The following is a 59,054-nucleotide window of genomic DNA, read 5'->3' as shown; positions in this document are numbered from 1 at the left end:
AATAAAACCAGTCCAGTCACCAGGTGTGGTGGAGCACGTCTTTAATCCCAGCACCCGGGAGGCAGAGGTAGGAGGATCGCCATGAGTTCGAGGCCACCCTGAGACTACAATAGTGAATTCCAGGTCATCCTGAGCCAGAGTGAGACCCTACAAAACCCACCCCAGTCTATGCAGGACATGCATTCAAACTACCACACCTCCAAAACACCCCCATAAGGTATTTTTTTTTTAAACTTTTTTCAAGGTGAGATCTTACTCTAGCCCAGGCTGACCTGGAATTCACTATGTAGTCCCAGGGTGGCCTTGAACTCACGGTGATCCTCTTACTTCTGCCTCCCGAGTGCTGGGATTAAAAATGTGTGCCACCACAACTGGCTGAGGTTTTTTTTTTAATTAAAATTTTTTCTTTAAATTATATTTTGAGAGCGACAGACAGACACAGAGAGAAAAAGGGAGGGTAGAGGGAGGGAGGGAGAGAGACAGAGAGAGAGAGAGATAAAATGGGTGCATCAGGGCCTCCAGCACTACAAACAAACTCCAGATGCAGGTACCACCTTGTGCATCTGGCTTACATGGGTCCTGGAAAATCAAGCCTCAGACCAGGATCCTTAGGCTTCACAGGCAAGTGCTTAACAGCTAAGCCATCCCTCCAGGCCCTCATAAGGTTTCTTTTTTTTAAAAAAATTGTTTATTTTATTCACTTATTTATTTAGTTAAGAGCGACAGAGAGAGAGAGAGAATGGGTGCACCAGAACCTCCAGGCACTGCAAATGAATTCCAGATGTGTGTTCCCTCTTGTGCATCTGGCTAACGTGGTTCCAGGGGAATCAAGCCTCAAACTGGGGTCCTGCAAGCATTTAACCCTGTTGCAGTCCGGTTCGCATTGCTGGTAGAAATCACCCAACCAAGAGAAGCTTCTGGGAAAAAGAGATTTATTTTGGCTTACAGGCTCAAGGGGAAGCTCCACAATGGCAGGGAAAAACGATGGCATGAGCAGAGGGTGGACATCACCCCCTGGCCAACTTAAGGTGGAACACAGCAACAGGAGGGTGTGCCAAACACTGGCATGGGGAAACTGGCAATAAAGCCCTTAAGCCCGCCCCCAACAATACAGTCCCTCCAGGAGGCATTAATTCCCAAATCTCCATCAGCTGGGAACCTAGCATTCAGAATACCTAAGTTTATGGGGGACACCTGAATCAAACCCCCACAAACCCCTAAACCATCTCTCCAGCCCTCATGAATTTTTTTTTTTTCATTTTTTTCAAGGTAGGGTCTCTAGCCCAGGCTGACCTGGAATTCGCTATGTAGTTTTAGGGTGGCCTCAAACTCTCGGCGATCCTCCTACCTCTGCCTCCCAGGTGCTGGGATTAAAGGTGTTCACCACCACGCCCAGTTCATGAGGTTTTTTTTTTTTTTTTTTTCAAATTTTTATTTATTTATTTGAGAGCGACAGACACAGAGAGAAAGACAGGTAGAGGGAGAGAGAGAGAATGGGCGCGCCAGGGCTTCTAGCCTCTGCAAACGAACTCCAGACATGTGCGCCCCCTTGTGCATCTGGCTAACGTTGGACCTGGGGAACCGAGCCTTGAACCAGGGTCCTTAGGCTTCACAGGCAAGCGCTTAACCACTAAGCCATCTCTCCAGCCCCATGAGGTATTTTTTGATTAAGGTTTCAACTTAAGTCTCAACAGCTTGCTGGAGGAGATGTCACTGGGGGCACATCTTTTAGTCAAGCCCTGAAGTGTGTTCAGAGCCAGTTTGAGTTCTAGCTGTTTGTGTTTGCTGGCTGTTCAGTGTGTCTCTCTGCTATGGATCTATGCAAGTAAGTAAGTTTCTTCCACCAGGATGATGCTTCCCTTGGATTCTGTAAGTGTCGTGGTTTACATGTCCCAGAGACTTGGACTTGAACCTTGAGTCTCCACTGGACAGAGCTCTACAGGGAAAGAGGTGTGTCACTGGTGGTGCATCTTGAAGTGCTGCCCTAAGGCATGTCTAGGGTGTGGAGAATGGTTGGAGCTCTGGGGGTTCCTGATTGCTAGTGCTGGTGTTTGCTAGCTGTTCGTTGATAGCTTTCTTCATGGACCTATGGACATAAACCAGCTTCTTCAGTCATTGATGACTTGCCTCTGAAATTTGTAAGCCTGAAATGCACCCTTTCCTCCTATAAGCTGCTCTTGGTTGAGAGTTTGTCCAGGAACATGACAGTGACTGTAACAGCACACCTTGAAATCAATCCTTTCCTCCTGTAAGCTGCTTCTGGTATTGGTCCAGCATTGAGATGACAACTGAAACATATGGCTTCCCATATCATGTTCCAATAAAGACACTATCCCAGGGCTGGAGAGATGGCTTAGTGGTTAAGGTGTTTGCCTATAAAGCCAAAGGACCCAGACTCTATTCTCCGGGACCCATGTAATACGTCTGGAGTGCGTTTGCAGCAGCTGAAGACCCTGGCACACCCATTCCATTCTCTCTCTCTTAAATAAATAAACAAACAAGTAAATAAATAAAAAAATTTTTAAAAAAGTCTACTATCCCAGCATGGGTGGCGGATTAAAAAAAAACAAAACAGAATTGTGAGTTTTCTCTAGCAGGAGGGCTGTTACCAGTTTTAACCCTCAAGATTGCACTTTTTTTTTCCAAGGAAGTGTCTCACTGTAGCCCAGGCTGACCTGGAACTCACTCTGTAGCATTAGACTGGCCTTGAGCACACAGTGATCCTCCTTGCCTTCACCTTGCGAGGCCTGGGATTAAAGGTGTGTGTCACACGTGCCTGGCTTAGGATAATTTTTAATGCTGCCATGTCCTGAAGCAGAAATTACAGAACTCAGGTGACAGATCTTTATTAACACGGTGGGACTCTAAGAGTCTGAGGAGAAGAGACAAATTATCCTTTGCTCTAACAAGATGCTCAGGGACTGTGACCCCAGTGACCATGGAGGCTGCTCTAAAGAGCTTGCCCTGTGACTCCCAGTGTCCTCCAGGCACCAAAAGCCGAGTCTGTGCACTCCAGAAGCTCCTGCATGCAGACTTAGCCCTGGAGACTCCAGTGACAGGTCCTTCTGTCAGGCCAGCAAACTGTGGCCAGGTTTGACAGCCGTGAAGCCAAGCCCACACTTCTGGTGAGGACGGCCATCCAGCTGGAGCAGGTCAGTGGAGGCTCATAGGGATGCTCCTCGGTTTTTGCTAAGTGGAGCCATTAGCATGGTCCTGAGCTCACTGGAAGTTCTTTGCAAACACCCATCATGGCCAGTGTCTGCACTGCCCGTTTCTGAGATCCTGCCTGTGGGGACCACAGACTGGCTATATTTCTCCCATTTTCTACCAGGGCACCCTTTCCACCTTCACCGAATGAGCACTGCTGAGAACATTTGGCTCAGGTCTCTGAAAAGAGCTCTGCAGCCTGCGCTAGAGTGAGACCCTACCTCGAAGGAAAAAAGAAAAAAAAAAAAAGAGCTCTGCAGTCTTTAGACATGAGCTCAGAAAGCAGAAGTAAAGTCACCAATGAGGCCAGGTCAGTCCTCAGAGCAAACGTGTCGGGAGTGTGTGACATCCAGGCAGGAGGGGATGTAGCACAGACGTTGTCACTATGGCAACATTGCTAAGATCCTGGGCTGTCAGCACTCAGTGGTGACTACCTTCTACTTCCTCCTGAATGGCAACCACTCGGGTCTTTTCTCTCTTTTTTTTTTTTTTTTTTGTGAGGTAGGGTCTCGCTGTAGCCCAGGCTGACCTGGAATTCACTATGTAGTCTCAGGGTGGCTTTGAACTCACAGCACTCCCGCTACCTCTCCCTCCCGAGTGCTGGTAAAGCCACCATGCCTGGCTTTCTTTTTTTCTATTTTAAGATGGAATCTCATGTAGCTCAGACTCCCTTCAAGCAGGCTATGTAGCTGAAGAGAACCTTGAACCCTAAATCTCCCTGCTTCCACCTCCTGAGTGCTGGCGTTACAGGCATGTTACCACCACACATCTGCCTGCCTGTGTATCTGTAATGTTTAACCACACTCACTTTTGAAAATTGTTATTTATTTAAATATTTATTTATTTGAGAGAGAGAGAGAGAAAGAGGAAGAGAGAGGGTGGGTGCACCAAGGCCTCCAGCCACTACATATGAACTCCAGATGCATACACCACCTTGAGCATCTGGCTTATGTGGGTCCTGGGGAATTGAACCTCAAACCGATCCTTAGGCTTCACAGACAAGTGCTGTAACTGCTAAGCCAACTCTCCAGCCCCCACACTTACTTTTTTGAGGTGGGGCTAGAGAGGTGGCTTAGCGGTCCATGGAGCATGCCTGTGAAGCCGAAGGACCCAGATGCACAAGAACGCACGTGCATATGGAGTTTGTTTGCAGTGGCTTGAGGCCCTGGCACACCCATTCTCACTCACTCTCCATCTCTCTCTTCCTCTGTCTGTCTCTAATAAATAAATACATAAAAATAAATCATAAAATTAAAAAAAAAACATGAGGTGAAAAGCGAGGCATGGTGGCGCACGCCTTTAATCCCAGCACTCAGGAGGCAGAGGTAGGAGGACCGCCATGAGTTTGAGACCACCCTGAGACGACATAGTGAATTCCAGGTCAGCCTGGGCTACAGTGAGAACCTACCTTGAAAAGCAAAAATAAAAATAAATAAATAAAAATGAAAACATGGGGTAGCCAGGCATGGTGGCATATTCCACCCATGTATTGAGAGGCAGAGTTAGGAGAATAACATAAGTTCAAGACCGTCCTAGACACTATAGGGAGACCCTGTCTCCAAGAAGAATGAGAAGAAAGGCAGTGATGGGAAGGTCAAACCTGACACAGGGTAGGAGAGGGCCTTCTTGTCACAACGCCTCCAGTGCTCTTCCAGAGAGGCCCCACGTAACGACCATCGGTAAGCCATTTCATTTCACTTATGAAGAAATGGATTACAGAAAGAGGTGGTAGAAAGAATGCAAGAGCCAAAGGAAGAGAACGTTGCTTACAGTGCACTTTTCCAGACACAAAATGGCCTGGATATCTATGACTTTGCAGTGCCTGACACTTCCGCACAAGACCCTAATAATAGGAGGAAAAGATGATAATATCAAAATTAAAGAGACACTCATTGAGATGGGGGCATATGATAGAGGGTGGATTTTTAAGAGAGGAAAGGAGGGAATTATCATGGTTTGTTGTATAATTATAGCAGCTGTCAATAAAAAAGTTAAAAAAAAAAAAAGAAAAAGGAAAACTAAGACCGGGTGTGGTGGTGCACGCCTTTATTTTTATTTTTATTTTTTCTCAATTTTTATTAACATATTCCATGATTATAAAAAATATCTCATGGTAATACCCTCCTTCCTCCCCTTTCCCCTTTGAAATTCCATTCTCCATCATATCCCCTCCCCATCTCAATCAGTCTCTCTTTTATTTTGATGCCATGATTTTTTCCTCCTCTTATGATGGTCTTGTGTAGGTAGTGTCAGGCATGGTGAGGTCATGGATATCCAGGCCATTTTGTGTCTGGAGGAGCATATTGTAAGGAGTACTATCCTTCCTTTGGCTCTTACATTCTTTTTTTTAAAATTTTTTATTAGCATTTTCCATGATTATAAAAAAATATCCCATGGTAGTCCCCCCCACCACATTCCCCTTTGAAATTACATTCTCCATCATATTACCTCCCCATTTCAATAATTGGGCTCTTACATTCTTTCTGCCACCTCTTCTGCATTAGACCCTGAGCCTTGGAAGGTGTGATCGAGATGTTACTCAGTACTCCAGTCACTTCTTTCCAGCACTATGATACCTTCTGAGTCATCCCAGGGTCACTGCCATCTGAAAAGAGAAGATTCTCTACCCAAAGTGAGAGTAGAGTTAATATAAGGGTATGAATATTAAGAGAAGTGCTTACTGGGAAGATTGATAAGCATGGTATATACACTTATCCAGACATCAGCAGATGTTACACCCTTAGGGCTCATGACTTACCCCTGTTTTAAGTTTTCAGTATCAGGGATGTATTCCCCCCCCATGGAGCGGGCCTCCAGTCCAACTGGAGGGCAGTTGGTTTCCACCATGACAGACGGTGCACGCCTTTAATCCCAGAATCCCAGCACTTGGGAGTCAGAGGTAGCAGGATCACTGCGAGTTTGAGGCCATCCTGAGACTATTTAGTGAATTCCAGGTCAGCCTGGCCTATAGCAAGGCCCCTACATTGAAAAACAAAAACAAAACAAAAAAAAAAGGAAGAAAGCTAGTTACTTCTGGGAGCAAAATTCTCATGCCTTTCCTAAGCCCTATCATCTGTTTTCCTGAAGTTTTAATTGTCTCATCATAATCACCATTTCTAAGTTTTAGAATTTAACCATCTTCATCTGCCTCAGACTCGGACTCATGAGAGGCACGAACCAGTCGAGGGTCTCCGAGTTCCTCCTCCTGGGTCTCTCCCGGCAGCCCCGACAGCAGCAGCTCCTCTTCCTGCTCTTCCTCACCATGTACCTGGCCACCGTCCTCGGGAACCTGCTCATCCTCCTGGCCGTCGGCACAGACTCCCGCCTGCGCACGCCCATGTACTTCTTCCTCTGCCACCTGTCCTTCGTGGACATCTGCTTCTCCTCCACCACCGTGCCCAAGGTGCTGGCCAGTCACATTCTCAAGAGCCAGGCCATCTCCTTCTCCGGCTGTCTCACGCAGATGTATTTTGTTTTCATGTTTGTGGACATGGACAATTTCCTGCTGGCCGCGATGGCCTATGACCGCTTTGTGGCCATATGTCACCCCTTGCATTACACAACAAAGATGACCCATCAGCTCTGTGCCCTGCTGGTGGGGGGATCGTGGGTTGTTGCCACTTTGAATTCTCTTTTGCACACTCTGCTGATGTCTCAACTCTCCTTCTGTGCAGACAATGTCATCCCGCACTTCTTCTGCGATGTGACTCCCCTCCTGAAACTCTCCTGCTCAGACACACACCTCAATGAGACCATGATTCTCACCGAGGGCGCTCTGATCATGATCACCCCTTTTGTCTGCACCCTGGCCTCCTATATCCACATCGCCCGCGCTGTCCTGAGGGTGTCGACCGCGAGGGGAAGGTGGAAAGCCTTCTCCACCTGCGGCTCCCACCTGGCTGTGGTCTGTCTCTTCTACGGCACCATCATCGCTGTGTACTTCAGCCCGTCCTCCGCGCACTCCGCTGGGCAGGACACAGCAGCCACCGTCCTGTACACAGTGGTGACGCCCATGCTGAACCCTTTCATCTACAGCCTGCGGAACAGGGACTTGAAAGGGGCTCTACAGAAACTTGTTCGCAGAAACATATCCTCTTTCTGGTGAAATTGTATAGTTGATGTGTATATCCTTCCCATGCAAATAAATCATTGCCCTGTTATTGAAATATAGCAGTTTATTGGTGAAAGAGTCTTCAGTGAACTAAGCTTGGTGAAGCTCCAAGTTCTGACCCGCTCCTAACCATGAACCTCTCAATATGTGATACTTGTTTGTTTTTGATTTACTGTATTTTAAGTAGAAATCGTCTTTAATCTTTTATTTATTTATTTTTAGATAGGGTCTCACACTAACCAGGGCTGAGTTGAAACTCACTCTAGTCCCAGTCTGGCCTCAAATTCATGGGGATCTTCCCAAGTGCTAGGATTAAAGGCATGTGCCACTGTGCTGGCTTAAAAATATTTTTATCTATTTATTTGAGATAGAGAAAGAGACAGAGAGATAGACTGAGTATGAGCATGCCAGGGCATCCTGCTGCTGTAAATGAACTCCAGACACATGTGCCACTTTGTGCATCTGACTTTGCATAGGTCCTGGGGAATTGACCCAGGCCATCAGGCTTTGCAAACAAGGTCCTTTAACTGCTGAGCCATCTCTCCTTTCCTTTCTTTTCTTTTCTTTTCTTTTCTTTTCTTTTCTTTTCTTCTTTCTTCCTTTCTTCTCTCTCTCTCTCTCTCTCTCTCTCTCTCTCTCTTTCTTTCTTTCTAAGACAGGGAGTATTTTATTTAAAACCCATCAAAGAAATGGAGAGCTTGAGTCTGCGACCAAGCCTCCATGTTTTAAAGCCCGGGTCAGTAATTGTATGAGAACATGTACTGGTACATTAATTAAATTATTAATTAAATTAATAGGTCAGACCGCAGCTTTTCAATGTTGTTACAGCTTCCCTGCAAAAACAGCACCTTTGTGACATTAAAAAACAAAACAAAACAAAAAACCACATTTTTATTTGCCAGATGTGGTGGTGCACAACATTCAAGCCAGCACTCGGGAGGCAGAGGTAGGAGGATCGCTGAGAGTTCAAGGCCACCCTGAGACTACATAGTGAATTCTAGGTCAGCCTGGGCTAGACTGGGAGAATGGGCATGCCAGGGCCTTCAGCTGCTGCAAAGGAACTCCAGGTTCATGCGTCCCTTTGTGTATCTGGCTTTACATGAGCACTGAAAAATCGAACTGAAGTCATTAGGCTTTGCAGGCAAGCAACTTAACTGCTGAGCCATCTCTCCAGCACCTTTGTGACATTTGAACATTAGTATTCTTCACCATCTTCCTCACTGTCTCCTTTAGCAGAATCCACACCAACCTCCTCATGATCCTCCTCTAGGCAGCCGCTTCCTCACGGACCTCAAAAAACTCTCCCTCCTCTGTATCCTCACCCACATACCAGTGCACCAAGGCACACCTGGCATTTATCAGATCAAACTTGTGGTCTAGGAGAGCCCAGGCCTCAGCAATGGTTGTGGTGTTGCTTAGCATACATACAGCTCGCTGCGCCTTGGCCAGATCTCCACCAGGTACCACGGTGGGAGGCTGGTAATTAATGCCAACTTTGAAGCCAGCGGGGCACTAGTCCATAAACTGACTGGTACATGTGGCCTTGATGGTGGCAGTGGCAGCACTGACATCTTTGGGAACCACATCACTGCGGCAGAGCAGGCAGCGAACCGTGTATTTATGATGCCAAGAAACACATTTCTCCATCTGGTAGGTCCAGCCCTATTTTCTTTCTTTTTAAAAAAAATTTTAGGGCTGGAGAGATGGCTTAGCGGTTAAGCACTTGCCTGTGAAGCCTAAGGACCCCGGTTCGAGGCTCGGTTCCCCAGGTCCCACGTTAGCCAGATGCACAAGGGGGCGCACGCGTCTGGAGTTCGTTTGCAGAGGCTGGAAGCCATGGCGCGCCCATTCTCTCTCTCCCCCTCTATCTGTCTTTCTCTCTGTGTCTGTCACTCTCAAATAAATAAATAAAAAATATTAAAAAAATTTTATTTATTTAGTTGCAAGCAGAGACATAGAGATGGGTCAAATGAAAGAGAGAAAGAGAGGGAGGGAGGAAAGGAGGGAGGGAGGATGGGCGCACCAGGGCCTCCAGCCACTACAAACGAACTCAAGACATGTGCCACCTTGTGCATTTGGTTTACATGGGTACTGGGGAATCGAGCTTGGGTCCTTAGGCTTTGTAGGCAGGTGCCTTAACCACTGAGCAATCTCTCTAGTCCCTCAGCCCTATTTTCTCTCTCTTAATTTTACTGGATTTTAAGTAGATTTTTAAAAAATTTTTTGGTGGTGCTAGGCATTGAACCCAGGGCCAGTTAGGTGCAAGGCAAGCTTTATTCCACACAGCTATTGCTTAAACCTCTAATTACTGTATTTGATCACTTTGCAAGCCTCTGTTTCACAAATATTTTGTGCTTTGTTTTGGAAATTCTCTTACAGCCTCCACAGTCATTGTCAATCCAGGCTGCACATTAATATTACCTAGAGAGTTTTGAAAACAAATACTAAGTTCAACCCATTGAACCTCAGTGTCTGGGCATGGCATTTCTCCATTTATTTTTCTTTTGGTTTTTCAAAGTAGGGCCTCATTCTAGCCCCGGCTGACCTGGAATTCACTATGTAGTCTCAGGGTGGCCTCGAACTCATGGCGATCCTCCTACCTCTGCCTCCCGAGTGCTGAGATAAAAGGCATGCACTACCTCGCCCAGCTTTATTTTATTTATTTGAGAGAGAGAGAGAGAGAGAGAGAGAGAGAGAGAGAGAGAGAGAGGCAGGAAGGCAGACAGAATGAGCATACCAGGGTCTTCAGCTGCCACAAACGAACTACAGACATGTGAACCATCTTGCTCAGGAATTGAACCTGAGTCCTTTGGCCTTGCAGACCTTAACTGCTAAGCCATCCCTCCAGCCCCTGGTATTCCCCTTTAATCACGGGGCCTCCAGTGTGCTTTGTGGGCTGATCATAAAACTGCTTCGTATGTCCCTTACCACAGTCCCTGAGAAGCACAAGCCTGGGAACTGACATGGGAAGCTGAGGTCTGACTCAGCAGTGGCGGGGCCCAGACTCCCCGGCAGCTCTCTGCACGCCAATCTGGGTTTCATACGGAATCCTAAACAGACTATTATTATTTTTTTTTTAGTGTTTCGGCATCCAGTGTGACAGTTTTACCTTATGCAGGGTGGTGGTGGGGGGGGGCTTAGCAGCATAAGATGAACCCAGCAGTTGCTTTCCCACCTGAGCAGGATTCCATGCCCTCCCGAACTTCCTGGGTGGTGAAATCGCCCTGAACTGGAAGGACTCAGTCCCGGCCTCTTGCTCCTCGGACCCTTTGCCCAGCCTGTCACGTCTCCGCTGCAGCTTGAGAAAGCCCTGCTCAGAATCAGTGCACGCGTGAGGCCTGTTTACACTTCCTGCCCCTCACTCATCTGCTGCGTTCTCCTCTGAGGGGGCTTGGGACCCACAGAATGGCACTGTGTGCCCCTGGGGTGCCTGGTGCAAGGCCTGGCTTCCACTTGCCAGTGCAACCCAGTTTTAGTGACCATGTGAGCAAAGGAATGCTATGTTCCAATAGGATGTGCCTAACTGGGCAAGAGGTTTTAAAAACTTTTAAATTTTATTTATTTACCTACTTATTTATTTGTGTGTGTGTGTGTGCACATGCCTGTCAGGGTCTTTTTCCACTTGCAAATGGGATACCAGACATCTTTTGTGTCCAGCTTTAATGTGGGTGGCTGGGGAATTGAACCCCAGCTGGAAAGTTTTACAAGCAAGCATCTTTAACTGCAGAGACCTCTCCTCAGCCCCTTGAAATTACATTTTATGTATAGTACTAGTGCATCCCAGGTAAATATAATATGTTCTCTTATAGAAAGCATTGCTGAATATGGAAAGGGGTTGTGTATTTTTAGAAAACAGAACCTTTTTTTTTTTTTGGTGATAGGGTCTCACTTCAGCTCAGGCTGACCTGGAATTCACTACGGCACCATCATCTCTCTGTACTTCAGCCCGTCCTCCGCGCACTCCGCTGGGCAGGACATGGCAGCCGCGGTGATGTACGCAGTGGTGACGCCCATGCTGAACCCTTTCATCTACAGCCTGCGGAACAGGGACTTGAAAGATGCCCTGAGGAAAGTGCTCACCATGAAGTTTGTATCTGCTCAATAAAGACAGAAGCTTAAGAAATCATAGAGGGAGCCGGGCATAGTTGCGCATGCCTTTAATCCCAGCACGAGGAAGAGGTAGGAGGATCACCATGAGTTCGAGGCCACCCTGAGACTCCATAGTGAATTCCAGGTCAGCCTGGGCTACAGTGAGACCCTACCTCAGAAAGAAAAAAAGTCATAGAGGGAAGTAATCTTTTTTTTTTTTTAATTTTTTTGTTCATCTTTATTTATTTATTTGAGAGTGACAGAGAAAGAGGCAGATAGAGACAGAGAGAAAATGGGCATGCCAGGGCCTCCAGCCACTGCAAATGAACTCCAGATGCATGCGCCCCTTGTGCATCTGGCTAATGTGGGTCCTGGGGAATCGAGCCTCGAACTGGGGTCCTTAGGCTTCACAGGCAAGCGCTTAACCGCTAAGCCATCTCTCCAGCCTGGATGTAATCTTTATTTAAATCCTTTTTTTCCTATTGTATGAATTAGCATTTCTCTCTCTCTCTCTCTCTCTCTCTTCTCTCTCTTTTTTTTTTTTTCGAGATAGGGTCTCACTCTGGCCCAGGCTGACCTGGAATTCATTATGTAGTCTCAGGGTGGCCTTGAACTCATGGCGATCCTCCTACCTCTGCCTCCCAAGTGCCGGAATTAAAGGAGTGCGCCACCATGGCCGGCTCTCTCTCTCTCTTTTTAAAAAAATTTTGTTTCATTTATGTGAGAGTGACAGACAGACAGACAGACAGACAGAGAAAGAGGCAGATAGAGAGAGAATGGGCACACCAGGGCCTCCAGCCACTGCAAACGAACTCCAGACGCATGTGCTCCCTTGTGCATCTGGCTAATGTGGGTCCTGGGGAATCAAGCCTTGAACCAGGGTCCTTAGGGTTCACAGGCAAGCGCTTAACCGCTAAACCATCTCTCCAGCCCGTCTTTTTTTTTTTTTAAATATATTTTATTTATTTGAGAGAAAGAGGGAGGGAGAGAGAGAGAAAATGGGCATGTCAGGGTCTCTAGCCACCTCAAATGAACTCCATATGCATGAGCCACCTTGTGCATCTGGCTTACGTGGGTCCTAGAGAATCAAACCAGGATTCTTTGGCTTTGCAGGCAAATGTCTTAACCACTGAGCCATCTCACCAACCCTAGTGGCATGTCTTTTATGGGAGAAACCAACCAGTCTCTAATTTGACTGGAGGACCGCTTCCCAGGAGGGAATACATGCCTGATACTGAATACCTATGACAGAAGTCATGAACCCTAGGGGTGTAACGTCTGCTGCTCTCTGCCTAAATGTATATACTATGCTCACAAACTGCCCTGAAAACACTTCTCTTAATGTTCATACCCTTATATTAATGCTACTCTCACTTTTGGTTAGAGAAGCTTCTCTTTCAGATGGCGATGACCTTGGGATGACTCAGAAGGCACTATGGTGCTGAGAAGAAGTGACAGAGGAGTGCTCAGCACTAAAATATCTCTATCACACCTTCCAAGGCTCAGGGTTCTTTGCTGAAGAGGTGGATGGAAGAATATAAGAGCCAAAGGAAGGGCAGGACTAATTTCAATGCAATCTTCCAGACATAAAATGGCCTGGATATCCATGAACTCAACAGTGCCTGGCACTACCTACACAAGACCATCATGGTAGGAGGAAAAGATGACATCAAAGTAAAAGAGAGACTGAGAAGAGGGAGGGGTAGAATGGAGAATAGAATTGCAAAGGGGAAAGTGGGGAGGAAGGAGGGAATTACAATGGTTTGTTGTCTATAATTATGGAAGTTGTCAAAATAAATAAATAAATAGATAAAAACAAAATCAAGAGCTGGAGAGATTGCTCAGTGGTTAAGGCACTTGCCTGCAAAGCCTAACGACTTGGGTTTGATTCCCCAGAACCCACATAAAGCCAGATGCACAAAGTGGCACCTGCATCTGGAGTTTGTGTGCAACGGCTAGAGGCCTTTGACATGCCATTTCTCTCTCTCTCTGCCTCTCCTTGCAAATAAATAAATACTGTAAAAAACAAAGACCAGAACTGAAGCCAGGAGTGGCGACATGCACATTTAATATCAGCGCTGGGGAGGTAGAAGTAGGAGGATCACTGTGAGTTTGAGGCCACCGTGAGACTACGTAGTGAATTCTTGGTCAGCCTAGGCTAGAGCAAGATTGTACCTTGAAAAACAAACAATAATTAAAGAAAAAAAAAAAACAATCTTAATTGACACTTCAAGCCTATAGAAACAGATCACAAAGATGATGAAAGCTGAGGTCTCAGAGAATCATCTCTGGGACTTGTTTCCTCTCAGACAGTTGCACCCCAAGTTCTGAACCAGGAGTTGGATGACATGCTTGGTCGCTGTGGTTCCACAGGGACCAGGAAATCAGTGGGACGATTACTTTCTGCTTGTCTCTAATGAGACACTAGGGAGTCTGGTCCCCGAGGTGATGGATGCGACTGTAAATACCTGTCTGAGTCCCCCAGACGTTGCTCTTGCACAGAAGGCCACGGCCTTGAACACTCACTCTTCCTTTGATCAGAACCTACCCAGATTTCTGAGACTTCCAGTCTTTGGTGTAGCGAGGACCCCTGACCAGCAACCCCAAGGAGAAGACCACGTGGGAGAAGGGCCAGCCCCGGGCTGTGCAGGTGCTGTGATGGCCCTGCAGGGGGCAGGGTCTCAGTGACAAGTGATGCTCTCTCTTCCACATTAGCAGAGTTGAGGGTCCTTCAAGCAGACCTTGAGATGAGCACAGTAGCTGTCGGCTGTTTCTCCTGCTCCCATGAGCTACTGAGGAGTGAGGGAAAGATGGATTGTCACACAGAGCTGAATGAGTGCAGGGAAGGGTTGTGTGCATGCACATATGTGTGTATGTATGTGGTTTTAGTGTTGTTAATAAAGTTAAAAGGGTGAATTTAGTGGGATGCAAGCTCTATTAGTGGGGACCGTGAGAACTCGTGGCTGGTCCTGGTTCCGCAGCTCTAATGCCAGATTTCTCACGGAAATGGCTGTGGTGTGGCATGTTGCATCCAAACCCTCATCTTACATATTACTCTCTCTCTCTCTCTTGGTTTTTTGAGGTAGGGTCTCACTCTAACCCCAGCTGATCTGGTGTTTACTATGTAGTCTCAGGGTGGCCTCGAACTCATAGCAATCCTCTTCCTTTTGCCTCCCAAGTGCTGGGATTAAAGACATGCACCACCATGCACGGCTCATTTCTCTCTTTTTAAAAAAATTTTTTGTTGTTGTTGTTCATTTTTTATTTATTTATTTGAGAGTGACAGAGAGAAAGAGAGAGAGAGAGAGAGAGAGCTTGAGAATGGATGTGCCAGGGCTTCCAGCCACTGCAAATGAACTCCAGATGCGTGTGCACCCTTGTGCATCTGGCTAACGTGGGTCCTGGGGAACCGAGCTTCGAACCGGGCTCCTTAGGCTTCACAGGCAAGCGCTTAACCACTAAGCCATCTCTCCAGCCTCATTTCTCTCTTTTTAATACAGGTACACAATGTGTTTAAATATTTTGAAGTTTTTACGTATGCATTGATTAATTGACATGTGTTCATGTATGTGCGTGTTTGGATGCATAAGGCCTCTCGTAACTTACAAATGAACACGATACTTTTTTGCATTCAGCTTGGTATGTGGCTTCAGAACTGAACCTGGGCTGGCAGGCTTCCCAGCTGGCACCGTAGCTGCTGCTGAGCCATCTTCCCAGCTCCATAGTGTTTTGATAATCAGCTTCTCCCATTGCTGGGCATGGTGGCTCTTGCTTGCATTCCCAGCACTCAGGAGGCTGAGGTAAGAGGATCACCATGAGTTCAAGGCTGGCCTGAAACTGAGTGAGACTCTGCCTGTTGTACTCAGGCTCCCATTGCTGGCAGAAAACAGCCGACCAAGAGCAGCTTTGGGGAAAAAAGGGTTGACTTTGGCTTACAGACTCAAGGGGAAGCTCCATGATGGCAGGGGGAAATGATGGCATAAGCAGAGGTTGGACTGTATCACCTCCTGGCCAACATCAGGTGGACAACAGGAACAGGAGAATGTGCCAAACACTGGCAAAAGGTAGCTGGTTCTAACACCCAGAAGCCTGCCCCCAGCAATACACTGCCTCCAGGAGGATTCAGTTCCCAAATTGCCATCAGCTGTGGACCTAGCAGTCAGAACACCTGAGTTTATGGGGCACACCTGAATCAAACCAACACTCTGCTAAAACAAACACATGAAGGGCTGAAAAGATGGCTAGTGGCTAAAGGGGCTTGATTTCAAAGCCTGCAGCCTGGGTTGAGTCCCTTTGTATAAATAAATATTAAAAGAATACATTCTTGCACCACACGTCATACACCACATCATGTTCTGTGCTCCTGCCCCATGTGCGTGCCTGCCTGGTCAGCTGTGTAGTACACAGGGTCCATGTCTACGTAAGACTGTTGATGAGTTTTGCTCCTCAGCAGTTTGCTGAGCACTTTCCAGGACCATGAAGGTGACGCTGGAGGAAATTTCCAGCTCAGCTCCAGCATGATTTCTCAGTGTTCTATAGCTGACAATTTTTTGTTTGTTTGTTTGTTTGTTTTTGTTTTTCAAGGTAGGGTCTCAATTTAGCCCAGGCTGACCTGGAAGTCACTCTGTATTCTCAGGGTGGCCTCAAACTCATGGTGATCCTCCTACCTCTGCCTCCTGAGTGCTGGGATTAAAGGCATGCACCACCATGCCCAGCCTGACAGTTTTACAAATATTTTATATTTATTTATTTATTTGACAGAGAAAGAGGGAGAGAAAGGGGGGGGGATGAATGGGCGTGCCAGGGCCTCCAGCTACTGCAAATGAACTCCAGACGCTTGCACCCCCTTGTGCATCTGGCTAATGTGGGTCCTGGGGAATTGAACTTGAGTCCTTTGGCTTTGCAGGCAAATGCCTTACCCATTAAGCCATCCCTCCAGCCCCTAGCTGACAGTTTTTACATTGCTGACCTCTGCCTCTCTTGTCTGCAGCTGGGCTCAGACTCATGAGAGGCACGAACCAGTCGAGGGTCTCCGAGTTCCTCCTCCTGGGTCTCTCCCGGCAGCCCCGACAGCAGCAGCTCCTCTTCCTGCTTTTCCTCACCATGTACCTGGCCACCGTCCTCGGGAACCTGCTCATCCTCCTGGCCGTCGGCACAGACTCCCGCCTGCGCACGCCCATGTACTTCTTCCTCTGCCACCTGTCCTTTGTGGACATCTGCTTCTCCTCCACCACCGTGCCCAAGGTGCTGGCCAGTCACATTCTCAAGAGCCAGGCCATCTCCTTCTCCGGCTGTCTCACGCAGCTGTTTTTTCTCTGTGTCTTTCCTACAATGGACAATTTCCTCCTGGCCGCGATGGCCTATGACCGCTTTGTGGCCATATGTCACCCCTTGCATTACACAACAAAGATGACCCATCAGCTCTGCGCCCTGCTGGTGGGGGGATCGTGGGTTGTTGCCACTTTGAATTCTCTTTTGCACACTCTGCTGATGGCTCGACTCTCCTTCTGTGCAGACAATGTCATCCCGCACTTCTTCTGCGAAGTGACTCCCCTCCTGAAACTCTCCTGCTCAGACACACACCTCAACCAGTTCATGATTCTTTATGTAGCAGGACTGATAATGATGGCCCCATTCGTTTGCGTCCTGGTCTCCTATGTCTTTATTGCTTGTGCTGTCCTGAGGGTGTCGACCGCGAGGGGAAGGTGGAAAGCCTTCTCCACCTGCGGCTCCCACCTGGCTGTGGTCTGTCTCTTCTACGGCACCATCATCTCTCTGTACTTCAGCCCGTCCTCCGCGCACTCCACTGGGCAGGACATGGCAGCCGCGGTGATGTACACAGTGGTGACGCCCATGCTGAACCCTTTCATCTACAGCCTGCGGAACAGGGACTTGAAAGACGCCCTGAGGAAAGTGCTCACCATGAAGTTTGTATCTGCTCAATAAAGACAGAAGCTTATCTGGGCGTGGAGGCGTGCACTTTTCATCCCAGCACTTGGGAGACAGAGGTAGGAGGATTGAATGCATTCAATGGCAGCCCAAGACAACGTAGTCAGTGTGGGCTAGAGGAAGAATCTACCTCAAAAAAAAAAAAAAAAAAAAGAAGGGAAGGATTTACACTTAAATCCCCCCCCTTTTTTTTTTTGTTTTTCGAGGTAGGGTTTCAGTCTAGCCCAGGCTGACCTGGAATTCACTGTAGTCTCAGGGTGGCCTCGAACTCATGGCGATCCTCTTACCTCTGCCTCTCGAGTGCTGGGATTAAAGGCGTGCGCCACCACGATAGGATCTATTGTTTTTTTCTTTACTGTGTGAAACTTACCATGTACTCTTTATCTTGAGAGAGCAAACCCCAGGATATAATCCTTCTAAGGTTAAAAAAAAAAAAAAAAAAAAAAAGACCTCTTTAACAAATAATGAACATTTTCCCCATGGCTACTTTTAAATGGTTTTGTTAACAATGACTTCTCTTTCCCACAGCCAGCTTCTATTGCTTCCTTTTCTGGTATATGTGTCATAATTTCCAGTTTCTTTTCATGATTTCCACTTTTTTTGTTATTTGAAACTGAAAATTTCAGAAAATATAGCATCTCTGGGTTCTGGTTCCTCCTGCTCCCGTATATGTTTTTTTGTGATTGACTTATTGGTTATTGATGTTTGAGCTATTTTATGAAGTCCATCCTATCAATTCCACCTCCATCATGACCTATTGTTTGGACAGAACATAAATTCCACTGTTAAGAAGGTGATCAAAGTGTAACTGCTTGGGCTAGAGAGATGACTTAGTGGTTAAGGTACTTGCCTGCAAAGGCTAAGGTCTCACATTTAACTCTCCAGATCCCAGGTTAGTCAGATGCACAAAGGTGAGGCAAGCACAAGGTGGCACATGCCCAGTAGGTGGCACAAGTATCTGAAATTTAATTGCCGTGGCTGAGCCCCCAGTGCGCCAATTCTATCTCCCTGTCTCTCTCTTGCTTTCTCTTTTTTTAAAAAAGTATAACTCCTTGAGAGGGTTAGTTTCTGAGCTCACTGTTTGGGATGTGGCTGACTATGAGGAAGACTTCTCCCATCTGTTTCTGCTGCTATACTTTAAAAAAATTTTAATTCATTTAAATTTTCAAGGGGTGGGAGGGAGGGAGGGAGGGAGAAAGAGAGAGAGAGAGAATGAGAATGGGAGTACCATGGCCTCTAGCCACTGTAAACAAACTCCAGATGCATGAGCCACTTTGTGCTTCTGACTTTACATGGGTCCTGGGGAATCAAACCCAGGCTGTCAGGCTTTGCAAGCAAACAAGTGCCTCTAACCACCAAGCAATCTCCCAAGCCACCGCTGCTGTTATTTTTGAGAAAGCGTGTTGGCACATGGCCCAGCTTAATCTTAGTCTCTGGATCATCTCCCTCAGCCTTGCCAGTGCTGGTATTACAGGCAACACCATGTTTGGCTTCTTCAAATTATTTTCTAGGGCTGGGGAGATTGCTCAGTGGTTATAGGCACTTGCTTGTGAACCCTTCCAGCTCATGTTGGATTCCCCAGCTCCCACCTAAAGCCAGATGCACAAATTAGTGTATTCATCTGGAGTTTGTAGCAACAAGAGGCCCTGATGTGTCTGTCTCGCTCTGCTCACAAATAAGTGAATTAAAAAATATATTTATTTTCTAGAAGACCCTGAAACTGTCTCTCACTATGTTGCAGTCAGGTTTGCATTGCTGGTAGAAATCACCTGAACAAGAGCAGCTTTTGCAGAAAAAAAGGGTTTATTTTGGCTTACAGACTCGAGGGGATGCGCCATGATGACAGGGAAAATGATGGCATGAGGAGAGGGTGGACATTGCCCCTTGACCAACATAAGGTGGACCATAGCAACAGAAGAGTGTGCCAAACACTGGCAAGGGGACAGTGGCTATACCACCCAATTGCATTTCCATTGCCATTTTTTTCTTTCTTTTCCTTTTTCCTCTTTACTGTTTATTTTGTTTTTCAAGGTAGAGTCTCACTCTAGCCCAGGTTGACCTGGATTCACTATGTAGTCCCAGGCTGGCCTCAAACTCACAGTGATCCTCCTATCTCTGCCTCCCAAGTGCTGGGATTAAAGGCATGCACCACCATGCCTGGCTTCTTTTCTGTTTTTATGAGTTAGGATTATACTTTGTTGTTCAAGCTAGTCTGGAACTTGCAGCAATTCTCCTGCCTCAGCCTGTAGAGTGCTGAGATCATAAGTGTTTACCACTGTACCCAGCTTATCGTTTCCACGAAAGCATTTCCACTCTTAACCCTTCGGCACTTGGCTTTCACCGTTTGCAGTAAGAACTGTGAGTGAGGCCAGTATCTTGCCAGGCATTAGAAAACACTCTGAGCTCTGAACGGGACAGGATCTGTGCTGCCTCTGGCCCAGCTCTCCCTCTCCTGTATGTTTGCATTTTTCTCTCATCTATAGATTTTTGCTTGTTCATCTGTGAGTCAGCCACAGGGAGCATCACAGGCTTCTGGATTTCCATGGAGAGGACAAGACACACTGAGGATGACCTGTTGGCCTGAGTCACTGTTCTAGGTTTCCCAGACGAATCATCAGTCCTCACTGGGGAGGGCTGACACAGAACCAGTGGGGTTGCTGGAGCCACACTCCTGAGGGGCTGTAGATCAGGAGGACATTTACAGAATGGGTGATCCACTGTGAGTTGGGAGTCCATTCCAAAAGAAGTCTAGGGCTAGAGAGATGGCTTAGCAGTTAAGGCACTTGCCTGTGACCTAAGGACCCATGTTCTGCTCTCTGGATCCCATGTAAACCAGATGCACAAAGGTGAGGCAAGCACAAGGTCTCAAATGCCTACTAGGGGCACAAACATATGGATTGCTATAGCTGAGGCCCTGGCATGCCAATTCTCTCTCTGTCTCTCTGAAATAAAAGTTTTTTAAAAATGAAAAAAAAAGAAAAAGATTACTCATGGTACACAGAGTTCCTCAGTCATGTCAAGCTATGCAATCCTCCATGTCTCTCCTTCCTCCTTACATCATGGATGGGGTGATTTCTCAGTGGTTAAAGACACTTGCTTGCAAAGTCTGCTGGCCCAGGTTTGATTCTCCAGTACCTACATAAAGCAAGATGCACAAAGTGGCACGTGTCTGGAGCTTGGTTGCAACAGCAAGAGTCTCTGGCATGTCCATACAAACAGACACTCTCTCTTTCATAATGAAATAAACATGTTAAAAAAGTAGAATTTATATCAAATGCTATAAGGGGTCAGGTCTGCAACAACATACCCTTGCCTCTCTAACTGTCAGTCCCTCCCTGAAAATGTCACTTGAGTTTTGCCTCCACTCAAGTTCTGACCCAAGAGTAAGATGGCAGGTGCGTCATCACAGTTGTCTGTAGGGGCCAGGACATATATGGATTAATTACTTTTTGCTTATCTCTAATGAGATGCTCAGGGAATTGAATCCCAGCGGCAATAGATGCCATGGTAAGTAGCTGCCTTCCTGCACAGAGAGCTAATGTTAGGAACGTCCACTCTTCACTTGCTCAGAACCTGCCCTAAGACTTCTGAGACTTTCCAGTCCTTAGAATAGAGAAAAACCATTGACCAGCAACTCCAAGGTGAATAACTCAGGGAGGTGATGGTGCTGACCTGGTCAGGGGCTTCAAAACCATGGAGATGCCACCTGTTTAGGGACAGTATCTCATGTAACCAGGGTTGGCCCAGGACTCCCTCAGTCACAGTAGTTAGTCTTAAACTCCATCCACTGCAAACGAACTCCAGATGCATGTGCCACCTGGTGCATCTGGCTTATGTGGGTCCTGGGGAATCCTTGAACTTGGGTCCTTAGGCTTCATAGGCAAGCACTTAATCACTAAGCCATCTCTCCAGCCAGATTCTACTGTTTTTTTTTTCATTAAAAATTTATTATTTATTTTTAATTTATTATTTTTTAAATTAACAGCTTCCATGATTGCAAACAATATCCCATGGTAATGCCCACCCTTCCCCCACTTTCCCCTTTGAAACTCCACTCTCCATCATATCCCCTCCCCCTCTCAATCAGTCTCTCCTATATTTTGATGTCATGATCTTTTCCTACTATTATGAGGGCCTTGTGTAGGTAGTGTCGGGCACTGTGAGGGCGTGGATATCCAGGCCATTTTGTGTCTGGAGCATCACATTGTAAGGAGTCCTACCCTTCCTTTGGCTCTTACATTCTTTCCACCACCTCTTCTGTGATAGACCCTGAGCCTTGGAAGGTGTGATAGAGATATTGCAGTGCTGAGCACTCCTGTCACTGCTTCCCAGTACCATGATGCCTTCTGAGTCATCCCAAGGTCACTGCCATCTGAAAAAAGAAGTTTCTCTAAACAAAAGTGAGAGTAGCATCAATATAAGGGTATGAACATTAAGAGAAGTGTTTACTGGGCAGTTTGGTGAGCATAGTATATACATTTAGCCAAACAGCAGCAGGCATTACACCCCTAGGGCTCATGACTACCCGTTGTATGTTTTTAGCATCAGGGATGTATTCCCTCCCATAGAGCAGGCCTCCAGTACAATTAGAGGGCAGTTGGTTTCCACCATGACAAACATGCCACTATTGCACCCATTACCTCATTTGGCCAGGCTGGCAAAATTTAAGGCTTGCAGTGTTCACCGTTGAGTATCTCCACTGGTCTACATGGAGGAAGTTTTTCAGCTCAGCTCCAGCAGGGTTTCTCAGTGACCTTGCAGCCCAAGTATGTGCAATCTTCAGCAATAAATAGGGTCTTACCATCTATTCCTGGTGGGAAACCAAGTGCCTCAGCAATGGCCTGTAATGTTCGGGGAGCATCAGGGACCTCCCTGGCTAACAACTCACTGGAAGGTATCCCATCCCTGGCACTGAAAAATTTCTAGTAACAATCTATGGCTCCTGTGTGTTCCATTGTCTAAAAAAGTAGGTTTCCATATGAGTTATTTATATCCTCTTAGATTTTGATTAACTGTCCCTCCACCTTTCCTTACTGAATCTCTTCCCCTGACCTCACTTAGACCTTTTCACCCCCATTAATCTTCTATTTCCATATATACAATACCATCCTATTAGGTCCCCCCTCTCTCCCTTTCTAAGCCCTTTATATCTCCTTTTAAGCTTACTGGCCTTTGCTACTGAGTTTTCTTCCTACTTACACAGAAGTCCAGTTATTTGAAGCTAGGATCCACATATGAGAGAGAATATGCGACGTTTGGTTTTCTGGGCCTGGGTTACCTCACTTTGTCTGGTTTTATTTTGTATTTTTTTTATTAGCATTTTCCATGATTATAAAAAAATATCCCATGGTAATTCCCTCCCTCCCCCCCCAACACTTTCCCCTTTGAAATTCCATTCTCCATCATATTACCTCCCCATCTCAATCATTGTACTTACATATATACAATATCAACCTATTAAGTACCCTCCTCCCTTCCTTTCTCTTCCCTTTATGTCTCCTTTTTAACTTACTGGCCTCTGCTAGTATTTTCATTCTCACACAGAAGCCCAATCATCTGTAGCTAGGATCCACATATGAGAGAGAACATGTGGTGCTTGGCTTTCTGGGCCTGGGTTACCTCACTTAGTATAATACTTTCCAGGTCCATCCATTTTTCTGCAAATTTCATAACTTCATTTTTCTTTACCACTGAGTAGAACTCCATTGTATAAATGTGCCACATCTTCATTATCCACTCATCAGTTGAGGGACATCTAGGCTGGTTCCATTTCCCAGCTATTATAAATTGAACAGCAATAAACATGGTTGAGCATGTACTTCTAAGGAAATGAGATGATTCCTTTGGATATATGCCTAGGAGTGCTACAGCTGGGTCATATGGTAGATCAATCTTTAGCTGTTTTTGGAATCTCCACACTGATTTCTACAATGGCTGGACCAGACTGCATTCCCAGCAGCAGTGTAGAAGGGTTCCTCTTTTTCCACATCCCCACCAACATTTATGATCATTTGTTTTCATGATGGTGGCCAATCTGACAGGAGTGAGATGGAATCTCAACGTAGTTTTAATCTGCATTTCCCTGATGACTAGTGACGTAGAACATTTTTTTAGATGCTTATATACCATTCATATTTCTTCCTTTGAGAATGCTCTATTTAGCTCCACAGCCCATTTTTTGATTGGCTTGTTTGATTCCTTATTATTTAACTTTTTGAGTTCTTTGTGTATCCTAGATATTAATCCTCTATCAGATATATAGCTGGCAAAGATTTTTTCCCATTCTGTAGGTTGCCTCTTTGCTTTTTTCACTGTGTCCTTTGCAGTGCAAAATCTTTGTAATTTCATGAGGTCCCAGTGATTTATCTGTGGTTTTATTGCCTGAGCAATTGGGGTTGTATTCAGAAAGTCTTTGCCAAGACCACACCTGGCTTTCAACTTATTTTCTTTAATGTTTAAATATTTATTTGCAAGCAGAGAGAGAGAGAGAGAGAGGGAGGGAGGGAGGGAGGGAGGGAGGGAGGGAGGGAGGGAGGGAGGGAGGGAGGGAGGGAGGGAGGGAGGGAGGATGTGCACACCAGGGCTTCTAGCCACTGCAATTGAAATCCAGATGCATGTGTCCCTTTGTGCATCTGGCTTTACATGGGTACTGGGGAATCACACTTGGGTTATTAGGTTTTGCAGGCAAGTGCCTTAACCTCTAAGCCATCTCTTCAGTCCTGATCCAACTTATTTAATAGAAATAACAAAGCTGGGAGTGGTGGCACACACCTTTAATCCCAGCACTTGGGAGGTAGAGGTAGGAGGATCACTGTGAGTTTGAGGCCACCCTGAGATTACATAGTGAATTCCAGGTCAGCCTGGGCTATAGTGAGACCCTACCTCACAAAACAATAAATAAATAGAAATAACACCTATTCAGAGCATTTCTTTCTAGGTGAATTTTAAATAGTCTTTAATTTTTTTACGTCTTTTTTTGTTTGTTTGTTTGTTTTTTTGTTTTTCGAGGTAGGGTCTCACTCTGGTCCAGGCTGACCTGGGAACTAACTATGGAGTCAGGGTGGCCTCGAACTCATGACAATCCTCCTACCTCTGCCTCCCGAGTGCTGGGATTAAAGGCGTGCGCCACCACGCTCGGCTTTAAGTATTTCTTCTATGTGTATGCACATATATATGCTTTCACACGTGTGTTGGTACATGCATGCCTCAGCACAAATGAGGTCACAGAACAACTTTTGGGGTTTATTATTGTTCCCTTGTTTGAGGGTTTCTCACTCTGCTTTTTGCTGCATTTGCCATGAGCACCCAGGAAATTCTCCTGCCTCCAATCTTGCCTTGAGTGCTGGAATTACAGAAGCTTGCCACGGCTGCCAACGTCTTATATGGGGTCTGGGGATCAAACCAGCCTTGAGCAGGGAGTGCTTTACCCACTAAGTCTTTTCCCAGCTCCACTCCTCTTTCAAAAATCATACATTTCGGGCTGGAGAGATGGCTTAGCGGTTAAGCGCTTGCCTGTGAAGCCTAAGGACCCCGGTTCCAGGCTCGGTTCCCCAGGTCCCACGTTAGCCAGATGCACAAGGGGGCGCACGTGTCTGGAGTTCGTTTGCAGAGGCTGGAAGCCCTGGCGCGCCCATTCTCTCTCTCTCCCTCTATCTGTCTTTCTCTCTATGTCTGTCGCTCTCAAATAAATAAATAAAAAATGAACCAAAAAAAAAAATTAAAAATCATACATTTCATTTAGACTATCTAGTTTATGGGCATAGAGTTGTTGTGAATATTCCTTTACCATCCTTTTAATATTTTATCTTTATTTATTTACTTGACAGAGAGAGATAGAATGGGCATGCCAGGGTCTCCAGCCACTGAAACAAACTCCAGACATGTGCAACCCCTTATGCATCTGGCTAACATGAGTCCTGGGGAATGGAACCTGGGTCCTTTGTCTTTGCAGGCAAACGCCTTAACTGTTAAAGCAATCCCTCCATCCCTCCTTTACCATCCTTTTAATGTCCACCCTTGCCACTTGTAAACTCATTCCAGACACGTATGCCACTTTGTGCATCTGACTTTACATGGGTACTAGGACCCAGGAGACTTTGCAGGCATTTACTTCTGACAATGGCAATTTGTATCTATTTTTTAAAAAAATCTTTGTATTTTTTTTTTAGACAGCAAGTGGAGAAAGAATTGGTACACCAGGGCCTCAGCCACTGAAATCAAACTTCAGACGCCTGTGCCACCTAGTGCACATATGCAACCTTGCACTTGCATCACCTTTGTGTGTCTGGCTTACATAGGATCTGCAGAGATTGAACATGAGTCCCTAGGCTTCACAGGCAAGTGTCTTAACTGCTATGCCATCTCTCCAGCCCTATCTTTTTTCTGTTTGGACTGGTTATGGATTTTATGTTCAATTTTCTCTACTGACTTCTGCTTTAATTTCTCTCATCTTTGCTTACTTTGGGTACATTTTGCTGTTCTTTTTATTTTTAAAAAATATTTTATTCAAAAAGGGGTGGAGGGAGCGAATGGACACACCAGGGTCTCCAGTCACTGCAAACAAACTCAGATGCATGCACCACCATGTGCATCTGATTTATGTGGAATCTGGGGAATTGAACCTAGGGCCTTAGGCTTGGTAGGCAAGTGCCTTAACTGCTAAGCCATCTCTCTAGCCCTTGCTTTTCTAATTCTCTTTCTCTCTCTTTTATTTTTCCAAGGTAGAGACTCACTCTAGCTCACGCTGACCTAGAATTCACTATGCAGCCTCAGGGTGGCCTTGAACTCATGGCGATCATCCCACCTCTGCTTCCTGAGTGCTGGGATTAAAGGCGTGTGCCACCATGCCTGGCTGGGAATTCAACAGTCTTAATTTTAGGTATCTCTTCATATATGTACTCACTAGTTCCTGACACCACCACTTTTGCTACATTTCACACTTTAGTAAATTTTTTTATGAGAAGATAGAATTGGCACATCAGGGCCTTAGACACTGCTAATCATCTCCAGATATGCACCACCTTGTGTGCACGCACCACCTATGGACATGCGTCACCTTGTGCATCTGGCTTATGCAGGCTCTGGGGAGTTGATCTTGGGTGCTTAGGCTTTGCAGGCAAGTGCTTTAAATGCTAACCCATCCCTCCAGCCCAGTAAATTTAATTTTCATCTACACTTTTTGGTAGTATTTAAATTTTTTTCATTATCCTTTTTGTTTTTGAACCATTTGAGGAATGTTTTTAATCTCCATTTGAGGATTTTTCCAGTATCTTAATTTTTTTCTTTTATAAAAATATTTTATTTATTTGAGAGAGAGAAAGAGGCAGATAGAGAGACAGAATAGGCATATCAGGGTCCCCAGCCACTGCAAACAAACTCCAGGTGCATCTTGCTGTATGTGGGTACTGGGAAATTAAACCTGAGTCCTTCAGCTTTGCAGGCAAGTGTCTTAACCGCTGGGCCATTTCTCCAGCCCCATATGAAGCAGCTTGACATAAGATGTGAGCTTTGTGTGCTGAGACAGTCTACTCTGAGCTCTGGGATTGTGATATGTCTTGAAAGTCCATCCATCCATACATCCTTCATCTGACACACTTTAAGCATTTGCTCTGGAGTGTGCAGTCAGCTTCCCATACCTTGACAGGGAAAGGATGGCAAAAATAAAAGATTGCTGTGGGCTGGGTGTGACATGCTGAGGGGTAAGGAGTGTGACTTTGGTGAAGTGAGAGTCATACACTTCATGTGCCCTACTAGCCCTTACCCTGGTTAGTTAGGTTTTCAGATCCCACATGAGAAGTCTGAAACCTAAATTTGTAGGTTAAAAAAAAATTACTTGCTTTTTACATGTTGACTGCTAAATCAAAAAAATTTTTAGCCGGGCGTGGTGGCGCACACTTTTAATCCCAGCACTGGGGAGGCAGAGGTCGGAGGATCACTTAATTTTTTTTTTTTTTAATTTACTCAGAAAAACAATACTGTAAAAGTAGAAAGGCATGATGTTTCTGAGTGAGAAACAAAATACTGACGTAAAACTTTGGGAAACGTAAAATCAAGAAAAACTGATCAAGAATTCCTAATCACACTATCAGGTTGTCCTTACCACCTAACAGAGCACATGAGGTCAGGCAGCATTGCTTACCAAAGCTACTTAAGACTCCTGTCCCTGGAGAGGCAATAGGCCTAGCTCCTGGAGGCATTTGTAAAAGCCCAACTTTGTCAGGTAGAGACCATCCCATTGCTAAAGGTCTGGTGACTACGTAAACTGAAACCAGGGCTGAAGAAATGGCTTAGAGGTTAAGGCACTTACCTGATAATCCCAAGGATACAAAGGACCCAGGTTCAATTCCCCAGGACCCACGTAAGGCGTGCACAAGGTGGCACATGATTCTGGAGTTCATTTGCAGTGGCCGAAAGCCCTGGTGCACCCATTCTCTCTCTGCCGCTTTCACTCTCTCTCAAATAAGTGTAAACTAAATACAAGTAAGGTCACTGACTAGCCATGGTACCAAGCCAATTTTTTTCTTGCCTCCAGGTCTGTCCCTGTTTTCAGACCCATGAGGATTCCCCTCCTGGCATGTGAGCTCTTGGGACAAGAATCTGATCAGTTGCCCACTAGTGGGGCTGGATGGTGGGCATGGGTGATCCAAGCCTCCTCTAGCAGAGGCAGAAGACTACTGTTTGAGATATTAACAGAAAGAACAGTAGACACATGATTCTGTGAAAAGGATTTCTGTAAAAATTTCATAACAAATTGCCAACATTATTGAAGTTAACCATAATTTTAAATCATATATAAATGAGAGCAACTCTGTGACATTCATGTGCTGTCATTTCCTTACAGCGAGGTAAACAAGTCAACAGTCACACCTTATCAGAGTGCCTGAAGGTTGTATGACTTGCCATTAGAAGTCACTGGTTTGGTTGTTTCCATGGAACACAGTTCCGGGAGAGGACCTTGGCATTATTTCTCAAGTGCAAATTCCTATGTTTGTTGAGGGAAGGAAATGGGACATATTTCAATGACACTTTGTTCACCTAGGGAGATACACAGCCCTAGGCACAATTCATATTCAGTCTCTCATGAGGGGCCACGTGACATGTACCGTTGCACAGCTCACCAGGAAAGCTCCGTAGACCGAAAGTCTGCGCCGACTGAGGTACAGCCCTTGAGGAGGTTTCCTTCCCTGGGAGAACTCTTAAAATCCGAGGCTTCAGCCAAAATGATGATAACAAGGCTTTCAGGTATCTGTATCTTTTTAGGTAGTTTGGGAATTCCTCAAGAAACTTGTCAGGCTGAGGCAGGACCTTTCCTGACATCATTCCTGCTTCTGGGTCTTACATACTGAATGAGTTCTTTCATGCCGGGTACAGTTGGACAGACGACCAAATCGTTTCCCACATTTCTTGCAACCATAAGATTTCTCAGTTACATGACTCTGTAGATGAAGTAAAAAGTCTTCATTTTTAGGGAAGGTTTCCCCACATTCTGAACACTTAAGTATCTTCTCCCGTACATGGATTCCTTCATGGCGACTACGATGAGAATTCTGACGGAAGTTTTTCCCACACTGAGCGCAGGAGTAAGGCCTTGCTCCTGTATGGATTCGTTCATGTTTATTGAGATTTGTCTTGTGACTGAACCTTTTCCCACACTGGCTACAGTCATAAGGTTTCTCCCCAGTGTGAGTCCTCTGGTGGGAAATGAGGTAAGAACCGTCACTGAACTGCTTCCCACACAGCGGACACTTGTAGCATTTATTTACTTTCTGGTCACAGGCAAGTGCAGTAATACTGATGTCCACATATTTTGACAGCTCCTCTAGTGGGGTCTTGTTTTCAATGGTAACTAGCAGACTTCTCAGTCTCCTTGGCTGAAGAATGGGTGTATTTGGTCTTCTTTCCTGGCAACCTGGAGGCTGTTCAGAGACCAAAGAATAGTTTATTCCTTCGACATATGAAGATGTTTCTCGACAATCTTCTTTCTGAGGATCTTCATCTCTGGGGCCACTCTCCCTGACTGGCGACATAGAAAAGAGAATGTTATGCTTTGGAGGGACATGGCTCCAGCCAGGAAAAAGCAAGCCTTTCTTATGGAACCATAACTTCATGAGTTCTGGGGATAAAATACATAGGGGTGGGGAGAGAGCTCAGTTAATAAAGCGCTTGCCTTGAACTCACATTAAAATAAGCTGGATATGGTAGGACACACTTCATTTCCTAGGCTAGTGGGGTCTTGTTCAGGAAGTCCTTCCCCACTCCTATACCATGGACAGTTCCTCCTATTTTTTTTTTTTTTTTCCTTCCAATAATTGAAGACAGGTCTTAAAATTTTTTTTTTCTTGAAGTTTTTCGAGGTAGGGCCTCACTCTAGTCCAGGCTGACCTATAGTCTCAGGGTGGCCTCAAACTCATGGCAATCTTCCCACCTCTGTCTCCTGAATGCTGGGATTAAAGGTATGTGCCACCACACATTGTTGGTGGTACACACTTAAAATTCTAGTGCTGGAGAGGCAGGATCAGGAAGATCCTAGAGCCTTTTTGAGAAGCTCCAGGCCACTGGGAGATCCTGCCTCAAAAAAGGTACATAAGGGCTGAAGAGACTGCTTAGTGGTTAAGGCACTACCCTGCGAAGCTTAAGGGCCCATGTTCTAGTCTCCAGATCCCATATAAGCCAGATGCACAAAGTAGCACATGCATCTGGAGTTCGTTTGCAGTGGCTGGAGGCCCTGGAGTTCTCTCTCAAGTTAGAAAATAATAATTAAAAAAAAAAAGCTTGTTTGATAGGTGGTGGCACTACTGGAGATGGGACTAGTCATAAGGTATTAGGTCACTGGGGTTATGCCCTTGAAGAAGAAATCATTACAATGATACAAAACTGACTACACAGAGCTGGAATCACTCCTGCTCTGCTCCTACTTCCATTTCCCTGGATAACTAAGCTATTTTTTCACAATTAAATTTCAGGTCAGATTGTCTAGCTCCAGTAGAAAATTCCTATTAGTACTCCCAAAGGAATTCCACTGAAGTCATCAGTCATTTAGCCGGATCCTGTTTGCCAAACTAAGTCCTCTCTTCCATCATTACTTACAAGTATAGACACACACTTGCCTTTAGTAGGTGTGAATAGTGCCTTCACAGTTCCAGAGGAGTAACTTTTAGGCCAGGTGTAGTAAGTAGTGCACACCTGTGGCCTCAGCACTTGGGGCACAGAGGCAGGAAGATTACTCCAAGTATGATGTCATCCTGCTCCACACAGTGAGTTCCAGACCAGTCAGGACTACATAGCAAGACCCTGCTTCAAAATCTCTCTCTCTCACACACACAAACTACTTTTGCTTTTGCATAGAATGTGAACACACAAAGGACTTGATTTCTTACCCAGTAACATCATTTCCCCAACACGATCATTATTTTCCTTCTCTGAGTTGGGCTGTTGAGCAGGATCCATGCTTACACATTCTTCCTGAGAGTGATAGACATTCAAATCCTCAAAGACTGTGAGTGCCTGAAAGAACAAGAGGCCATTATCCTTTTACAAAGAGATTCCTCAGCAGGTCTGCTGGTAGAAAAGACTTAGACACAAAAATTACGGGAAAGGATGGCAAAGGAGGTTTATAAACCCACACAGGAGCAGCACAGACAGGATTCCCAGCTGGGAGGAGTCAGAAGAAAGCACAAGACTAAGGCCCAAGGAGGCTGACTTCCAAGAAGCGTTACATGCAGGTTTGCCATGAAGACAAGGCTGAAGCCTGCAAGAACAGAGGAGGTGATGCACTCGGACAGTGAGTGGAAAACTCGAACCCACCTCAGAATCAGCTTTAAAACACAGAGACACTGTCTCCTGTTTCTGCTGGACTCCTCCTCTAGGCAGAAGCTCCACTAAGGGATGAGGGAAAGAGGAATCTGTAGTTAGTGGAAAAATCAGTGACTCTGTGACAGACACTATGCTACACCTTCAAGCCGAGCTGATCTTGCTCCTTTGGCAAGCAACTCACAGCTCTTTCTTCTCCTATAATCCCTGAGTTAAAGCCACAACCCCAGAGCCTTAAATCTGTATGAGGTCTCATTAGGAAAAGGATTCCCTTCAGTAACTTTCAAAATTCCCAATGAAGGGGATGGAGAGATGGCTCAGTGGTTAAGGCACTTGCCTGTGAAGCCTAAGGGTCTAGGTTCATTTCCCCAGTACCCATATAAGCCAGATGCAGGTGGTCATGTAAGCATCTGGAGTTCATTTGCAGTGGCTAGAGGTTTTGATTCTCCCATTCTCTGTTTGCCTGTCTCTTTCTCTCAACTAAATAAAGAAATTCCAATAAATAGTCACTACCAAGGAGCTTGGAAGGCAAAATGCAAAGATGTCCTGAGTAAGTTCTAAAATCCTTCATAAATTGAAATCCACCTGATAGCTCATCTAATTCCTTTACTTTTAGTCAAAGATATGTCCATCCAGGCCTGCAGATGTGGCGCCATCGGTAGAGTACATGCCTACTATGCATGAATCTCCATGTTTGATCCTCAGCAACACATAAAACTTGGCATAGGGGTGTATGTCTATAACCCTAGCAGTTGGGAAGATATTAAGTTCAAAGTCTTCATACATATGTTGAGTTCAAGGCCAGCTTGCACTATATGAAATCCTATCTCAAAACATCCAAAAGATAGCCAGGCATGGTGGTGCACATCTTTAATCCCAACACTTGGGAGGCAGAGGTAGGAGGAATGCTGTGAATTTGAGTCCACTCTAAGACTACATAGTGAATTCTAGGTCAGCTTGGGCTGTAGTATGACCATACCTCAAAAAAACAATAAAAACAAACAAACAACAACAACAAAAATGTATAAGAAATGGCTTAGTGGTTAAGGCATTTGCCTGAGAAGCATTAAGGACCCACATTCGACTCTCTTCAGATCCCACATAAGCCAGATGCACAAGGTGATGCAAGCATGCATATGTGGACAAGATGGCGCATGCGTCTAGAGTTCAAGAACAATGACTGGAGGCTCTGACATGCCAGTTCTCGACCTCTCTCTCAAAAAAAAAAAAAAAAAAAAATCCAAAAGAGCCAGGTGTAGTGGCACACACCTTTAAACCAAGCACTGAAGAGGCAGAGGCAGGAGGATCACTGTGAGTTCAAGACTATCCTGGAACTACCACTGAGTTCCAGGTCAGCCTGGGCTATAGCAAGACCCTACCTCAAAAAACCAAAACCAAACCAAACCAAACAACAACAACAACAAAAACCCACAACAGGGCTGGAGAGATGGCTTAATGGTTATGGCACTTGCCTGTGAAGCGTAAGAACCCAGGTTCAGCTCCCCAGAACCCAAATAAACCAGATGTGTAAAAAGACACATATGCACAAGATGGCACGTATGTCTGGAGTTTGATTGCAGTGGTAGAGGCCCTAGAATGTCAATTTTCTCTCTCATTTAAAGAAAAAGCCACAAAAAAAAATAAATTTCCAACTATCCAGAATTGTCTGTGTAAAATTGATGACACAAAGCAATGCACACACTGCACACTGTGACTTTATGCACACCTCATGCATCCCTTAAGCTTTAGCTTGAGAAGAAAGCAACACCTCAATGTATTTAAGTTGACTCCTAAAGTATATTTTTAAAGCTTTTTTGAGGCACGTCTCACTCTAGTCCAGGTTGACTTGGAATTCACTCTGTAGCCTCAGGATGGCCATGGTGACCCTCCTACCTCAGCCTCTCAACTGCTGGGACTAAAGATGTGCACCACAACACGCAGCCAGTGTTGATCTGAAGCAGGGCCTTACATTAGTCCAGGCTGACCTGTAGCTCCAGCTAGCCTCAAACTCATGGTGATCTTCGCACTTTAGCACCCTAAGTTCTAAGAGTCTTATGTAGCCCAGGTAAGTCTCCAGCTTACTATGTGGCCGAGGATGATCTTAAACCCTCCTGTCCCCACCTCCTGAGTGCTAGGATTTATTGGCGTGTGCCACCCTGCCAGGTTTATTTGGTACTGGGGATCAAACCCAGGGCTCTGTGCATGCCAGATAAGCACTTGACTAAATGAGCCACATCCCAACCCTGATTCCTTTTCCATACTCTGACAACACAGATTTCTGAAAACAGAACAGGTACTTCAAGGGTGTCCGAAGGGGAGCAGTGCTTTCACTCGGTTTCCCTATCCAAGGCTGCTCTGTACCTATCAGCCAAGCATGGTTTCCTGGTGCCCCATGTGTATCTCCATCAGTCCAACAGCTGATGGACTATGCCCAGAGTGCTGAGACTTCGTGGCTCCTAAGCCACCCTGCACGTCTGCTCACGGGCTGAAATGATGGAGCCAGTGAGCAGCACCAGGGGGCAGATGACTTCCTCACAGACCAACCGCTCCCGCATGACACACTCTGCCCACTAGGTCTGGCTCCCTGCAACTCAACCCACAGTCCCCAGCAATAGGCAGTAACACTCTTCTCACTGTTCCAACACCCACTGACTAACCTGAACACACGGCTAGCATGAGGCCTGTTTCAGCACCAGTATCAGCCATCTGCCTTCTACTGATGCAAGCACATGCTTCTCACCTGTATATGGAAGGCTCGAACCCACACCCTTCATAACAGCCAAGGGGTCTTTGGCTTTCTGACCAGGATGGACTACCAACAGCTTGGGTAGAAAGAGGTGAAAATGCTCCAACACCAGCTGGTGGATGGTCCTGGACTGGCTGGTGGCATCTTGAAGGTGGTCTTGGATGAACTTGGACCCTGGAGGAATTCTCAGGATAAAGGGCTGCGTTGACTTTGTGGATACAGGACCTACTTTTGTAGTCATTGCACCTTGCGAGAGAACACGGGAGCTTCTGGAGTTGCCTCTTTTACTGACGGGAATATGCCGATACCCAAGCTGCAGACAAAGAAGTCAGTGATTTCCCCACAAGACTAAGACAGGACTACACTCCAATATAAAGGCTGGGTGGGGAGGACAGTTGAGATTCAAACCAAAAAGGAAAGAGCTAAAGTAGGGTAGTCATAATTCAAAAGAAAATCCCCGAGTAAGATTCTCTCAGGAGAATCTAAAAGGAAGCCTCCAGAGCATGCAAACCAAAGCTCAAGGGCTGGAGAGATGGCTCAGTGGTTAAGGCACTTGCCCATAGGGCTTAATGGCCGGGGTTCAGTTCCATAGTAGCCCTGTAAAAATCAGATGCGCAAAGTGGTGCCTGTGTCTGGAGTTCATTTGCAGCAGTTGGAAGCCCTGATATGCCCATTCTCTCTCCTCTCTCTCTGCTCGCAAATAAATAAATAAATAAATTAGGGTGGAGGGATGGCTTAGGGTTAAGGCATTTGCCTGCAAAGCCAAGGACCAAGACTTGATTCCCCAGGACCCACGGTAGCCAGATACACAAAGTGGTGCATCCATCTGGAGTTCATTTGCAGAGGCTGGAGGCCCTGGTGCACCCATCCTCTCTCTGTCAAATAAATAAACAAATAAACAAGAAGTCCTGGAAAGAAGGCTTAGCAGTAAAGGAGCTTGCTTGTGAAGCATAAAGACCCAAGTTTGATTCTCCAGTACCCACATAGGTTAGATGCACAAGGTGGTGCATGCGTCTGGAGTTCGTTTGCAGTGGCTGGAGGCCCTGGTGTGCCCATTCTATCTGCCTCTCTCTCCCTAGCTGAAAATAAATAAATAAAACATTAACAGAAAAAGAAAACCAAGAAAGCAATTGGGGTGCTGCTGCTGCAGAGATGCCTGCGTGGTTAAGGCACTTGCCTAAGGACCTGAGTTCCATTGTCCACTATCCAAGTAAAGCCAGATGCACAAGGTATCACATGTACCTGGAATTCATTTACAGTGGATGGATGCCCCGGTGCGCCCATTCTCTATCTGCCTCTTTCTCTCACTGTCGAATAAATAAATATTCCCCAATACCCACATAAAGCCAGATGCACAGTGGCGCATGCAGCTGGAGTTCCTTTGCAGCGGCTGGAGGTCCTGGCGCGCCTATTCTCTGTCCCTTCTATCTCTCTCGGCTTGCAAATAAGTAAATAAATATTAAACCGAAAAGAGTGATTTGAAATAGAACTGGGCCTCCCTGACGCCCCCTCCGCCCGCCCCAGCCGTTCGGAGCAGCTCACCAGAGCTTGGGGAACGACCGGGAAACCAGGCACCAGAAGCTGAGCCCACGCCTTCTTCCGCGCGTCCTCAACGAGTGCCGGCCACCAATGGAACTGGCCGCCTCCAGAGGAGAAGACGGCGGGTCGCGGGGCATGCTGGGAGGCCGAACGCCTCTCCCCGTGACGTCACGCCAGGGGACCTATTTCCGGCGAGGAAGCCTGGTCTCCCCGCACGGAGCGAGCGCATTTCGGCTTCCGCAAGCCAAGCTCGATGCCAGACGGTGGGGTTTCCGGGCCCGAGGGACGGTGAGGTTTGTGGCAGCCGTTCCTCGCGGCTGCCCCGCGAAGTAGCAGGCCGGCCGGCTCCGTACTCCATGGCTGGCGCCCCCGCGTAGCCGCCTGTGGAACGCCGGGGCATCCTGGGAAATGTAGTTCGCCTCTAAGACGCCACAGGGAGACCACCCGGGCCGAGGCGCTACCGGAAGTAGGCTGTCTGTCTGAAGGAAGATCTGCGTCGGGCGCTGCGGCTTCCAGTGCATCATCCCAAGTGGGTCCAGGCGCTGTGGGTGTGGTTATGAAGGATTTGGCACTGTCCAGAGGAGCCCAGAAGGCCGAGCGGGGTGACTGCTCACCTCAGCTTCCCAGCCCTGCATCTTAGATCTGTCATCTTGTTTTCTGTTTCCATACTCATTTAAAAAATTTATTATTATTATTTTATTTTTTGAGATAGAAAATATGGGCCTGCCAGGGCCTCCAGCCGCTGCAAAGGTACTCCAGATACATGTGCCACCTTGTGCATCTGATGAACCAAACCGAGGTTCTTTGGCTTTGCAGACAAGGGCCTTAACCCTTAAGCAATCTCTAGCTCTTCCATACTCATCGTCCGCCTTCCAGACATGAAATCTTTTCTTCCTGGCCTGCAATTCAAGGCGATGATCTTGCTTGAGGCTCCTAAGCGCCAGCAGGCATCGGCCACCACACCCAGCTGTTTCTTTCCAGGCTCAGCTCATACCCTGTGAGGCATTGACCAGGATCTGGACCACCTATAGGCAGATACTGCCTTATTCCTCCATGAAACACGTAACTAGCCTCCAGCAGGATGTCAGAAGTCTAAACATGTGGGAGATGGCTCAGGGACTAAGTGGGGTACCGGAACAAGCATGAGGGCCCCAGGGGCTCAGAAACCAGCTGTGCTGGATTTCTCCAGAACCCACACGAACAGCCTGGCATGGCCACGTGGGCCTGTAACCCCAATCCTGCAAAGGGGAGCAGAGACCAGGGAATTGCTGGGGCTTGCAAAAGCAGCAACTTTCCATATCAGTAAAAGACTTTAAGACTCATGCTCAAATGAGACCTGGCAGAAGAGTGATGGAGTGGGAGACTTGATATTCTGCCCAGGTCATCATAGGCAAGCACACCAACTGCAGGTAAGAACATGGGGCACTGCAAGGGCACATACACATGCATATCCCCCCCATACACACAAGCAACAACAAACTGAGTTTTGCACTCTAAAGGGGTGAGTCATAATATGTGAAAATATCATCTGGTGGCAAAGACCACTAGAGTGATTCAAAGCTCACCAAAGCCAGGTGTGGTGGCTCATGCCTTTAATCCCAGCACTTGGGAGACAGAGGGAGGAGGATTATCACCATGAGTTTGAGGCCAGCCTGGGTCTATATAGTGAATTCCAGGTCAGCCTGGGCTAAAAGGAAATGCTACCTCAGAAAAACAAAAAGACAGGAAAAAAAAAAAAAAAAAACAAACACAAAACACCTCACCAAAGTACTAAAGTGTGACAGTGTAGTGTTCACTAAATAAAGCTCTGTCATGCCCTGAATGTTCAGGGACCATTGTGGAAGAAGTGGCAGAAAGAATGTAAGAGCCAAAGGAAGGGGAAGAATGCTTACAGCTTACAATAATACTGTCTTCCAGAGACAAAGTGGCTTTGATATTCATGAGTCATAGTTTCTGACACTGCCCTACACTAGTCCTGCATAATAGGAGGGAAAATGATATCAAAATATAAAAGAAATTAGTTGGAATGAAGAAGAGATTCCATGGAGGGGAGATTTGGGAGGGGATTATGATTATGGTAAATTGTCTATATTTATGGAAGTTGTCAATAAAAGTTTTAAAAGGGCTGTAGAGACAGCTTAGTGGTTAAGGTGCTTGTTTACAAAGCCAAAGGACTCAAGGTCAATTCCCTAGGACCCACATAAGCCAGATGCACAAGGTGTTACATGGAATCTGTTTCCAGCAGCTGAAGGCCCTGGTGCCCATTCTCTCTCTCTCAAATAAGTAAAAAAAAAAAATTAAAATTAAAAAGAGTTCAAGACAAACCTCAGCTACACAACTAGTTCAAAGATACCCTAATCTTCATTGTGTTTTGTCTCAGAAACAAACAAACAAGAAAATACCATCTGGGTGATCCATATGTTTACTATCTACAATACATATGGAAAAAATCTACATCAGGTTCAGTATCTAAACTCCAAATAGCAAGTGAAGAAGGTATACTACTTCTTAAAATGAAGCAAAAGCAGAATTTCTTATGAGAACATTCACAGTCTAACTGGTAACGAAGAGCTAACACCACCCTCTGTATTAACCAGCATAAATAAAAAATATTTTAAAAATCTTTTGAAGAACAGTATGACAAACTATAAATAGTACTAATCAGTACTTCATTTTGTCTTCAGAAAGCTTAATATTAGCTGGGTGTGATGGCGCACACACTTATTTCTAGCACTCTGGAGGCAGAGGTAGGAGGATTGCCATGAGTTCAAAGCCACCCTGAGACTACATAGTGAATTGCAGGTCAGCCTGGACTTGAGAGAGACAATACTTTGAAAAAAAAAAAAAAAAAAAAGAAGGAAATAAAAAAAGGTTAATACTAGAGAGGTTTGGGAATAACAAATACCAAGCACAGAAAACCTAACCCTCATCTGGCTTAAAAATTGTATTTTTTATGGGCTGGAGAGATTGCTTAGCAGTTAAGGTCCTTGCCTATGAAGCCTAAGGACCCAGATTTGATTCCTCAGATCACATGTGAGCCAGATGTACATGGTACATGTATCTGGAGTTCGTTTGCAGTGGCTAGATACCCTGGTACACCCATTCTCTCTCTCCTCTCTCTTTTCTCTCACTGTCTCTCAAATAAATAAATTAAAATTTTATTTGAGAGAGAGAAAGTAGCCACTACAAACAAGCTCCAGAAACATGTGCCATCTTATTTATGTGGTACATTTACATGGGTATTGGGGAATCAAACCAGTGTCATTAGGCTTTGCAGGCAAGAACCTAAACCACTGAACCATCTCTCCAGCCCAACATGGCTTTTTTTCTTCATTTTTTTTCTCTACCAACAAGGATTAAAAAGTTTTTTAATGACAGCTTCCATAATTATAGACAATAAACCATGGTAGTTTCCTCCCCCCTTTCCCTTTGCACCTCCGTTCTCTGTCATACCCCTTCCCCCCTCAATCAGTCTCTTATTTTGATGTCATCATCTATTATGATGGTCTTGTGTAAGTAGTGTCAGGTACTGCAAGGTCATGGATATCCAAGCCATTCTGTGTCTGGAAGAGCACATTTAAGGAGTCCTACACTTCCTTTGGCTATTACATTCTTTTCACCACTTCTTCTGCAATGGACTCTGAGCTTTGGAAGCTGTGATAGAAATGTTTCAGTGTTGAGCACTCCTCTGTCACTTCTCAGCACTAATGTGCCTTCTGAGTCATCCCAAGGTCTATATGAGCTTTTCCACTATAGCAGCCTCATCTCATTCATGGGATCGAGGATGGGAATGGGATCCCATGGAGATTCATTTAATGGCAAATGCAGTTATCAACATTTCCTATTGATTTATTCATGAGCCCAACCGTCACTCTTAAAAATCATAGCTCATTAATCCAGGAATATAACTATCTTCATAACAATCTAGTCTGTGCTTTTTGTAGGCTTCCTCTGTCCCAAGATAAGAATAAGTAGAATGGGAGAGACATCCTTGTACTGGGGAGCGATAATACAGTAGAATCTTCTGTCTTGGTAGCATATGAGAATGCTTATTCACACAGGATTTATTACGTTAAGAGCCATGAACTTCCTCCTTTGAAATCCACAGCATGTCACTGGTATGTATGTCATTCCTTCCTCTGGTTACCAACATTTGAGTATCTAGCTTATGTCTGCTAGGATTTGGTAAGCTTCTTGGTACTGTATTAGTTTATTTATATTATGGTGCCCAAATATGTGATAGGCAGCAGCTTCAGGAAGGATTTATATCTGCTTACAGTACCAGGGATACAGTCCATCATGGGACAGAAGAATGTATGGTGGATCCTAGCTACAGATGACTGGGCTTCTGCGTGAGAATGAAAATACTTGGTAGCAGAGGCCAGTAAGTTAAAAAGGAGACATAAAGGGAAGAGAAAGAAAGGGAGGAGGATACTTAATAGGTTGATATTGTATATATGTAAGTACAATGATTGTAATGGGGAGGTAATACGATGGAGAATGGAATTTCAAATGGGAAAGTGTGGGGGTGGGGAGGGAGGGAATTACCATGGGATATATTTTATAATCATGGAAAATGTTAATAAAAATTAAAAAAAATAAAAAAGAAAGAAAGAAAAAAGAAAAAAAATAAAAGAAAAAAAAAAGAATGTATGGTGGGGTAGGAGGCTGGTTGTGAAGGATAGGAGAAAGCTAGCTCCTTTTAGGCAGTTCCATTTAGAGATTGAGGCCCAGAGAGAACCAGGGGACACCACCCCACATGACACCTTGCCCTAATAGAAGAACAGAACTCTTGGTAGAAATGGAATTCGTGGGGCTGGAAAGATGACTTAGCGGTTAAGGCACTTGCCTGCAAAGCCAAAGGACCTCAGTTTGATTCCCCAGTACCCATGTAACCAGATGCACCAGGTGGCACATGCATCTGTAGTCATTTGCAGTGGCTGGAAGCCCTGGTGCACCTATTCTCTCTCTCTCTCTCTCTCTCTCTTCCAAATAGATAAATAATATTTAAAAACAAAAAACAAAGAAATGGAACTCGTGTTGATCTGATCAAGACTGATCTGCAGTCCCTCCTGTTGCCCAAATGTGCTGGCCCTAGGAGCCACCCTCCAAATCTGCAAAGCAATCAGGTCTTTCCCTGCCTGTAGAGGCTGCCGTCTTTCTTCTTGTCACTAGCTCTGCCCCACTCCACGGGGCTCTCCGCTCTGCCCCGCCTCTCTTCACTCAGGCACAGGGCCACACGTGAGTCCAGCTCCCCCTCCCCCAGCCTGGCTAGGTAGGGTGGGACGTACATAAAACTGTTTCTTGGTCTGGGGGGACTCTTCTGCTTGCCTCTGTTTTATAGTTTGGGGCAATTCTCACTCTGATTACATGCATGATTTTCCTCTGCTCTCCTAATCTCCCACATGTGTATTTCCCTTACACCCCAGATTTACCATCTCTAGGTCTGCTACTTGTGTAATTTTGTTGAACTCTGGGTAACCACGAGTGTAATTTCCTTCACTACTCATTTCTCTCTGGATTTCTTGGTCTCTGCTTTGATATTTTTGATATTTCCTAACCATTGGCCCTCTTAACTGCCCTGCACAGGAAAGAGCGTGGCAGATGTTGTACATGTTCCTTCTGAGTCTCTCCATGCGTATGCTTAGGTTCTGTTTTCTGTGCGCCTGCGGCTCTGCCTCAGTCTTACCGTGAAAGCATCAGTTTAATTCTCATTCATGTGCTTGTGGCTCTACTCCAGGTTTTTTTTTTTTTTTTTTTGTGTGTGTGTGTGTGTGTGTGAGAAAAAGCTCAATTTCTCTTAATTGAACCTTATAAACTATGCAGTTTCCACATGAGCGTGTTTTCTACTTCCCACGCGTTTATGACTCTGTTCTAATCCCCAATCTCCTTTAAATATACCCCACAATTTGTGATTTTTGTCCTTAAATAAACTCAACAATTTGTGATTTCCCCCTAAAATAAACTTAATAATTCATAATTTATCCTTCTTGGGTCTGTCTGTATCAATTCTTTGTTAAATGTAGGACAGAACACAAACCTGGGGTACATAAATTTGGGGGACCTTTCCTGAACCCCCAAATCCCGCATCATCTGGTTACATTCCATTCAGTCAGGAAGCAAAGGGAAACCATGAAGTGGGGCGTAACTCTCACACTTCAAGACCCACCCTCATTGACCCACTTCCCTGAACAAGGCTTCACTTCGCAAATAGTGCCCCCAGTTGGGGACCAAGTGTTCAAACACATGAGTCTATGGGGGACATTTCACATTTAAACTACAACAGTTATCAATATTATTTTCTTGATGGGCATAGTGGCACAGGCCTTTAATTCCAGCACTTGGGAGGCAGAGGTAGGAGGATTGCCATGAGTTCTAGGCCATTCTGAGGCTACATAGTGAATTCCAGGTCAGCCAGGGCTAGAGTGAGACCCTACCTCAAAAATCAACATATATATATATACATATATACACATATATAATTTACTTATTCATTAGAGCTTTTATATTAGGAAGCACCCAGTTATTGAATGCTGAGTGCATGAATGTGACATACAAGGCCAGGAGCCAGAATAGAGGTCAGTGTTAGGCACTCACTGAGATACCTGGCCACCAACTGGACAGATGATAAGAGGAGCCACGTTCTTCCCTCCGTCATGTGCCCCAGGGCTGAAGATAGGTTGAAGGGGCCCAGAGGAAGAGAAGCTGTTGAATGTGTAGATGTGGGATCTGGCTGTCACGTTGTAAAAGGAAATGACTCTAGCTATGTAGTCTAGGAAGATGCCCACCCGTTTAGGGGGCTCCATCATTTGCAGACGGGTTGGAGGAAAGGTGGACGCCTGGTACTCATTCTGTTTCATCATCACCACCACCCAGTAGCCATTCTCTGGTGACAAAGTTATGCTCCCCTGCCTGCTCGCTGACGTGCTGCATGCTCCCAGGACCCATGCTGTCTTGTCCCCAACCTCCACTTCCCAGTAATGGCAGCCAGAGGCAAAGGTAGGAGAACCCAGAGTCATGATGCAACTATTGAATCTTCCCGGGCTGTCAGGCAGCCGCTCCCACTTGTTTCCAAGTCTCACACTCTTCATGTCATCAGAGAAGATGAGGTTGGGGTGGGCAGTGGCTGAGTCCAGGAGCACGTTCACTGCAGAGAGAATTGAAACACCTTGCTGGGCATCTGTAGGCATTGTTTCCCCACGTTTCCCCCCATCCACGGAAGAGGAACAGGCTTGTTTTTCTAGATTGTGGTGGGGGACACAGAGGACAAGGCCACTCGCCTTGAGCTGGATACTTACCAGCATGTGCCTGAGCACCAGTCAGTTCTGTCACTACAGAGAAAAAAGACAGGATGGAAAGGTCGTGAGCATTCTCATTCAGAAGGCCCAAGTTACATTGTCTCTGCCAACAAGGGAGGAGAAGGCTGCTCCTGCTTAGAGCCCTGCATCCTACACTTGAGTGGAACCAGGGCCTCCCAGATCTCAACACTGCCTTGAACTCTATACACCAGCTAACTAGCTCAACCCACCAGGCAGGCACAGAGGGACCAGGCAAAACCATGGGGGTCTGTCATGAGCTGTCTCCTGCTTTAGTTCTTTCCCCGGGACAGTACCTCAGAACAGATAAAGGACTATCACACACACACACACACACAATAAAAAAATAAATGTGGTCAGTGCACATTTCCACCTCCCTACTTACCATTGAATACTTCCATTACAGACCGAAGTGTCTCTAAAAGGGGAGGACAGAACAGAGAGAAGATAAGTGAGGTCCCCCAGCAGGAAAAGATCATGGAGAAGCTAAAGGTGGGGTATTTTTTTTTCTTCTAAGGCAGGGTCTCACTGTAGCCCAGGCTGACCTCGAACTCACAGCGGCCCTCCTACCTCTGCCTCCTGGGTGCTGGGATTACAGGCGAACCCCACCACGCCCGGCAACAGACAGGGTCTTTAAAGCATGGGGAATAGAGAAGGATATCTAGGCTCCAGGTTTCATGGATTCCACGGAGGAATTAGCAGGTGCCTCCCATCTCCCTCCCAGTCCACCCACCTGAGAAACGCTGCATGCTCTTCTCCACAAACTCTGATTTCTGATAGAGCAGGTGGATCTTTTCCTTCACTTCTGGAGGAGTGACCCACGGCTCAGGGACAGTCACCATCTTAGCTCTAGAGACAAGAGACTATTGGTTAAGGGGGCTGAGGCAAGGAAATGGCCCTAGTCCTGTGAGGTGAAATGAGACACTCTAGTAGGGACAACTGTCCCAGTCTGGGATACACAAAGAAAACTCTTCTCTAGACTCAGCGTTCTGACACTGGGCTTTAACTTCAGCCAAACACTGACGTCCCTGAGCCTCTGAAGTAAAAATGACGATGAGTTTAAATTACGGCTTTGAAGTGGAATTGATCTTATCTACTAGAATTCTCTCTCTCTCTCTTTTTTTTTTTTTTTTTTTTGAGGTAGGGTCTCACTCTAACCCAGGCTGGTCTCATACTCACAGTGATCCTCCTACCTCTGCCTCCCTAGTGCTGGGATTAAAAGGTATGCACCACCACGCTTGGTTTCTACTAGAATTTTCTATGTCAAATTAATTGTACTTCTATTTTTTGTTTGTTTGTTTTTGGAGGCAGGGTCTCATTCTAGCTCAGGCTGACCTGGAATTCACTATGTAGTCTCAGGGTGGCCTTGAACTCTCGGGGATCCTCCTAAATCTGCCTCCCAAGTGCTGAGATTAAAGGCATGTGCCACCATGCCCCCTACTTTTTTACTGAAATTAAAATAACAATAAAAAATCATAATGACATTTAATTTCACACCCAGCTGAGTGGCCATTACACAACAACAACAAAAAGACAAGAAATCACAAGTGTTGAGAAAGGTGTGGAGAAATTAGCACCCTGGGCACTAGTGGGAATGTGAAGTGATGTAGACGCTGTGAGAAATAGTATGGTGGTTCCTCAAAAATTAATTAATGTGATTGTATGAGGCTATAGAGATGGGTCAGTGGTTAAAGGTGCTTGCTTGCAAAGCCTGTCAATCCAAGTTTATTCAATTCCCCAGTACCCATGTAGAGCCAGATGCATACATCTGGAGTTTGTGTAGAGCATCAAAAGGCCTTGTGTTGCCCATTCATATTCTCTTTCTCTCTCTGTGTACAAATGAATAAATCATTCATACATACATACATACATACATACATACACATATATATATGTATATATATAAAAGATGACTGGGGCTGGAGAGATGGCTTACCAGCCAAGGCACTTGCCTGCAAAGCTTAAGGATCTAGGTTCAATTCCCCAGGACCCACATAAGCCAGATGCACAAAGTGGCACATGTGTCTGGAGTTTATTTGCAGTAGTTAGAGGCCCTGGGGCACCCATTCTCCTTCTCTCTCTCCCCCTCTTTCTCCATCTCTCAAAAAAATAAATAAGAATAAAAAAGATATTTAAAAAGATGACTGTATAAACCAGCAGTTCAATTCCACATGACCACACGGTGTAGGCAGACAGCCTGAGGATTTGAAAGCAGGATCTCAAGCAGACACCTGAAAACCCATCTTCATGGCAACATCATTCACAACATCCAGAAGGCAGAAACCGTCTGTGTGTCCATCAGTAGATGAATGGATAAAGAAAATGCAGCCTCTATGCACAGTGCAGCCGTACTTGGTCATTAAGAGGAACAGAAAGCTGATTCATGCTGCAGCATGGATGATTCGTAAAAGCATTATGCTAAATGAAAGGACAAATGTCACATTGTTCTGTTTAACTGAGATGCTTAGGGCTGGAGAGATGGCTCAGTGGTTAAGGCGCTGGCCTGTGAAGCCTAAGGACCCACGTGCCACTCTTCAGATCCCACGTTAGCCAGACGTACAAGGGTGAGGCAAGAACAAGGTCACACATGCCCACTAGGTGGCACAAGCACCTGGAGTTTGATATCAGTGGCTGGAGGCCCTGGCGTGCCAATTCTCACTCTCTCTAATAAAAAATAATATAAAGAAATAAAAATATGGGAGGCAGAGCCGGGCGTGGTGGCGCACACCTTTAATCCCAGCACTTGGGAGGCAGAAGTAGGAGGATCACCGTGAATTTGAGGCCACCCTGAGACTACATAGTGAATTCTGGGTCAGCCTGGGCTATAACAAGACCCTACCTCGAAAAACCAAAAGATAATTAATTAATAAATAAATAGATAATACATGAGATGCTTAGGGTAGTTGAATCCACAAACGCACAAAGCAGAATAGTAGCTTCCAGGACCGAGCGGAGGAAGGACGGGGAGATGGAGGTTGGAGGTATAGAGTGGGAAAGTCCAAGGGTTCAGGAGGTGGATGGTGGTGATGGAAATGCAGTCATGGGAATGTATTTAATGCCAGTGAAACGAACACTCAAAACAGCTAAAATTGGGCTTGGGAGATGGCTCAGCAGTTAAAGGTGCTTGCTCGCTTGCTTACAAACCTGCCAGCCCAAGTGTTCAGCTCCCCAGCACCCACATCAAGCCAGGTGCAAAGTGACACGTGTCTGTGTGATGCAAACATGTCTATGACAACAGGAGGCAGAGCTGGGAGAATCTGGAAGCTGGCGGGCCAGCTGTGGTGGCCTACATTACGCGCAGTGGCAACAACACGGGAGATTCCGCTTCAGGCAGGGAGGAGGAGGACAAACACTCCGAGGTTGTCTCCAGACCTCCACACGTGCATGTGCGCACCTATACACACACCACACAGAGACACATCCAAACAACGTAAAAAATAGTTACAATGACAAATGCAGGGCTGGAGAGATGGCTTAGTGGTTAAGGCGCTTGCCTACAAAGCCGAAGGTTTGATTCTCCACTACCCACATAAGCCAGAGCGGCTGGAGGCTCTGGTGTGCCCATTCTCTATATGCCTATTCCCCTGACTCTCCCTCAAATAAATAAATAAGTAAAATATCAAATGGCATTGTTTAAAATTAAATAAAAATGGGGCTGGAGGAATGGCTTAGTGGTTAAGGCATTTTCCTGCAAAGCCAAAAGACTGAGGTTAGATTCCCCAGGACCCACACAAGCCACATAAGATGCACAAGGTGGCACATGTGTCTGGAGTGTAGTGGCTGGAGGCCTTGGAGTGTCCAGTCTCTCTCTTTCTGTCAAATAAATTAAATTAAATTAAATTAAATTAAATTAAATTAAAATGGCAAATGCAGGCTCTGGAAAGATGGCTTAGTGGTGAAGGCACTTGCCTGTAAAGCCTAAGGACCCAGATTCAATTTCCCAGTACCCATGTAAGCTAGACACACAAGGTGGTGCATGCGTCTGGAGTTCTTTGCAGCGGCTGGAGGCCCTGGTGCATCCATTCTCTCTATATATCTGCCTCTTCCTCTCTCTCTCCCCCTCAAATAAACAAATAAATTATTTTTAAAATGACAAATGCCAAAAGACTTTTTAAAACTCCATTAGCCAGACAAGGTGTCCTAGTGGCTAAGGCAATGAATGGATGGACCACTAAAATCTCCAATGCATCCCATCCCTAGAGATTTGGATTCACTTGGCATGACTGGGCGCCACACACAGGATTTTGTAAAGCTCCCAAATGACATGCAGCTTCTTCCCTTCTCACTCTCTTCCCTCCTGCCTACTGGGCTTATCCTGCCACTAAATTGATCCCCAGGGAACCCTAGAAAGTGCTTGAGGCCACAGGTAGTTTTTCGAGGGCCATTTTGACATGAAAAATGGCATGGAACTCAATCTGTTCTGGAGCTTTCTGGGAAGGCCACCATCTGGGTTCAGCAGGACTAGAATGAATCCTTTCCATGTTCTACTCCGTGCTCCCACCCAGCCTGAGCAGCCTCCCATTCCCCCCATGCAAAGCCAGAAAGGCCCCAGGAAGCTGCTGAGTCACAGATCCATGTCTCTCCTAGGACTGTCTCATCCAAATGTTTCCTACAAGACCCCCCCCCCCCCAGAGGATACCACAGGATTTCTCCATACCTGTGCAAGGTGCTGCCGATGTCCTAGGAGAGAAAAGAGGGAAACCTTCTATTACCAGTCCAGAGAGTCCGTGTTGACTCCAGGCTGCAAGCTGCTCCCTGCCCTCATCAGGGCTCCAAGTCCCAGCGTCACTAAGCAGAACATCACCCTGGTGGCAGTCTTACCAGAGCCCACAGTGCAGCTGCGCTCAATGGTCTTTTCTAGGGTTTTGGGCTTCCAAAAGACCTCATCCAAGAGAACTAGGCCCAAGAGCTACCGTGGGTCCTTGAGACCAAGTCCCACCCCAGGCCTCAAAGGTTTTACTGGCTTGGGCAGAGAGTATGGGCACAGCAGCAGAGGAAGGTCAGACAGACACACTCACCTGCATGAACTCCCATTCTGGCTGGCCCTGCTTGGCCTCCAGTTCTCCAATCAGCTCATTAATGAGGGTGATGTCCCGGGATACACGGGTGTCATAGGTCTCCTGCACCTGGCCAATAGTCTGGCCCAGCTCCTCTAGCCAAGACACGAAGATCTTCTCTTGTTGTTCCAGAAACTGGTACAATTTCTCCAGTTGGGACCGGACCCGCTGCTTCTGGGTTTCAGTTTGTTTCTGGTGAACAGAGGACAGGGGTGTGTAAGGGTATAAGGTGGGGTAGTGGAGGTGTGTGTCCAAGGAGGTCTCAGAAGCCCATTTAGTGGAGGTGGATGAGAAGCAAGATTCCTCAGCCTCTTAGAGACCTGGACATTGTATTGTGTGGCTCTAGAGCAGTCTGAGTACAATAGGATAATGCTTGGGAAATGCTCTTAGATCCAGTGCGAGAGTCAATAGTTTCCCCTCCAAAATTCGTATGTTGAAGGCTTCAGTACCTCAGAATGTGCTTATATTTAGAGAAAGAGTCCTTGAAAATATACTTACTTAAGATAAACTCATACTGGAATGGAGTGGACATACCCACACACCCACACATATTAATATTTTATTTATTTATTTATTTGAGAGAGAGACAGAGAAAGAGGCAGAGAGAATGAGTACACTAGAGCATCCAGTCACTGCAAACGAACTCCAGACACAGACATCCCCTTGTGCATCTGGCTTACATGGGTCCTGGGAAGTTGAACCCCAGGGCCCCTAGGCTTTGTAGGCAAACACCTTAATTGCTAAACCATTTCCCCAGCCCTATATATATGTATCTTTTGGATTTTCAGGGTGGGGTCTCGCTCTAGCTCAGGCTGACCTGGAGTTCACTAAGTAGTCTTAGGGTGGCTCTGAACCCATGGCAATCTACCTACCACTGCCTCCCGAGTTCCGGGATTAAAGGCGTGTATCACCACACCTGGCTCACACTCATACTTTTGACATAAAATGAGGACATTTAGACCCAAAACACAAACACACAGAAAACCAAGTCACAAAGGAGGGATGTCCATCTACAAGCTGAAGGGACATGCTTTGGCCAATCCTCCCCGCACACCGTTCAATAACCAGCACTAATTTTAGATTCTAACATCCAAAACTGAGAAAATAAATTTCTGTGTATGATGACCATAGAAGCTAAGACACTGAGGTCACCTTCTCCTGCCTTGAAAGCCAGTGGGAAGATGGCATGTGCCCTGAAACGGACAGGCCAGGCCATAACCACCAAAATATGTTCCAGAATGGAAGCCACTCTCCACTCCACAGTGATGGCTCTGAATGGGGGCACCCACCAATTTGAATGTAGGTGAACTTGGCCAGTGCAAAGGCCAGTCACTGGTGTTTCTACTGTCCTACAAGTCACCAGGAAATTTCCTTTGGTCATGTGACATTACCCACACAGCCTTTCTTTCCTCCAAAGGGGAAGAGAACACTGGAGACCAACAAAGACTGGGCTTAAGAGTCTTGTCACTTTTGGTTCAAGTTTCTCTCTTTTTCTCTCCCGCTCTACTTACCTTTTTTTTGTGGGGGGGCTTCTGAGGGAAGTATAGGGGTGTGTGTGTGCGTTGTTATATAGCCCAACCTCATGTCTCAGCCAGCTGAGTGATAGAATCATAGGCCCTTGCCACCAGGCCAGGCTGGGACTCTAGTTCTTTTTATTTTTTTAATTATTTATTTATTTGAGAGCGACAGACATAGAGAGAAAGACAGATAGAGGAAGAGAAAGAATGGGCGCGCCAGGGCTTCCAGCCTCTGCAAACAAACTCCAGACACGTGCACCCCTTTGTGCATCTGGCTAACGTGGGACCTGGGGAACTGAGCCTCGAACCGGGGTCCGTAGGCTTCACAGGCAAGCACTTAACCGCTAAGCCATCTCTCCAGCCCGGACTCTAGTTCTTTTGAACCAGAAAGATCCCCTTGTCTTTGGTGTTATTGTTCATAGCAATACTTTTTCTTTTATCTTTTTTTTTTTTAAGAGGATAGGTCATTTTCCTTGTTAAATGGGCTATATTCCATAATAGTTTGATAATTTTGCTTATGATTACCTCAGGTTAAACAATTTGGGCAAGAATTGTGTGCACTGTGCTAATGTAATCACTGGCACCTGTGCTGGCGTACAGTCACCAGGAAGCTTCTTCAGAGAAGCAACCTGGCCTGTAACAACTTTTCCTTCTGTTAAGGGGGAATCCCAGTACTTGGAAGGCTGAGGTAGCGTGATTTCTGTGAGTTTAAGGCCAGCCTGTCTAAAAAAAAAACAAAACATTAACTTGAGAGATGTCTCAGCAGTTAAAGGCACTCTCTTATAAAGCCTGATGGCCTAGGTTCCATTCCCAACACCCGTGTAAAACCAGGCACATGCATCTGGAGTTCCTTTGCAGTGCCTACATGACCTGGCATGCTCATTCTCTCTCTCCTCTCTCTCACTCTGTGCTTACAAAAAAACTGGGGGGGATTTTTTGAGGTAGAGTCTCATTCTAGCCCAGGCTGACCTGGAATTCACTCTGTAGTTCCAGATTAGCTTTGAACTCACAGTGATCTTCCTATCTCTGCCTTCCAAGTGCTGGGATCAGAAGCATGTGCCACCATGCCAGGCTAATTAAAAAAAAAAAAACTATGGGCTGGTGAGATGGCTTAGCAGTTTTCAAAGCCTTAAGGCCCAGGTTCAATTCTCTAGTACCCACGTAAAGCTAGATGCACAAAGTGGCACATGCACCTGGAGTTCATGTGTAGCAGCAAAAGGCCCTGGCATGCCCATTCTCTCGCTTTCTCTGATGGCAAATAAATTATATATATATATATATATATATATATATTTTTTTTTTTTTTTTTTTTTTTCCATTTCAAGGCAGGGTCTCACTCTAGCCCAGGCTGACCTAGAATTCACTATGTAGTCTCAGGTGGCCTTGAGTTCACAGTGGATCCTCCTACCTCAGCCTCCCGAGTGCTGGGATTAAAGGTGTGTGCCACCAAGCCCTGCATTTCCATTTGAATTTTAAAAGTCAATATGTTGGGCTGGAGAGAGAGCCTAGTGGTTAAGGTGCTTGCCTGTGAAACCTAAGAGTTCATGTTCAAATTTCCAGCTCCTATCTAAGCCAGGCACATAGCGACGCAAGCACGCAATGTCACACATGAGCCCAACGGGGCACATGTGTCAAGAGTTTGTTTGCAGTGGCGGAAGGCCCTGGTGTGTACATTCTCCTTCTCTCTCTGTCTCTTTACTCGCTCTGCCTCTTTCGCTCTCTCTCTCTCTCTCTCTCTCTCATTACAAAAATATGTTTTTTTTGCCAGGCATGGTTGCACACACTAGTTCAAGGCCAGCTATGGTTACATAATGAGATATGTTCTCAATAAGCCAAACAAGAGGCGTGGGCTTTACTTCAGTAGTACAGAGCTTGCATAGCAGGCCCGGGCTCTAGGGTTCTTGGGGATGAGCCCTCCCAGGTGGCCATCCCTGCTGCTCTCTGAACCACAGCAGAATCTCACAGACCCTGCTCACTCCTAGGCCCCTTTCTGAGGTGTGAACAGGCAAGAACTGGCTCTGAGACGCCGGATCTTACCAGGAAGTTCTCTGTCTTTTTGTCCCCTTGCCGTCTGTGCTCCTCCCCACATCTTCTCAGCTCCTTCAGATGTTCCAGCTCCTTCTGGGTCTGCTCCTGAAGAAAGAACGGTTCTTGAGATGCTGACATTTGACTCCTGCCATCTTTAGCTGGCACCAACTTTAGATGGGGTGATCTCCTTTGGGAAGCAAAGCTGAGGGTGCCACAGTCGAGAGTGTGAGGAGGGGTGCTGGAAAGATGAGGTGTGATTCTACCAACCAAGTGAAGCAGAGACAGGCGGCCCCAGTGATCTCCCTCTCCCTCCCCCCTCACCCCCCAAGAAGCCCCTGGATCCAGCCACACTTGAAACCAAATCCCTTGGATTTCTGCAAGACATAAGTTGATTCAGTCTTTTTCTGCTGTTCCGGTTTGCTTTTTGCGTTGTCTCCATTTACAGACAGTCCAAGCATCCAGGCTAACATACCCACAACCCGCAGAGGCTGGAGGAAGGTGCCCAGCTGTATGGCAGAGAATGGTCTCTAGGCTTGGAGCACCTACCCTGTATTTCAGGGCGGCCTCCTCGACGGGGCGCACCCAGTGGCCTCGGTGCTCCTGACTCAGTCTGCAGATGAGGCAGATCAGCCCCCCATGGTCCTCGCAGAAGAGCAGCTGCACCTGATTCTTGTGGCGGGGGCACTGTGGCAGGGGCTGGGGACCCAGGTGTTCAGAACTCTTCCTTGCAAGCAAGGCCTGAAACTGGGGGCAGCTGGACGAACACCTGCCCAAGGCCTTGGGGTCTCCGGGAGCAACGTGCTCCAAGGCACCGCTGCGCAGGTCTCCTTGCTGGCGGTGGCAAACAGCACACACAGCCTCATCCTGTGGCCTCCCTGGAGACACAGCAATGGGACATTCTCCTTAGTAGCAAACCCAAGATGTTCATAAGACAGCATCCATGCACAGGGCACTTTCATTTTCAGATCTGGCCACTTTCTAACGTGCTCAGCCCTGACTTCCATTTGAGGGAAGCAGTGAACAGCCCCTGGAACTGGGAGGTGAACTGGGAGGTAAGGGCTGGGCCGGGCCATGTGCTGTTATTGGACTTTGGGATTCTTGGGCATTTATTCAATGAATGACCCCATGACCCTTTCCTAGACATCCTGTGCCTTTCTCCTGTAAAAGTTCAGCTCTTGGGCTGGAGAGATGGCTTAGTGGTTAAGGTGCTTGCTTACTAAAGCCAAAGGACCCAGGTTCGGTTCCCCAGAACCCATGTAAGCCAGGTGCACAAGGTAATGCATGCAACTGGTGTTTATTTGCAGTGGCTGGAGGCCCCCTTCTCTCTCTCTCTCAAATCAATAAATCAATAAATAAAAGCTAAAAAAGAGGACAATCTGAGTGATGCTTTCTCTGTGCTTCATTCTCCCGCCTGTAAATGCGGAGGCCTGGAGTTTCAAAACAGCTGCTCAGAAGTTGGGAGGCCTGGCCCATGGATGCGCCCTGTGCCACCTGCAAGTCGGTGGTGGGAAAGAGGAACACACTTCTGTGCTGTTTAAGTAACTTGGGGTTTTCGGTTTCTCAAAAACAAACAAGCCTGATGACTAAGTGCCGTTCCAGAGACCCAGGCTCTTTGTCAGCCTCTTTCCTTGCGGCCCAGAGAAAGGTGAATGGCAGAAACTCTGTGTTACGGCCTATTCTGTGGGGGAATTGAGGGAAGCAGACACTTTATCCATTCTCAACTCCGGGTCTAAAAAGCCCATGGATTCTTACAAAGAAGAGGGGGCGGGGGCGGGGAGAATTTACGTAGGTTTCAGGAAGTACTTGGAATTTGATGCAATATTTTGTGGGAAAAAAAGATGCATATTTCTGAGTCCATGGCCCGTGTCAGACTTGGAAAGGGTCCTAGACTACCCTAGTGATGCAAATATAGCAGGAATCAAAGGAAATTACGGGTGTGGATACCTTTAGAAGCCATCAATCCCAAGGATGCTGGGTCTTCCAGATGCCCCGTTTGTTTCCCATATGGCAACAAAAACAAGCCTTCTGGGTTTGGGAACTCGTGGGGTACACTGCCGGCCGTCTTCCCGGAGGTCTCAGAGATCTCTGGGCCCCTAACTCCATCTTCCTCCCGGGGTGTAGTGCACTTTCCCTCTCCAGACAGTGAGGCACTGGGAAGTGTGTTCCTGAGTGTTTCCCCAACCAAGAATCCGGAGCCTTTCTCCAGCGCCACGGGGGCCCCGCCATCTGGAGGAGCCCCTCCCCTAGCGGGCGCCCCGGTGCCAAGCTTCCCCAGCCTTGCTTTCTCTTGAGTCTGAAGTGCTTCTGGATTTGGAGGGTCCTCATCTCCTGGGGGAATGGTAATTTCGAGACTTTTGGGTCTCTTCTTCCCTGAGGGCAAATAGGCTTCTGATTTCTTGCCCTCTCTCCTCCCCAGGGAGCCGCTGCAGAGCCCCTGCAGCCTCCCTGCCGAGCTGGCATTCCTGCGCAGCTGGGCGCTCGCCTTGCGCTCCTTGGCCCCGGGCGACTGGATGGGGCTCCGGGACAGGGGCGCCGAGCCCCGGGCCCACAGCTTGCTCTGAGCGTCCAGGGCCTCGGCGCCCTTCTGATCTCTCCGTCGGCCTGGAGGCTTCTTCTGGGGTCCCTTCCCCACCTCAGGCTGGCTGGCCGGCAGGTTGGCTGATCCGTCGCTGCTCTGTCCCTGCCCATCACCTTCGGAGGCATCAGGTACTTTCCCATTCCTGGGCTTAGTCTCTCGAGGTGACCCCGTGGAAATGTCGGTTTCTTTTTCTTGTGTTGAGTGTTCTGGAGAGACAACCAGGTGCGGGCATGAAGCTGTCCCATACTCAGGGTTGAGAGTTGGGGAAAGGGAGAGAGAGAGAGGATGCATTCAGAAATACAGAAAGTAAAGCATAGGACGTCGTGGGTAACAGCGGCCCATGACCATAAGAGAATGGTGTGATACACGTTTCTCAAATGGCGCTTTTCACTTTTAAAAGCGGAATTCGTTTCAAATAAGATCCTACGCTAGAAAATAAATAAAAACTGGTTTATTGGTACAAACGAATGCATAATTATAGATATACAAAGTTCAGTTATAAAGTCAATGAAAAAAATAAAAGGGAGTGGGCACGGTGGCACACGCCTTTAACCCCAGCACTTAGGAGGCAGAGGTTGGAGGATCGCCGTGAGTCCGAGGCCACCCTGAGACTACAGAGTGAATTCCAGGTCAGCCTGAGCTAGAGTGAAACCCTACTTTGGGGAGGGGGGGGGAATTAAGGCGTTTGGTCAGCACAAAGATTAAAAGCAGGGCTTATAAAAGAATCTGTATTCTTTGTATAAACTAAAGCCCGTCTCACAAACATAATGTAAATGGAAATAAAATAATAATAATAGCCTTGCTGGGAGCAGGGGAGGTGATACAGTGGTGAAAGGCACTTTCTTGGAAAGCCTGTGGCCTAGATTGGACCTAGATTGGATTCCCAACACTGCAAAGCCAGGTGCAAAAAGTGGTGCAAGCATCTGGTATTCCTTTGCAACAAGCAGTAAAAACCCTGGCACATGTGTGCACACACGTGTGTGTAAATAAATAATTTTTAAAGAAAGGCTTGCCTAGAAATTTCAGAACACTAATAACTGCTTAGAAATGACATAGAAGGCTGGGCAGAATTGTTATGAGTTCAAGACCAGTCTGGAATGCCGGGTGTCATGACCTTTAATCCCAGAGCAAGATACTACCATAAAAAACCAGAAAAAAAAAAAAAAAAAAAAAGCCGGGCGTGGTGGCGCACACCTTTAATCCCAGCACTCAGGAGGCAGAGGTAGGAGGATCGCTGTGTGTTCAAGGCCACCCTGAGACTACAGAGTTAATTCCAGGTCAGCCTGGACCAGAGTGAGACCCTACCTCAAAAAAACCAAAAAAAAAAAAAAAAAAAACAGACAAACCTGGACTGTTGAGTGAATTGTGAGTTCCAGGTCAGCCTGAGGTATAGTTTTAGGTGGGATTTCTAGCTGACATTAGGCAGTTCATAGATCATCCATCCACCATGTTAACATGATTAGTTTGCAAGCCCTTTCTGCTAACCCAAAGATGATCTTCTGGGCATGCATTTTTGTTAGCAACAGAGTGAAGAATTCTCTAAGAATGGCATGCATTTTTGTTAGCAACAGAGTGAAGAATTCTCTAAGAATGGGTGCTCCAGCTCTGCCTCTCCTAAATCTGGTCCACAGTTGTCATGTCAGTCTTTATTTAAAAAGAAAAATCATTAGAAGCCTGGAGGAGCCTCCCTAATGTGGCTACAAAGGTTAGAGAGAGGTCTAAGATATTCTGCACCCACGTCACCCAGGTTCTGCTGGACAGGGCCTCCTGTCCCTCAAGCTAGAGACCTTTGGGCTGAGGCCTCCTCCCCTCTCCCACCAGTGGCCAGCACTGGACTGAGGAAGGGGTCTGGCCACTTACCTGAACCTGTGGCCTTGTGGAGCTCCTCTGCTAGGAGGCGCTGGTTGATGGCCCTCAGCGTGTGCAGGGTCAGCCTCACAGCATACTCTTCTCCATAGTAGTTGATCAGCAGGGTGGCCAGCTTCACCGGCCTGGCCATCTGGAGATGGCCCCGAGGGATCCTGCAGTGTTCCTTCTCCAGGCTGGTGTTCTGAAGTTTGAATTTGAACTTCTCAAAGTCGTAGGGCACTAGCTCCTCCAGAGTGTTCAGCAGATGGTCACTAAGGGTCTTGGCCATGATTGCTGGCCAGGAGGAGCTGCAGCTAGCCCTCTGGTTTCTGGAGAGAGAATTGGACCTGCTGTAGAGCCTGACAGTGAGCCAGAAATAGCTTGTGAAATAAGGGACGAGGCACAGGAAATGTTCTGCTGTGGTGGGAACTGGGACCTACAGTGAGGGCGTGTCCAGCCAGTTTCATCTTTCCTTTTGCAGATTCAGAGGCTTTTCCAGGATGTGTGTGTGTGTGTGTGGGGGGCTTCACTGCATCAGCCCATGCCCCCCCAAAATGATGGCTCTTGTTCCACAGTGAGAGGCAGAAAGGCAGGCTAGTCTGTCAGAGAGACTCTGGGGTTAGAGTCTGTACCATCTGTCCTGGGCTGGAGGAAGAGGTGGGAAGAGAGGGCCATGCTGAGTCTTGCCTTTCTGGCCATCTTCTCTCCTCCAGGCTCTCGGGGCCCATAGTCCCTCAGAGACAAGGGCAGTGTGAGGGACTGACAGAAAGCTTTGTCTGCACCTTTCCAAGAAGGCTGGTGACATGGTGAGCATTGCTAATGCAGCTGCAGTTTGTCTAGTCCCTGTCTGGTCCATCCAGCCACACAAAGTCCTCAATCTGTGATTCCCAGAACCACATTCTCCTTTGTGTTCTCTTGGTCCTTTTTCTTAGGAGCCAGGGTACTCTTCCACACACTTCTTCAGACACACGTTCCAAACACTTGCTGAGACCTGCTAATGCAAAGATGGGGAGGGACAGGCACCCTGGACCTCACGATGGCTCCAAAGCCAATGGAGGTTGGGACAGGGATCCAACTTCTACTTCACTTAACCAGTGTAGCCCCTTTATGCATTCTGGTTTGTTTGGTGTGTGTGCATGTGCAGTGTGTGTGGTGTGGTATGGTGTGTATGTGGCGTATGCATGTGTATGTGAAGATGTCTATGTCCCATGCAGGTGGGGGCCAGAGGAGAACATCAGATGTCTTCTTCTATTTACTCATCCACATTTTCTTTTCTTTTCCTTCCTTCTTTCTTTCTTATTTTATTTTATTTTATTATTATTTTTTTGATTCAGAGCCTCTTCTTCAATCCAGAGTTACCATCTTCCCAAGTCCCAGCAATTCTCCAGTTTCCACTCCCAACAGAACTGAGGTCACCGACATGTGTGGCCATGCCCAGCTGTTCATGGGTTCTGGAGATGGAACTCAGGTGGTCTCAGGCTCCCTCAGGTGCTCATGCCTGTATGGCAAGCACTCTTACCCACTGAGCCACCTCCCCAGCCCCATATCCCTATTTTCATCCTAAATCTTTTGTTTTGAAATTTTTCAACCTACATAAAAGTAGAACAAAGAACTTATACATTATTTTTATTTTTTAAAAAAAATTATAAAGATTTAAAAAATTACTTATTTCGGCTGGAGAGATGGCTTAGCAGTTAATCGCTTGCCTGTGAAGCCTAAGGACCCTGGTTCGAGGCTTGATTCCCCAGGACTCACATTAGCCAGATGCACAAGGGGCCACACGCATCTGGAGTTCGTTTGCAGTGGCTGGAGGCCCTGACGCTCCCATTCTCTCTCTCTCTCTCTCTCTCTCTCTCTCTTTCTCTCTGTCTGCCTCTTTTTCTGTCACTCTCAGATAAATAAATAAAAATGAACAAATTTTTTTTAATTATTTATTTATTTATTTGAGAGTGACAGACACAGAGAGAAAGGCAGATAGAGGGAGAGAGAGAGAATGGGCGCGCCAGGGCTTCCAGCCTCTGCAAACGAACTCCAGACGCGTGCGCCCCCTTGTGCATCTGGCTAACGTGGGACCTGGGGAACTGAGCCTTGAACCGGGGTCCTTAGGCTTCACAGGCAAGCGCTTAACCACTAAGCCATCTCTCCAGCCCTGAACAAAATTTTTTTAAAAAATTATTTGTTTGCAAGCAAAGAGAAAAAGAGAAAATGGATGTGCCAGGGCCTCTAGCCACTGCAAATGAACTTCCAGATGCATGCACCCCCTTGTGCATCTGGATTTACATGGGTTGTGGAGGACTCAAACCCAGACGTCTGGGTTTGCAAGAAGGCACCTTTAACTGCTTAGCCATTTCTTCAGCCTATACATTCTTTTAAAATAAAAAATTAATTTATTTATTTGCACATGAGCATGTTTTGGGGGGCATGCCAGGGTCTCATGCTGCTGCAAACAAATGCCTGTCCAGCTTTACATGGGTGGCTGAGAAGTTGAACTTGGGTCAGCAGGCTTTGCAAGCAAGTGCCTTCAACTGCTAAGCCATCCACCCAAGCCCCCATTTTTTTTTAAATTTTTTGTTTTTTCAAGGTAGGGTTTCACTCTAGTCCAGGCTGACCTGGAATTCACTATGTAGTCTCAGGGTGGTCTTGAACTCATGGTGATCCTCCCACCTTTGCCTCCCGAGTGCTGAGACTAAAGGCACGCACCATCAAGCCCGGCTCTCATTTATTTTTTACATAGCTGGGACTAAAAGTGTTTATCACCACGTCCAGCCCTCTTATGTTTTTACAATATTTTATATCCCCCCATAAAAAAAATAATTTTTAGGCAAGCCCCACAGACTAGCTTTTTTTTTTTATGAGAGAGAGAGAGAATTGGCATACCAGGACTTCCAGTCACTAGAATTGAACTGCAGATTTATGCGCCACCTTGTGTGAATGTGTGACCTTGTGTGCTTGCGTCACCTTGTGCATCTGGCTTATGTGGGACCTGGAGAGTCAAACATGAGTCCTTAAGCTTTTCAGGCAAGCACCTTAACTGCTATGCCATCTCTCCAGCCCTAAAATTTTTTACCCCCTGAGGGGAGGCGGGTGGTGGGAGGGGGTTTATGAGCATTCAAGTATGAACTCTAGATGCATGAGCCATTTTGTGTATCTGGATTTATGTGGGGAATCGAACCTGGGACATCAGGCCTTTGCAAGCAAGAGCCATTAACCCCCTGAGCCATCACTCTAGCCCTATTCCTCACATTTTTAAACTATTTGAT

General features: G+C 46.4%; 4 protein-coding genes across 4 annotated transcripts; 2 read left to right on the top strand and 2 right to left on the bottom strand.

Moving 5' to 3' along the window:
* Window positions 1-6,370: 6,370 nt before the first annotated feature.
* Window positions 6,371-11,447, top strand: LOC123453263 (olfactory receptor 1361). Its single transcript, XM_045130036.1, has 2 exons — window positions 6,371-7,267; window positions 11,430-11,447. The coding sequence occupies exons 1-2, from the start codon at window positions 6,371-6,373 to the stop codon at window positions 11,445-11,447; spliced, it is 915 nt and encodes a 304-aa protein (XP_044985971.1).
* A 4,964-nt stretch (window positions 11,448-16,411) lies between these two features.
* Window positions 16,412-17,353, top strand: LOC123453273 (olfactory receptor 1361-like). The gene has a single exon (XM_045130094.1). It carries the CDS (start codon window positions 16,412-16,414, stop codon window positions 17,351-17,353), a length of 942 nt encoding a protein of 313 aa, XP_044986029.1.
* Window positions 17,354-28,068: 10,715 nt separating this feature from the next.
* On the bottom strand, window positions 28,069-35,576 carry Znf200 (zinc finger protein 200). Its single transcript, XM_045161751.1, has 5 exons — window positions 35,454-35,576; window positions 33,906-34,224; window positions 31,160-31,233; window positions 30,733-30,859; window positions 28,069-29,372 (listed from the first exon to the last, which is right to left on the bottom strand). Exons 2-5 carry the CDS (start codon window positions 34,150-34,152, stop codon window positions 28,672-28,674), a joined length of 1,149 nt encoding a protein of 382 aa, XP_045017686.1. The 5' UTR covers window positions 34,153-34,224; window positions 35,454-35,576; the 3' UTR covers window positions 28,069-28,671.
* A 56-nt stretch (window positions 35,577-35,632) lies between these two features.
* On the bottom strand, window positions 35,633-56,083 carry Mefv (MEFV innate immuity regulator, pyrin). The gene is made up of 11 exons (XM_045161295.1): window positions 55,807-56,083; window positions 53,313-54,152; window positions 51,915-52,243; window positions 51,378-51,473; window positions 47,785-48,015; window positions 47,424-47,446; window positions 43,500-43,615; window positions 43,152-43,184; window positions 42,749-42,781; window positions 42,056-42,597; window positions 35,633-35,992 (listed from the first exon to the last, which is right to left on the bottom strand). The coding sequence occupies exons 1-11, from the start codon at window positions 56,081-56,083 to the stop codon at window positions 35,633-35,635; spliced, it is 2,880 nt and encodes a 959-aa protein (XP_045017230.1).
* Window positions 56,084-59,054: the final 2,971 nt, after the last annotated feature.

The sequence above is a fragment of the Jaculus jaculus genome, chromosome 11 (genome assembly GCF_020740685.1).
Source record: "Jaculus jaculus isolate mJacJac1 chromosome 11, mJacJac1.mat.Y.cur, whole genome shotgun sequence".
Classification (NCBI taxonomy): Eukaryota; Metazoa; Chordata; class Mammalia; order Rodentia; family Dipodidae; genus Jaculus; species Jaculus jaculus.
This window is presented reverse-complemented; position numbering and strand designations above follow the sequence as displayed.

Coding starts and splice junctions, on each gene's coding strand:
- LOC123453263 (XM_045130036.1), top strand. CDS start 6,371: ATGAGAGGCACGAACCAGTCGAGGGTCTCCGAGTTCCTCCTCCTGGGT.
- Znf200 (XM_045161751.1), bottom strand. CDS start 34,152: ATGACTACAAAAGTAGGTCCTGTATCCACAAAGTCAACGCAGCCCTTT. Junction 31,234..33,905: donor TTCGAGCCTTCCATATACAG/GTGAGAAGCATG, acceptor CTCATCCCTTAG/TGGAGCTTCTGCCTAGAGGA. Junction 29,373..30,732: donor TGGGGAAATGATGTTACTGG/GTAAGAAATCAA, acceptor CTATGTCGCCAG/TCAGGGAGAGTGGCCCCAGA.
- LOC123453273 (XM_045130094.1), top strand. CDS start 16,412: ATGAGAGGCACGAACCAGTCGAGGGTCTCCGAGTTCCTCCTCCTGGGT.
- Mefv (XM_045161295.1), bottom strand. CDS start 56,083: ATGGCCAAGACCCTTAGTGACCATCTGCTGAACACTCTGGAGGAGCTA. Junction 52,244..53,312: donor GGGATTGATGGCTTCTAAAG/GTATCCACACCC, acceptor CTGTGTCTCCAG/GGAGGCCACAGGATGAGGCT. Junction 51,474..51,914: donor AGGCCGCCCTGAAATACAGG/GTAGGTGCTCCA, acceptor TTCTTTCTTCAG/GAGCAGACCCAGAAGGAGCT.